At 50.4% G+C, this 68271-nt stretch overlaps 4 protein-coding genes and 1 long non-coding RNA gene across 11 annotated transcripts; 1 reads left to right on the plus strand and 4 right to left on the minus strand.

The window, feature by feature from the left end:
* Window positions 1-5786: 5786 nt before the first annotated feature.
* On the minus strand, window positions 5787-15861 carry LOC140000136 (ATPase family AAA domain-containing protein 2-like). The gene is made up of 8 exons (XM_072029898.1): window positions 15727-15861; window positions 12871-13067; window positions 11568-11727; window positions 11100-11213; window positions 10854-11003; window positions 9536-9784; window positions 8717-8850; window positions 5787-7422 (listed from the first exon to the last, which is right to left on the minus strand). Exons 2-8 carry the CDS (start codon window positions 12991-12993, stop codon window positions 7375-7377), a joined length of 978 nt encoding a protein of 325 aa, XP_071885999.1. The 5' UTR covers window positions 12994-13067; window positions 15727-15861; the 3' UTR covers window positions 5787-7374.
* Window positions 14193-17641, minus strand: LOC140000138 (ATPase family AAA domain-containing protein 2-like). Its single transcript, XM_072029907.1, has 3 exons — window positions 17325-17641; window positions 16888-17014; window positions 14193-15910 (listed from the first exon to the last, which is right to left on the minus strand). Exons 1-3 carry the CDS (start codon window positions 17494-17496, stop codon window positions 15652-15654), a joined length of 558 nt encoding a protein of 185 aa, XP_071886008.1. The 5' UTR covers window positions 17497-17641; the 3' UTR covers window positions 14193-15651.
* A 468-nt stretch (window positions 17642-18109) lies between these two features.
* On the minus strand, window positions 18110-28700 carry LOC140000137 (ATPase family AAA domain-containing protein 2-like). 4 transcript variants are annotated; one of them, XM_072029900.1, is made up of 8 exons: window positions 28465-28605; window positions 27625-27813; window positions 24528-24642; window positions 23986-24091; window positions 23058-23180; window positions 22727-22829; window positions 22391-22506; window positions 18110-20130 (listed from the first exon to the last, which is right to left on the minus strand). In XM_072029900.1, the coding sequence occupies exons 2-8, from the start codon at window positions 27691-27693 to the stop codon at window positions 19887-19889; spliced, it is 876 nt and encodes a 291-aa protein (XP_071886001.1). In that variant the 5' UTR covers window positions 27694-27813; window positions 28465-28605; the 3' UTR covers window positions 18110-19886. The 4 variants fall into 4 exon arrangements, with proteins under 4 accessions (XP_071886001.1, XP_071886003.1, XP_071886002.1 ...); XM_072029902.1 differs by lacking the exon at window positions 27625-27813 and having other exon boundaries at window positions 24528-25576; window positions 28465-28601; XM_072029901.1 differs by lacking the exon at window positions 28465-28605 and having other exon boundaries at window positions 24528-27528; window positions 27625-28458.
* LOC139998611 (protein N-terminal glutamine amidohydrolase-like) lies at window positions 20820-37259 on the plus strand. Of its 4 annotated transcripts, none has more exons than XM_072029906.1 (6): window positions 20820-21500; window positions 29264-29363; window positions 30123-30173; window positions 31381-31529; window positions 31876-32000; window positions 36958-37259. In XM_072029906.1, the coding sequence occupies exons 2-6, from the start codon at window positions 29361-29363 to the stop codon at window positions 37089-37091; spliced, it is 462 nt and encodes a 153-aa protein (XP_071886007.1). In that variant the 5' UTR covers window positions 20820-21500; window positions 29264-29360; the 3' UTR covers window positions 37092-37259. The 4 variants fall into 4 exon arrangements, with proteins under 4 accessions (XP_071886007.1, XP_071886004.1, XP_071886006.1 ...); XM_072029903.1 differs by lacking the exon at window positions 20820-21500 and adding an exon at window positions 28840-29076; XM_072029904.1 differs by lacking the exons at window positions 20820-21500; window positions 30123-30173 and adding an exon at window positions 28854-29076.
* On the minus strand, window positions 37220-38210 carry LOC140000139 (uncharacterized). The gene is made up of 2 exons (XR_011805419.1): window positions 37664-38210; window positions 37220-37576 (listed from the first exon to the last, which is right to left on the minus strand). It is a non-coding gene; the product is annotated as an uncharacterized lncRNA (long non-coding RNA).
* Between the last annotated feature and the right edge of the window lie 30061 nt (window positions 38211-68271).

Raw genomic sequence — 68271 nt, forward strand, 5'->3', positions numbered from 1 at the left:
ACCAGCTTGTGAAGGTGCCCCACTTGACCTGTGGTGCGCAGGTGGGGAAGGACTGGTGGCTGCATTTGGGACATTGCTGAGCAGCAGCTTTCAACGGATTCCTTTGTCCCTCTTGCTCCTCCTGGCCTGGGGAAGAGTCGAGTGGGGCCGGCATGGTCTGCAGGGGATGCCTGGGGATCTCTGCAACGAGTGGGTTTTCATCTCTGCTCTTCTTTCTTTTGCAGTCCTCCGGCCTTCAGAGAAAGACCCGGAACCCATGGTCCGTTCCGGGGCAGTTGAAACCACCGTGATGCTGACGTCAAGGCATACCGCAACGTCAGGACGGAGATTTCCACTGCCGTGTTGCCGCTAGCCCCGCAGCAGTCCTCAAAAGAGCAATATATATATTTAATAGAACTAGGTTGTTGTCTCGTTATTCCAGCAGCTCCTTCACAGTGACTCGGTGCCATGACGCTGAGCTAACTTGGAGGCCACCAAGGACGTCTTTTCCCTGGGCCCGGTGACTGCATGGTGCCTACTCAATCAGTGAAAGAGTCACAGAACCCTTGCGCTTGGAAAAGGGCCTTCAGCTCAAGTCCAAGCGTCAGCTAACACCACCAGGCCCACCACAAAACCACGGCCCTTAGCGCCAAGTCCACGCATTTCTTTAATAGCTCCAGGCCTGGGACTCCAGCAGTGCCCTGGGCAGCCGGTTCCACCCTTTGCATGAAGAAATTCTTCCTGACATCCCATCCTGTGAGTCCACCTGTGGTAGGTGCGCCCAGGTAGAAGAACTGCTCAGCCTCCTGGCAGAGCTTCGGGAGGAGGTGGGCAGGCTGAGGAGCACCAGGGAGTCGGAGAAGGTTGAACTGTACTGTGCCAGCCCTGGGACAGATGCGTCAGGCAGACACAGCAGAGGAAATGGAGGATCCCCTACCCTCTGGCCATCAGGCAGAAGGAGTGCATCTCAGTGACGAAGGGATGGAAGTTTAGATCTGCTCGGGGCAGCAGGCGGACCCCTCCTTGCCTACCTCACCTTCCTTTCAGGTGCCCTGAAACAACAGACTCTGGAAGTAATGGACACACAAACGATGATGTGCATGAAGGTCCATCCAGGTTGGAGGGGTTTTCTAGGGCAAGTCAGCCTTCCCCAGTATCACGACCACCTCCATCAAGAAGAAGAGAAGGGTTACTGTCATAAGTGACTCCCTTCTGAGCAGAACAGAGGGCCGCATATGCCGGCCTGACCCAACCCATGGAGAAGTCTGCTGTCTCCCAGGAGATCAGGGTAAAAGGTGTTTCTGGAGAGCTCACTCGCCCCGTAAGGCCCTCTGAGCATCATCCATTATTGTTCTGTCCCCGGGGTTTTTCGGGGCCCGGTGGCAGTGCCGTCCCCTCTGTGTCCCCCTTCGCGCAGGTGACACCTCGGTGCTGGCCGGGCTGTACGGCCCCGCGGAGGTGCGGGGCTCAAAGGAGAGCCCCGAGAGGGCGACGCTGGAGGTGCTGCTGCGCCCCAAGTTGTGGCTGCCAGGTGGGGGCCGCCTGGGGGGGGGGGGGGGCTCGGGAGGGAGATGGGGTCGGGGCCAGGCTCCGAGGGGCGTGGGGGGGGCCGAGGGGGTGGGGTCCGGGAGTGCTCTGAGGGGTCTGGGGGTGCTCAGGGGGATCCTGAGGAACAGGGGGGAAACGGGGGGAGCCCTGAGGGGGGGCTATAGGGGTTTATGGGGCTCCTGAGGTGCTCAGAGGGCTCCGGGGGTGCTCAGAGGGGTTTGGGGATGCTCAGGGGGATCCTGAGGGGACAGGAAGGTAACAGGGGGAGCCCTGAGGAGGGCTACGGGGGGGCTTAGGGGGCTCTGGGGATGCTCGGAGGGGTTTGGGGGTGCTCAGGGGGATCCTGAGGGGTGGGGGGGTAATGGGGGGAACCCTGAGAGGGTCTTCGGGGGTGTTCAGGGGGCTCTGGGGGTGCTCAGAGAGCTCCGGGGGTGGTCAAAGGGCTCCCGAGGGATGTGGGGGTGCAGGGGGGAGTCCTGAGGAGGGCTCTGGGGGTGCTCAGGGGGCTCCTGAGGGGCAGGGGGTGTAATGGGGGGAGCCCTGAGGAGGGCTTTGGGGACTCTGGGAATGCTCAGAGGGGTCTGGGGGTGCTCAGAGGGCTTCAGGGGTGGTCAAAGAGCTCCCAAGGGATGCGGGAGTGCAGGGGAGAGCCCTAAGGAGGGCTCTGGGGGTGCTCAGAAGGGTCTGGGGGTGCTCAGGGGGCTCCCGAGGGACGTGGGGGCACCGGGGGGAGGGCCTGAGGAGAGCTCCAGAGGGGAGCCCCCTCCTTGGGGGCTATTTTGTGACACTTTGGGGACACTCTGGGGATAATTTGGGGACAATCTGGAGGCACATTGGGGACACCTTGGGGGCTATTTGGGGACACACCTTGGGAGCTATTTGGGGACACCCTGGGGACAATATGGGGACACTCTGGGGACGCACCTTGCAGGCCCTTGGTGACGTAGTGGACGTCGATGTTGTCACCTGTTGTCACCCTGTGCCCCCCCCTCACCGGCGTGCAGCCCCCACTTGCAAAAGAGGCTGCGCTGGGGGAAGCCGCTGGCCCCCACCAGCTGCCTGATGACGTGCAGCTCCGCCATGCCCTGCGGGGACACGGGGGGGGGGGGACATGGGGACACACACACACGGTGTCACCCCACCCCAGAGGGGGGGTCCATGTCCCCCCCCAGGGGTTTCTGCACCCCCTCCAAGGAGCTCCCCACCCCCTTGCACTGCACATCCCAAGCCCATCGCAGCCCCCCCCACCCTCTTGTTCCCCCAATTGCCCCGTCTGACCCCCCCAATTGCCCTGTCTGACCCCCCCTATTGCCCCACGCCCCCCCCACTGCACCCCCGCCCCCCCTTTTACATCCCCTTACTCCCTTCTCCCCCCATTGCCCCCCCAATTGCCCCATCACCAATTATTACCCCCCCAGTCCCCCAATTGCCCCCTACAGACCCCCCAAATTGCCCCCCATCCCAAATAATTACCCCACCAGCACCCCCAATTGCCCCCACCCCAATAATTACCCCAACCAGTCCTCCAATTTCCCCCATCCCCACTAATTACCCCCTCCAGCCCCCCTCATTAACCCCCACCCCCAATTGCCCCCCCAGAACCCCCTTCCCAACCAGGACCCCCCCCCCAGCAGTACCCCCCCCGTCCCAAAAAGACCCTTTTCCCCGGGCCCCTTCCCCGCGTCTCCATCCTGCACCAGTCCCGAGACCCCCAAGTACCAGGGCTGGTGGAGTTGGGGGGAGGGGCGTCGGTCTTGGGGGTGCTCGGTGCTCCCCTGTGTCCCCCCCGCGGGGGGGGGGCTCAGCACTGCACCCCGTAGCGCTCGAAGTGGCCCAGGATGACGCCGAGCTCCAGGCGCACGGTGCCGGCGGCCCCGGTGCGCAGCCGAATGCGGTCGCCGTAACCGGGGTCGGGGGTAAGCGGTTGGGGGCCCCCCCCCCCCCAGCCAAAATTGGCTCAGGCGCTCCCGCCAGGTCCCCTGGGGCCGCCAGGTGACGCAGGTCAGCGCGTGGCACCCCGGGGTGCTGGGGATCTGGCAGGAGCTGAAGCCCATCAGCTCGCTATGCCCCAGGGAGCCCTGGTGCCACACCTCGAGGTGCAGCTTGGGTCAGCCTGGGGGGGGTGACAAAAGGGAGGGGACAGGTTGGGGACACTTTGGGGACACCTTGGCGGCTATTTGGGGACACTTTGCAGACACCTTGGGGGCACCTTGGGGACACTCTGGGGACGCACCTTGCAGGCCCTTGGTGGCGTAGTGGATGTCGATGTTGTCACCCGTTATGACCCTGTGCCCCCCTCACTGGCGTGCAGCCCCCACTTGCAGAAGAGGCGGCACTGCAAGTATATATAATCCTCTATACCTAGAGGATTGGTTATCTACTTTGATCAATCAAATTTGATGTATGTGATGCTGCTGGGGATGATTAGTATACATTGTGTGGAACAATGAGTTGGGTGAAATATTCTAGATATGGGAGTCCAATAATTGCTAAAAACTTGTTTATAAATCTTGCAGAGAATATTGTGAAAGCATTCTCTTCTGGTTCAATTGGCCTTGGCCAAATCTGAAAACAAGACACGGATTAATGATACTCAAAAGAAGATGAGGGATTGTGATATATGGAGTGGTAATTCGTGTGGAGAAAATGGTTGATATTAATAAAGAAGGGGGAGATTTGGGAGTGTGGCCATGGGGCTTGGAAAGCCCTGTGGTTGAGATAAAATTAGACCCTTAACGAGGAGGCCATCAGGAATGTAAAAGAGTTTAGAGGGAACCAAGAAGGGTGATTCAGGAGACTCCATGCAGGCTTGGGTTTCTTGTTCTCCAGCCAGTAAGGCATGGAAGCTCCTGGGTGTTTGCTGTTGTTGTTACATTCAAAGTTGTTTGAGCAATGAAAAGTTGTTTTGAAAAGAACTGCTGTGGAGAGAAGGGGATAAGAGGGGAGCCTGCCCTCAAGAAAGAAGAAGAAAAAAAGGCAACACGATGAAGTTACATCAATAAAGAAGCAGGAAAAAGAAGTGAAGAGGAACAGGCTGGCAGAATGGAGACCAGGACGGGAACAGGCATTTTGATTGCCTCATGAAGATAGGTTCGGCCAAACTCAGCAAACTGCTCAGAGAAGCTCGTACTGGAAACAGGCGCGCCAGAGCTGGAGAGAAGCTCGAGCTGAGAGAAGCGGAGCCAGCACACAACTGCCCCTCGCTGCTAAGCAGCTGCGCATTATGGGGAATCATACGTCCTTAGGAACAAAGACTGTCCTGGTCACCTCACAGCTTATTCTCCTTATTAACAATCGGACAGTTTATGATCCTGAAACATGGGACCAAACTGAGGTCAAGGTGTGGGACTCTGCAACTAGAAACGACAAGGTTGCAGTGGGATTGCTCGGCACCTGGCGAGCAGTCTCTGAGGCCTTAAAGAGCCCTGTGGGACCACAGTCAGAAACGTGTGGTTTGCCAGACTGTGAGGGAGCTGCGGGCTCCTTTACTGCTCCTTCTGCCACGCCATCGGCCCCTCTGCTGCTACAGCCATCGAAGGCTTTTGCTGTTACGCCCATGGTGACCTGGATGTGCCTTTTGGCCCAGGCCCTATGGCCTTGAGAAGGAGCTGGATATGCTTGTCTTCGATTTGGGAAGAACGGGATCCATAGGGCCTGAGGACCGAGTTGCTTGACAACATAAAGCAAGACATATTGTTCAAAAGGAATGGAAAACGGAGACTTGTTAGTAATCAGGAAAAGGAGTGGAAAATGGAGACAGTTGAGTCGTGGAACTTGGAGGATTGTTTGTTACCTTTCCTGATTGTACGTATGTATAGGCATACTTGGGTTTAGTATGTAAAGCAATGTTCTGTATATTTAGAATGTTTGATGTTCGTGTGTGCGTGCTGGTGGAGCGTAGACTCCCCGCACACCCAGCGCTGTTTACTTGCCTTTTATACCTTTTATAGCTTTTATACCTTTTAGAAATATTTGTTTTATAAATATTACAAAGTTCAGATTGAGTTGAGACCTCATGTATAACAAGGGGAAGAGCAGAGCTAAGAGCAGAGCTGAGCGCCTCCAGCCCCCATTTCTCGCCCCCACCCCACACAAAACAGCACCGGGGGGGGGGTGGTCCCAGAAAAGCTAGGGGCTGCTGGGGGGAGTCGAGGTGCTCTAGGGCAGGCGCAGAGGGAGCAGAGCAGCCCCTGAACCCCTCAGGGGGCCGATCCGGACCCTGTCCCGGTTACCCCAGAGCCAAACCAGCAGCCAAGCCCTCAGGCCCACCCCAGTGCTGGTGGAGACCCCAAAAACGAGGGGTCCAGACCCCTCCTGTCTCACAGGAGACCCCACACAAGACCTCAAAGACATCCCCTTTTGGGGACAATTCCACCTCTCTTGGCAAAACTTCCCACTTTTTGTAAACAACTCCCACTTTTTGGGAATGACTCCCCTTATTTAGGTAACAATGCCACCTTTTTGGGGAAAATTCCCCCGTTTTTGGGGAACAACTCCCCCCTTTTGGTAATAATTCCCCGTTTTTTGGCAACAATTGCTCCCTTTGTGGGAAAAACTCCCCCCTTTGGAGAAAAAATCTCAATTTTGGAGAAAAACTCCCCCTTTTTGGGGAAAAAATTTCCCCAAAAAGGGGGAATTGTTCCTAAAAGTATGTTGTTGTTACCCAGAAAGAGGGAGTTTTTCCCCCAAACAGGGGAATTTTCCCAAAAAAGGGGGAAATTTCCCCAAACAAGGGAATATTTTCCCCAAATGGGGAGTTGTTTCCCAAAAAGGGGAATTGGTCCCAAATAATAAATTAAATGTTAAGTTACAAAAGTTCACAGGCCATGAGATTAGAAATAAATCCCTTCTCGAGCTAAAAGATCTCTTTTTTTTTTTTTTTTTCAGGAGCGGCCTCCCTGAATCTAAATAATCCTCTCACAGGCAGAACAGAGTGTGTCCGTTCTAACTCTTTATCAGATGTGGAAAAAGAGATCGAGATGACCAGTGCCTAAAAAAAAGAGGCACTCTCTTTTTAAGGCAGACTGATCAGCACAACACATTTTATCTGTTCTTAAGCACAAGCAACTCTAAGATAAATGGGTTCAAGGATCTTCAATGTGAAGAGTGAATATCCAGCGTATACCGGGAACACCTGACTTGGACCATGGACGCCTCACGCAGATTTCGGAGGAATTCGGACAACTCAGAAATCATCTTTTACAGGAAGAGACCAGAGAATTTGACTCAGTGTAAAACTGGCACAGGCAGAAATCTCCCCAGTTACAGATGCTCAAGCGCATTAGTTAAAAAGAGATTAGAGTGTGACTAGAGAGAAGTCTCAAACTCTTGTTATATACTTAAATTTCTCTCCAAGGATGGAACAACCACTATCACCGTGCATGACTGGCTGTAGAGGGAGAGAGCAAGTGAAAGACTTAGAAAAGCACCTTCCCTTCATAGTCCTCCCACTCCCAAAATGGTTCTCAAGGAAAACTACTGACAGACTAAAGTTAACTGCTTTGAAAGGGCTGTGTGGGTGGACCCGTTGTCTTCAAGTTCAAGCTTTTTCCTGCAGAAACTGCCAACAATTATGCCAAATACAACAATGGTTTTGCAAGATGGATAAACGTCTTCCAGACTGAAAGGGAGAAGTCGTACTGTTGTTGTTGTCTGTGCACAGACACCTAAGCAGTAAAGAGCAATGCTAAACAACCACGATATCCCAGAACACACAAATACTGCGTAACAGTGACAGAAAGCGCTAGAATTCAAAACAAAAATTACCTCCACCAAATCGGTTTTGTCGTAGTCTTCTCTATGGTTGTAAATACACTGATTAATGACGCCATATACTTTTTCCAGGTGTTAAATGTCAAATCCCTTCGTTATCTTAGTGACAAAGCATAACAGTTTCTGAAGACAACAATGGAGCAAAACAACAACTTTAGAATAGTATAAGATCCTTTGAATACGCTCTATATGTTTTCAGAGGTTGAACAGTAACAATACAAGTGACAGCCTACTTTTTCTTACGCTATTAAATAAAATGTGACACTTCAGAGAACAGATTAAATATCCCATAAGATTTCAGCAGGGAAAATATGAGTTAATTTTTCATATTTCAGAGAAAGGAAAGGCTGAAATTTCGGACAATCTTTTACTACTAATCAATCACATCAACGGTTGTAATTGCAAGTCGACTGCTCCCAAAGCAGCAGGGAATGACACGATCCTCTTTGTAGGACAGCTGCTGCCACAGCAAAGCCACTGTTGCATTTCATTAGAGAAGCGTTGCAGCAGCGCGGGGCACTGTAAAAAGGCTGCAGATCTTGTAGATACAGCTGTGCCAGCTGGAAAAGGAAGCACCCTTAGGTGATTACCTTTACCCACGTGTGCCATGCCTACAACTCTGCTGGCAGAACAGATTGCTCAAACGCCCAGAGCAAAGGTGGATTAGTTTGCTCAGTCCTACCTTTAAATTCAGGGGTGGGTAAATAGCAAAGTGACTGCTTGTAGCAATCACCTCTCTCTCACACAGCCATTTCTATTACCAAAGATGCAGAGATGATAATCTCTGGCACAGCAACAGTGACAAGCTAGTGGCAGCACCTTCTTCCACTGCCACAGCTGTCCATTAGCAGTGTGAGCCTGCGAGTATGTAGCTTTAGGGAGCAGCCATACCAAATGGAAATACTACTGCCCCCTGGAAATAATGCTGCTATCATCTAATCAGCAAACTCTGCCTCCCTCGTGTATATATATACACACACACACACTATAAGAACTTCTAATGCTGCACTTTCAAGGAATTTCAGAAAAGTAGTCACTTCTCCATGGCTAGCTAGTTTACGTCAACCTGCTAACTTCAGGTTTAAAATCATCACTGCAAGAAATAAAGATCCTTTTCAGGTTCTTAATACATCAAAGCATGAAAAAAAAATCCCCAAATAAAAGCCCTCAAACCCATCATTAAAATTACAAATCATTAAATGATATCCATAATAGTGCTAGCAGGTTGTCAATGTGGTATTTTAAAATTCAGCAAGGCCTTTTATCTTAAAAATTAGGCAAAGAATCTGTCTCCTAAACTACAGATGACCAGAAGCAAATGGTAGCCTACAGAAATCTACACGAGGTATGGAAACTAAACAGTCACAGTGCATATGTCCTATTTGAGCATCAAAAAAAAAGCTGAAATTAGACATACTTTGAGCTCATAGCGATCCACGATAACTATGTAGTCTGTCTCTGTAGGAACTTGTACAGGGTTCTCATCACTTATCTGTTGCTGGTCTTCTTCCCAAGAATGTTCAGGAGTCACTGCTTGAAATGCCCAGGAATCTGGAAGGACACAAATTTCTTCAGTCAGGTTTCCTGTTTATCTAGAATACAGTCTCAGTGAAGTATCCTGTACCTGCAAAACAGTCTCTCTCTACAAATACAGAGACAGAATTGTTATCGTCTGCACTGAGAAATACTTGGCTTCTCCCTTCTTTCCAGCTAAAGCCACTGCTCCATAAAAAAACAGAAACTAAGACAAAAAAAAGCAAACAAAAATACCCACAAACAAACAAAAAGCACTAATGAAAAGGTTAATAGTGAAAAAAAATAGTCATGTTGCCAATTCAGGTTAGGGAACACATCTTAGAGTACAACATTAGGGCTTAAGTCTCCTATTCCACATGTTACTCTGGATCCACGCATCTTGAAGTGCTGCTTTTTCACCTAAGCTGCTCGTTATTGGAAAGCACCTCGTACAATAAAAGAGTGTCAGTGACTGCCTGCTTTCAGTTAGGTACCATTAGAAAAAAACACACTTTAGAATCAAAAAAACAGCACCTACAGAAACATGTGGGCTAGGCTTGCACAATTAGAGGAGCAACATCGTTATGGAATAAACTGTGTGATGATTTTTGAGAGCTGTAACAGAAAAAATAGAGTGAAATTGAAGGCTAAAGCTAATAAATAGTGCAATCCTCCTCAGCAAGAATAGGGTGCTAAAGGATCTGATGGACTTCTCCCTTACCATTTGAACTTGGATTTCCATTAGTTATAGTTCCCCATCTTGGTGTTGAATATCCACAAAGCTTAGCACTTTCCTTTTCAGTGTTAAGTTTAACTTGACATACGTCAGAAACATGTTTGTCCACAAACTCTTCTCCATCACTATTGTTTTGGTCATCTGTTGGTACTCTGTTCTCTGTATCGAATTGAGAACTCCTCTTTGCTGCAGCACGCGCACAGTTGTTCCTTCTGCGCTTTCTTTCTGACGCACCTACAAAGAGACAGCATAAAAAAATAATCCAAAACATAACCAAAAGAATTCTTTCTTCAAAATCCATTATCTTCATCTTACTCAACTGACAAGGAAAACAAAGGAACTGAGCTACCACTGCCTATATCCCTACATATGCTGAGAAAAGAGTTGAAAGTTAATGGGGTCAGTTTGCTATTAAGATTAAAAACAAGCAAACAAACCACACACACAGCTACGGAATTTCATTCACTAAACAGTCACTTTCAGGATTTTACATGCTGAGGATTCTTACTTTGGATGGGCAGCATTAATACAACGTGAGGTTATTTGACAAAGTCACTGTCTTACTACATGAACTAATACAGATGAACATCATAAAAGCCTCTGGAAATAAGCTCTCCTTCGAGTCTGGTATCAAGCTGAAGACTTCAAAAGCTGAATACGTGTTTGGAAGAGATTAATTAATGAGACAATTTTAAGGGAATATTCAAAGGAGAAAAAACATGAAGACTTATACCTCGTACGCTTCCTGATTTGGTAAACCTTTTGTGAAAAAACAAACTTTGTGGTTTTGCCCAACATTCGTAGTATTCATATAGTATTGCAAAAGGATATGGGTGGAGTCCATGGCAAAATTCCCACTCTCACTAGTTAGACTTCCCTCCTTCAACTGGGAATCACAGTATGAGGTAGCTAAGATTTTAGCATTTGGGGAAGGGAGGGGTGGAGTGGGGGTAAAAATGCCATTTTGCATAATTAAAAACTAGTTAAGTATTCAGAAACTGCCATCCACAACATTTTTTACCTCAAGAATTAGCAATTTAGGGGCGGCTAAATGTCAATTGGGCCATCAAAGTTGTTTTTGTTTGTTTGTTTGTTTGTTTTTTATGTTGTAAACCAACTTTCTTTGAACTTTAATTCATCACTATATTGAATGAATGACCTCTGGATTTCTCTCTCACATTTTGAAGTAAATTTGAAAACAAAATACCTCTGGCATAAAGAGCCAGGCATCAGAGACACCTGTTGCGCCTCAAGAACAGAGAAGGTATGAATGACAAGAGCAGCTGAATAAAATGCAACTTACCATTAGAAATGGGTGTACTGGCATCTACAGGTGCCGCTGTCATCTCCTCATTTTCATTACTCTCTTCCTCTGGTTTGTCGTCTTCAGTAGCAGGGTTCTGCTGTGGTGACTTGGAGTCGTCCCATGGAGACCACGCTGGAGAGGTGCGACCTTGCAATAAAGAATAGATACCAAAGATCTTCGTCGTGCATTTTCAGTTACAAATGCAGAGACAAGTCTTAAAATCCTTAGCGTTAAAGCACGTACCTCTTTTCTCACGAGATTCTTTAATTTGTTCACAAAGTCGTCCAAACTCTGTATCCATTTCGTTCCTCACCATTGAATATGCAGTGTCTTGCAAAACATAGGCTCTGTGACGATCTGAAATTTTACAGACTTTAACTGAATGTTGTCTACCAACCAATGAAACTGTTTTGATCACAGAAAAAAATTGCTTTCTTCATAGGTTGGTTCCAAAAGGTTATCTCAGTGAATATTTTCAGCATAACAACGTAGAAGTTAATTAAACAAAAGCACTAGTTCCTTGGGAACACTTATATCACAATTCCATGCCCAAGTAGCAAAATGGTAAAATAGTTACAATGTGGTAAGAGATGTTCTCTGTGGATGTCCAAAATCATCTAATCCATCTGAAGTCTACTGTTTGAACACAGCATTTATCCATCTATACGTTTGACCGATTTTTTAAACTAGGGCTAAAAAGCACATCCTCACCTGTAGATCTTTGATCCGGGTAGTACTCTAAGGCATTGTTACAGATTAGATCGATGTCCTTCAGATAGTCTCCTGCAGTGAGGTACTGGTGCGAGTCAATTTGAGTCAGAACTGTTAAAAGATCCATCGGCTCTTTAATCCTTGTGGCATAGTCAGGTACCTGCAGATCAAATACAAGCATTCAGAGGTTTTCTTAACCTTGCGCACTGTCTACCAAATTATTCTGAAAACTTTAAATAAACGACTTCCTAAAAACTCTGAACATTTGCGATGCATCAGAAGATGCTGAAATTAACCAGTTTGCTTCTCAAAAATGGAAGGGCTCTTTCAACTGGCATTAGAGCTGCTAGGAGAGGACAACAAGAGGTAGGGCGGTCAGAAGCACGTGCATGGTAGAGAAGAAACACTGAGGGTGGGAGATTCATTTCACTTTGCTTCAGAAAATCACAACAGTGAAAGCTGAGTAAGCCATCCGACATTCTCTTTGTTGTCGACATTGAGGAAAAGGTGCATGCATTGCACCTGTGAAGTACCTATTGCAGGCATCTACTTTAGAATGAGGTAACTGGGCCCAGAGGTGCCGAGTTCTTCCCTCAGACCGTAAGAGGAGCCTAATAACTAGTTCAGATGAGGACATACGTATCTGTCTGGATTTTTCACAGCTCAAGAACCTAGGAGAAAAGGGGAAGAAAAGCCAGTGGATGCCCACATGAAGAGGACTTTGCTGATCCGCAGGTATATTCAAGTTACATCTGTCTTTGAAATATACGCCCCTAGTTTAGACTTATCTAATCAATTAAGGAGAAAAAGGGATCTAAGCAGCCAATTGGAGGAAAAAGAAAACACACTGCACTTATGGTTGATTCCTATTGAGGAGTTCCAGATGAAACAGAGAACAGGATCTCAAAACTTACTTTTACAAACGGCTGCTCCTATTCCTGTTCCCACAGGTACTGACAGTCCAATAAAGGGCTTTAGACTTCATTAAAGTAGTCCTGTAAATACTGTTTGTAATTATAAGGGAGGATCTCTGGGCTTTTCAGTGCTGTGACATGCCTACATACCAAAGCCTTTTCACGAGCAAACTGTGTTGGCATTTGGACTGGCTTTTTAGAATGAAACCAGGGCTTTCAGCGAATAATCCAATAAGAGACGTTTGAGAGTCAGCAGAAGTAAAAGCACTGCCTCTGCTTCTTGCAAAATCCTAATAGCGCAGCCCTAAAAACAAAGTTGAACCTTCCCCAAAACGCTGAGAAATACGAACGCTGAGAAGTTACAGACACACAGATCAGCACTAGTTTACCTTCTGTGGGTCAACGGGCTTTGCAAATTCCCTGAAACGTCTGTCAGTGGCAAGTCTGTGAGTAATGTCCCTCAAGAAAATTCTAAGTTCACGCAAGGTATCCTCCTCTTCCTCCTCCAGCATCCCTACTTCTTCCTCTTGTGGCTTCTGAGGCTCAGCTGGTGGTGCTACAGGCAGGACTTCCAATGTCCGATCAACTTCAATTAATCAGGAAAAATTAGCCAATTTACAGTACTCAAATTCAAGCATATGACAAATTACTGACAGAAAATGACCACCAAAGCAAATCCCAAAGAGCTAGTAACTTCGATAGGAAAGTTTTAGATGTACTTCTTATATCCTCCTCACCCGTTTTCTTTACAGGAGGCTTAGCCACTTGATTTAGAATTAGGTCCTCAAAAAAAGCTGCTCTCTCTGCCCTACCAGGCACCTCAATATTGCACACTTCTCCAAATTCCTTATTAAATAATTTTTGGATCTAAAGCAGAAGGAGGAAAGACATTTCAGATTTAAGGCCACAAAAACTCATCTTCTATTCCAAAAAGACGAGTACCTTTTAAAATTAATAATAACCTGAAGAACACAAACTGAAAAAAGTTATCTTCCTGGCCTTAAACGGCTACATTTTCACAGGCTGGCACGGCAAATTCAAATATCACCTTTAAGAATCACCTGTAGAATTAAAGCTCGGTGAAGGGATTGTACGCTACACTGATAAAGTAATGCCTTTCACCACATCCAACATCGCTTCCTTTGTATTTACTTGCCTTGCTGCATCCTTTACTTAGAACCTTTATGGCTATAGAGGGAAGAGAAAGGCTTCAGCAGACAAGTGAGGGCTTTTTGCTGAGTTTTTATTTCTCTACCAAAAGGTGTCTGAAGTAGCTAGTACCTCTACGTCTTCCTCCATTTTCAATTTCTAGTATTAAAAGGTAGGTAAGGAATTTCACTACTTATTTTAGAAGGAATTTAGAACCTGCACAAAAACTTCTGTGGGAACTCAAGCACTTTCAAAGCAGTTGATAATAAACACGTCTAGGTAAGACCCGTTCTCTTCCCCCAATAACTGAGACAAAATAATCAGAACGAGAACAGCGTGTTCCTGTTTTGGGCACCTTCCCTTAATGTAAACTCTCAGAAGTCAATGAAGTTCTGCATGTACTTTTTTTACTACAGTTTATTTAGGAATACAACTAGAATTCCATTCCAAAGTTACTTGAGCAGAAATTGGAACTCAGCTTTCCAGCTTGGAAAGCTTTGGCCTATATGAAGAAAGAAACTGATTTTTTTTTTTTTTTAATCAAAGTGTTTCAATTCTCTACTAAATTGCATTATTAGCAGTTTACCCAACATAGCATGGAATGACAGACTGTCAGAAGAAGTCTCTTCAGTAAAGACATCCTCTTGTCATTTCAAGCACTGCATATTCTTGACTGAACCACTTTGTAGCCACCGGAATTATTGTATTAATTTATTATTTGCATGCGTGAGAAGGGGGTGAAAGTCACTTGCTTGACTCAGAAAAAACTTTAAGCAGATGCTTTCACAGTATTCCTTTTCTCTAAGCAAATTTTAAGTGATTTGTTAGGGTGCCTGAGTAATAACAGTATGCATTTAACAGCACAGCATTTTGATGCTGGAAGCATTCAAAAATTACAAGAAACTGAAGAAATAGTAAGAAAAGTATTGAAAAACACCTCTTCTGGGAGATCTGAGTGACGTACATCAGACGTAGCAAGCAGCAAAACTGGCGAAAATGCTGGAATGTTACGTAGTAGAGTTAGAAAAGTAAGTTTCAAGGCAGGTCCAGCGTTGTCCCACCATAAATGGATATCTGGGACATAACTTATGCTTGGTGCTGTCTTCTGAGCATTTCGGATCAGCTAGTGAAAAGGAAAGCTTGGGTAAGAAAACTAAAACACGGAGAATAACCTGTTAATACATAGCTACATAGCCATCTGACTGCCCCATGAAATGAAACTATGTGAACAGAGTGGCAAGCATCCTTTCACATAAGGAATTTCTCTGGGCACCCTTTCAGATTATCAGTATTCGGAGAACTCTAGTCAGAAGATGGGAAGGATATATTCAGGCAGTGGCTAGACACCGTAGCTATATGGCCACAGCCACAATCATCGCATAACAAAGAAAGGAAATGTCCCTCTTTTGGGACACATCAGTATTCAGTAGTGTAACATGCCTGTTCTTACTTGTATAGCTCTCAAATGTTTCCACTAAAGGTAAAAATATTTTAAGGTAGTGATGCCAAACAGTAAAATGGATTTCCTGCCTAAAAGTAAAAACACCAAATCTGTTCATTTTTTCTAGCTAAAACCACATCAGCGTGTTAATGCTTTTATTGCACACACTGCAACAGCACAAGTTGTGTATGTCCGTGTGAAAACAAAATAAACAGAAGCCCCAAACCTTGGTTGCCTTACTAATATAATTTAAAAGAAGGCTACAAAAAGTAGCCGACATGCAGTCTGGTACAGAGCCATCTACTGGGAGCACACAGTCTTAGGAGGCAATGAGAACTACTTTCTGGATCCCAGGGAGATGAGCAGCATTTCTTTCCACAAAGAGATGTTCATTAGCAATACCGCCCAGCTTCCTGAGCTGCTAGCAACATCCTCACTGTAAAATTGGGTATGGAAAACGTGGACATGTACAACATCCAGATTGTTTGTGGTGCTGTCTAAAAGAAAAGGGGATTTTCAGACAGAAGCAAACATCCCAGCACATTAAAACAAGGCCACCTCCATTACCAATGAATTTTGCTCACCTTACTTGCAACTCGATTGATCCTCTACATACAGTCAGTGAATCCGATGAGAATAAAAAGAAAAAAGGTACCTGTCCGCAGATTTCTTCTGGCGGTGCAATGTTTGTAAGCAGAACAGAAAGGTCCAGGGTGTGAACGGGAAACTTCTCCAAAGCGTGCAACACCACGGGTGCCACGTAAGAAACCTGGCCGTACCCTTCTTTTCCTACTATTAGCAGACGGGGCCGGCGTGATGTTGGTTCGCAGAAAGCACTCCTAGAACAAGAGTTAAGAAAACAAGCTTATAAATGAGGTGCTGAATAGACACACAGATGTTCCAAGTACTTTTCCTATAGATTTTCTTTTCCCTCCCCAAATAATCCCAATGGCAGTGGTACATTAAATACATGTAAGATTTCCAGTTAAGTTATTCAGTCATTCCAATTGTTTCATCTTCTTCCCTTGTGTTTCCTATTCTTTACTAAACCAAGACTGCAAATTAATATCCCTGCAATCTTGCCTTACTACTAGGAAATAAATTTGCAATGAGCATTTGTTTCCCCACTACAGTCAGGCTGTACCTTTGCTGGCTTAAATCAAAGATGCTAGAGACTTAGCCTTGCTCTAGAGGACAGAAAATCTTCTGGACAGCACAGCAATAGAAACTGAGAAAAATAACTGATCCAGCTGCGACAACATGATCTAACTTTCCAACCGTGGGCTTGCATGACTTCCATACTAAAATACCACAAGATTAACACAACTTGGTGGCTTAACAAATAAAGACACCATTCAAATTTTTCTCAAGGTGTTTTAACAAGCCATTTCTCAGTGTTCTTTCTACTACAAAATTCACTACTGGTTTAACAATCCTGGAAAACAGAAGGGCAAAAGGTGGCAACACAAACCCCTAAAGTTGGGGTACTTTTAGCTAAAAGGACAGATAGGACATGTATGCGGTCTTGAGTCTTTCAAAGAATGCCATGGATTAAGTCAACGTGTTCTGGTAGTCTACGGATCACTTTGGCTTAGGAAGAGAAGCCTGGGCATTTCAATTGGGTCATTCAGAGCAACTTCATTACAACTTTAGTCCCTTCACCCTTTCTTCTTGTGAATACCAAGCACCCCTTCTACACACTAACTTGATGTTACCCCTTCGTCTACCACCCCTCACACTTTTAACAGCTGGAACTGTTTACAAAGACTCATCAGACCTGAGAATTTAAACATAACAGGGATCTATCTTTCTTTACCTGCTGAAACAGAGGAGTTTTTTCTCCGGTCCGTCAGGCATTCCATCTTTGAATTCATCTCCGGAAACCAAGGATGCATCGTCATCACTGTTGAACATACCATCTTGTAAAATAGGATTTAAATGGTCTGAAAGGCAAAAGAGGTTTGTTAACTTCCCTGAATAGCCTTTGTCTCTTTCTCTTACATTAATACAGCTTCTAAATCAGTGCCAAAACCCTTTCTTCATTTGAGAGCACACACTGAAAGCTATTTCCTAGAGTTCATCCCACCACAGATCTAAGCAGATGGCACAAGGCCCTACAAAGCTGTACCAAGTCCCACTGATGTGTACGTATAAGGTACGCTACTCTTGGTGATTTTTTTCTCTCCCTTAGAATAAAGGAGCTTACGAACAATCTTTAGCAGAATTATAAAGAAGTGGATGCTGTGGTTATACCTTGCTGTCGGTCCTCCTTTAGCACTAGCTGTGCCTGCGGGAAGATCTTCTGCACAACTTGTAAAATATTCGCTACTGATCTTTTAAAAAGTGGCTTGAAAATGGGTGATAGTGCTTGTACGGGTGAAGCCTCGATCCTGTTTGATGCCGGAACAACCTTCTTCGGAGCCATGAAAAAGTCCTTTGCTTTTATTTTAATAGAATTAACGTCTAGTTGCAATTTCTCCCTACTTGCATAAATCTGAGGATAGCATCGGCGCAGAGAGCACAGAGCAGCTTCAGTACATAGGGATTTGATATCTGCACCACAGTATCCTAACAAACAAAAATCAAACGTTACATCAGTCAAGGCCCAGGTTTACAACATGCAACATTTAAAGAATTTGTCATGTCAAAACCAAACAGGTTAACAGGGAATTCAAAGTGCTACCGCTCTGCAGGGAAGTTTCATGTTGCTCACTGCCTGATATCCTGCGCTTATGCAGCTGAAGCAGACTCCTCATCAAAAACTATACTCTTGAGGCAGATGCCCCAGAACCATTTAATGTTCTCAGACAACAAGAGGAACGACAACAAAGAGTAAATAGATGAAAGCATCTAACTCTGATTGCTATGAAGGCGTGCCAGCTGCCTCGTTGACTAGTTGTGCAGCAAGGCACAAGAGCTTGGGTACTGCCTGGTACAAGCTAAGGTTCTTTACAACTTGGTCACAAGCAAGAATCCATTTTGGTTTCAGTCTTACCAATGCATTTCTCAGCTAGTTCATCAAGCAACATGTCCGGTGGCTTAGGGGTCCAGTCACGAGTATGAATCTTGAAAATTTCTTTTCTAGCCTGGAAGCAAAATCATTGCATTTTAGCTTGTCTCAAGTTTTCCTTAAAAATACCAACAAGAAACAAACAAACAAAAAAACCAAAACAGTCCTCCCTCAAAACCCCTCATCTACTAATACGCTTTTCTTACTTGCTCAACTTTCAAGTATTTTACAGTTATTTAATATACACTCTGCATTGTCAACCAGGAAATTGAATATTTCTTATTTGTTACACTGGACTTTTTTCTAGGAACCTACAGTGAAAGAAAAGGCATTTATAGCTTCAATAACAAGTTTCCAAACTACGAGACCTAAAGACCCAGAGGAAAATACTGCAATGAAAAATTTATCCAGAAACATTTCTTTGTTGTCCAAAAAACTTCTCTAAAATTTAACAAGCTTTCATTGTGACAGTCTCATTACTTCATCACATTTGCTTTTCAGGCAGTAAATTCACAGAAAGCACTTCTGGCACAATGTTTCAAATTGCTACAATTACTATAAAGAAGAAAATAATTATGACTCAAACTACTACCACTGATCTGGGGCACAATCAAATGCACACATGCCCCCTATTCATTCATAAGTGAAGGACTGAGACCAAAAACACAACTTCATGATGAAAGCGCCCAAGTGGACTAAATAATTAAGCAAACAGGTACAACTTTGGGAATGAAAGGTTTGATTACAGAACTAACTACTTGGTGGTATCATCTTGACCATATATATTCAGTACCAGATTTGCCCTCCATGGAACAACGCAGTGTCTCCACATATCACTCTCTTGTTCAAGTTGTCAATTTTTTTTTCCTATAAAGTTGGACTTTGCCATGGTAGCGCTAACGTTGAATTTCAGTTCTCACCTCTTTATTTGGCAAGTTGAAGAGGAACTCTCTGTCAAAGCGTCCTGGTCTTCGTAAAGCAGGATCTATAGAATCCAGTCTGTTGGTAGCTCCGATTACCACGATCTCCCCGCTGTTAACTATGCCGTCCAGAAGCGTCAGAAGAGTTGAAACAATGGAACTAATAGAAAAATATAATTTTTACTTACTGGTTCAGTAAATTTTGTCACATTCCACATGACTTTCTTCCATGAGTAGTCAAAAAGGACAAGCTTTAAGGACAAGACTCATTTTAAGACATAAACAATAGGTAAGTTAACACAGACCACATGCTGATATCAGGCTTAGTAAATTGGTTTCAACTATTGTTTAGAAGCACCTGTTTTGGCATTGAGTTACAAGTTTTCAGGATAAATTAACGTGTTCACAGTAAATTAAACAGGTCATCATCCTTTTTTTTTTTTTTCATTCCCCAAAGATCAAGCAGATTTTATGTAGGTGCAAAACTGTAATACCTATGAATGTGGTCTTGTTTACTAGAGCGCACAGGAGCGAGACCATCTATCTCGTCAAAGAAAATAATTGAAGGTCGCATCTGATAGGCCTAGCACAAAAACACAGAGTAAAACACCATTATCTAAAGGAAAAATACACAAAAACATCATGGTTGGAATGTCATCTAAACTAGATTTTTCACTTCAGCCTCTGGGACCTCTACTGATAGAGCTACTGGAGTATCTGGCATGACTAACAGAAGACAGCAGTCTGTGTCAACCCACTGTATCCGGGTGACAGGAAGCAAATCGTTCCAGTAGCTCCTACAGCTGACATTCACAGCAGAAACACTGGCATTTCCGTTTCAGTGGGAAAAAAAAAATAACAAAATACAAAAAAAGCAAGTTCTACTTAAAAACGTTGACCACAGAAAATAATGGTTTCAACTCTGACAGAACACACTGTGCATTTCAACCTTACCTGTTCAAATAACACACGAAGTTGGCGTTCTGATTCCCCCACGTATTTTCTCATGCAGTCCGAAGCACTTCTCATAAAAAATGTTATTTTTCTGTCACTTCGGCTATATTCACCGGCAAGTGCACGAGCAACTAGTGTTTTCCCTGTTCCTGGGGGGCCATAAAATAGACAGCCTCTGCAATAAAAAACGATCCAGATAGGAAAAAAAACATCATGATGAGTACCTCCTACAACCATCATCTCTAGAACAAGCGTCTTTCCTAACCAAAACACATCATGTACAAGACAGCAGTAATAGCTGAAGTGTGGGTAGAGTCAGAACAGATAGAAGTTCTGCATTTTTACAACGTTTCACAAGAAAATTCATTTTTTTCACCCAAAGAAATGAATAAGGGGGTAACTCAAGTGTATAAAACCTTCAAAAGAGAGCATACTGTCCCAGAAGGACACTTCCAAAACTGCTGACAAACAGTTTGATCACAGCAAACCGGAGCCAAACAGGCAAACTTCAGCACAGAATCTGAGAATGGGCTGAATGGTGAATCACCACTTCATTCTTCAGTGATAAACTGCATATTCTTGCTTTCATAATATGCAGAATCTGATAGTAAAGCATTTAATGCTCCTCTCAAAAGCATTAAGTTACTGGGTTTGGTCTCTCAGACCATCTATTGCTGATGGCACGTGAGGAAGCCTAAAGCCGGAAGGAAAAGAGATGCCTTAGCACTCAGAGGGAAAAAAAAAAAAGAAAACAAAAGTAGGCAGGAAAAACAATTGGGCTTCCAGGCAACATATTACAATTGACTTCCACTAGATAATCCCTTCTTGCCTACAAACTAATCAAGCTGACTGTGGTGTAAATGCCTGAAGTAACTAGGAAAATAAAACTAACATTCACGTTTTTAAGGAAAAGGTACAGCTTTGAAGAGGCTTTCAGGGTAGGGCATAACTGCATTATCTGAGTGTTCCCTAGGCTCCCAACCTTAGATGCTATCGCGCTGGGGAAACTTGGTGTGCTAGCTCTAAGGAACACCACGGAGCGTGGAGTGGAGTGGAGACACCACGGCTAGGCTCTGTGATCAGGTGGGACCTCGATTGTTCTTGTGCACAAAGCAGCACTTTTTGCCACCCTAAGCCAAAGACCTGTCATGTTTTGACAAATGCTGTACCCTAGTGTACTTTTTGCTCATTATAATATCATTATAATACCAAAACACACCTCCATCCCAAAAGCTACCCGCCTCCAAGGTGCGACCACCCCTCACTGAGCATGCGCTCTGAATTTCTCGGAGCCTATTACTTTAAACGGAGACGGGAAAACTTTACACCAATCATAACTAAGATATGCTTGACTAGAGCCACTCAAGCTCCACCTAAAAGATAGAAAATAATATAAATTGGCCCAAGAGAGAGGGGATGTGAGGGAAGATACCATCGTCAGGGGAGATACCATCCCGAGGACATACAGCATCCTTAGGACCTCCTGACTCCTGGGATCAGTCGACGGGCTGAACCTCTCTTCCCCCCCCATTGGGACGCCTTTGGGTGAGATCTGAATATTTGCTTATAAATCTCTATATAGAGTCTTTGATCCTTTCAACGCGTTTATTTCTAGGCTGTGCACCCATAACACCTATAACACCTGTAACACCTGTAACATCTATACCATCTATAACATCTATAACATCTGTAACACCTATAACACCTATAACATCTGCAACACCTATAACACCTGTCACATCTATAACACCTATAACGCCTGTGTATTTCATGCATATTAGCTTGCTTTTGCAGACAGTCACTATCGCCGGCAATCCAAAAGAACCTGATATTCTGTTGCTGTAATAAACCATACTTGATTGCATTGTGATAGCTTTCATTAATGCGACTTGGGTGAGGGTGATTATCCGTGATAATTCAGTGTTCTGAATCTAACCAGACCCCCAGACGGTTAATGCATTGTTGGTGAATGTCTGAACGGACCCCCAGGTGGTTAATACGTTTTTGGTGAATGTCTGAGTGGACCCCCAGGCGGTTATTACGTTTTTGGTGATTGTCCGAACGGACCCCCAGTTTTGGTGAATGTCCGACTGGTTCAGTACTCTGAATTCAAACGGGCCCGTGACGGTTAATCAGCTACACCCCTTTAACGCGACACTGACTTGTACATAAAACTGAGAACAAAACCACTCCAACCCAACTAACCCAACTTTTTAAAGACACCAGACGGTAAAACTTAAAATTTTAAGACGTTGCTTATATTTTTAACCTACAAATATTCTGGATTCTATCCATTTTTAAGAAACCACTTTTTGCCACTACTAAAACAAACGTTCACCGCTGCCAAAATGTTGAAGCATGGAAGCATATTGATGCCTGAATTGAACTTTCTCCTGAAAACAGCTGACTTACGATTTATCACTTTAATGAGTTACCTGGGGGACTGAATATTGAACCGCTGAAAAACTTCTGGATACAGGAGGGGAAAAATCACCATCTCTTTCAAAGCTGCGATGTGTTCGGAAAGACCACCCACGTTCTCAAATCCAATCTAAAGAGAAATTCAACACAACAGAGTTTGTATGTTAAAGAAAGCAGCAACCTAGATCAAGGTTTCATCAGAAATTATCTCAGCACAACGGAAACATTCTGGGCAACTTTTGAAGTTGCTTTAGAGAAAACCATCAACAAAGGTAGTTGTAGATGGCACACTGAGATCTTTCATAATCCCTGGAAACACTCGCTGACACGATGATTAGTTTAAGACTTACCGCACTATCTATTTGCATTGCATCTCCCTGACTTCCTCCAACTTTCTTTTGATCCCTCTGAACTCTCTTTAGGTCCTGTTTCTGAAGTTTCACTCGAAAAGTCCTGATTTGAATTAAGGAGAAGTTATAGGGCTTCTTTTTCTTTAAGATGCAACTCGAAGATTTTTGTTTTTCATAATAATGCCAAGCAAATGTAGAAAACATTAATTAATATATAGAAGACCTAACTAATTGACATAAACTCACACAGTTAAATTTAGATAAACTTAAACATGGCTAAATATTCATTTGAAGGAGATTCATCCCTCCCCTATTCTCTAATGACAGCAACCTTCTTGGAGATGTGCTCTCGCTGTCCTCACTGCTCTCACCACTCTCCTCCGTATCACATGTGCTAAGCAAGGGAGATGAGCAAGAGGGTGTAGAATCACTGATGTCATCTGCATGTCTCTGTCTGCAAGCAAGCATATAAACCAGAAAGTTAAAAAGAAAATAGAGCAGATACTAAGTAACACCAAAAATTAAGGGAATTCTATCTCAAAATTTACTCTGAGATCTATTTTCCAGTCCATTGTACTCCTTAGCAATCTGATTTCAAAGGCCATGACATGATTTTCCTCGTGACAACTGTCTGCTTTCAAGAATGCTCAACAAAATATCTGGCAATCAACAGCATTCTCTACGCACTAACTGCTTACAGAATCCAAAAAGCCTTTATCATTACTAAGGCAATTTATGATTTCATTTAGATCTTTTATTGTTTAAGGTTAACTTCATATAGAAACATTAGTTGATTCCAAACAGAAACTAGAGTCAGTATTTGAGTGATAACTTTTTTTTTTTTTTAATCCAACAAAACTTCCATAAAGCCTCTCCCTCTAAATCGAATAAAATTATTTTTGGTTTTAAGAAAATAATTTGTATCCTTCAAGATTAAATAGTGTGACTAAGATTTTTAAGGGGGGATTCTGGCTTCAGTTCCAGAACCAAAGAATTTCAGTTACAGAAACTCAGACACTACCTCCATAATCATCTTATCAGCGACCCACAAATATTGGATTTAAAAAAGAAACCAACTTAAAAGTATCCACCTCCTGCCCTCCAAATATTTCTTTCCTCTCTATCCTCAGACTACCAAAGTACCGATCATAAACTTACTCTGTAATTACCACTAAACTGAAAACCCTTTGAAGCATTATGCAGTAAGGAGACTGACAGCTCTACGGATAAGTAAGAGCTATCACTAGCCATACACCAACCTGGCACGTCTTCTACATTTTTGTGACCCAGCATTTTCAAGTGACTCTTTCTGTCTGACAGAACAGGGCTGGCCCGAGTTAGTCCTCTCTCGATCTCTTTGTCTTACTGAAAGGAAAGAATTTAGAATAATGATACAGATACATTTAAGAGAGGAGGATATCAAAAGATAAAGAAAATGCCACGTGTTTCACTCATCCCTAATTCCAGAAGAATTTTTAACCGTTTTTGCTTTTCATCAGTGCATGGTACAAGTGGAAAACTACGCCCTTTTTAAAGGTGAACTGAAAATCACAAGAGCAAGACTATTAAGTGTGATTAATTACTGTTATATCAAGGATACATAGCACTAAGTAGGCCAAACAGCAAAGAAATATAATGGGCACAGGACACACGTGTCTGATAAAAACAGCGAAGTTCATGTGCAGAATGAAGGTACAGAACTGAAACAGAACTGTGTGCGCAAACACATGTATTTGCATTGAAAAAAATTATCTCACTTATGTGCAAGAAATAAGGTTTTAAGAGAAACTGTGCGTTCAACCTGCTTTCCATAGGAGCTTGGTAGCGGTCAACAGGTTTCCTCCGTCGAAGGTTGTAACGCCTTGGAACATCTTCACCGTCATTTTCTTTGTTCTCACTTCCTCTTGCTGTTTGTACTGTACCACAAAATGACACCGAATCGTTAAGTACTTTTGCAAATTATATGAAATCCAAAATGCATTACACAGATGCCTGTAAGTTTTATTATTATCATTATTTTAATGACACAGTGGATCCTGCAAAACCTTAAGATGAATTTATGCAAGTCACGTTTCAGAAATCACAAATCCTAGCAGATGAGCATGCATCTAGACATTGTCTGTCCTCTCTGAAACTGCTGATGGACTTGTCGTCAGCCTCAGTGTTTAACAACAGGCAAAATTCTGTCATATTGCTTAGCTAAGATGCAGATCTTCTGAAAACAGCTATTTCAGAAAGTCACTTCTTAGTTTGAGAAAGTGTTTAATGGAAAGGGTTTTAATAATCTGTAGTGCTAAGACTAAGCACAGTAATCTAAGTCCAAGTCTAGCTCTGCCACAAATTCTGTGAGCAATAATGGGCCAGACACAGGCTTGAAGCTCACCAATGAGAAAACAATGCCAAATGCACATAAGCTTAGGCCATTAGCTTCTGTCAAGTAACCTGAAGTTGTTTCATGAAAGATGGTAAAAAACACAAAAACCAGAGTGCAATTATCTACTGGGTTCTGGTGAATATCCTCTCACGTTAACAGCAGGACACCGAGGAAGGAACGTACATACTCCGTTCACCTACCTGTTTGCCAAAAGGACTTATCTTTTTTTCTTGGAAAGCACCGCCCTCTTTGGTTTTTATTTTTTAACCCCAAAGGTTGCATTGCTTTCTGAACGCAAGGTAGGTGCCATGGGGTATACAGACAGCACACGGAAAACTGAGCGATCAGTAAATGAGTTTGTGATCACTACCATCTCCAGTCCTTGGTGTTCCAACACTTCTATCACAAAAGCATGAATTTCTTTGCTTTATTGCTCCACTAACCCTTTCTCAAGAAACCCTGTGCTCAAGAAAAACCTGGAGGAAAAAAACAAACAAACAAAAAAAAACTTTCAAAACTAAAGCTTCCCTCTCCCCACCATTTTCTTGTGGATAACTTAAGCTTAATATCCTTGGCAAAAAGATATTGCAGCAAAACCTTTCACATAAACTTAGTGTTTCGTGAAAAACAACAACAAAAAAAACCTTTAAATTGAATTGGAATTTAAATTCAAAACTTTGAATTCAATTGAATTTAAATTAAAAAAACTAAACTAATTAAATTAAAAAATTTAAATTCAATTGACTGTTCAGAGGAACAGTCAAGCTTGACATTATACATCCTAGAATTAAAATCTAGTTCGAGTTTTTCTCCCATCTCCAGACCTTGCTAAAGATGCTTATTAGGAGCTCTGTCAAAAAAAAGTGTAAGGCTTGTTATATCAAAGCTTTGAACCCTTCTTACTGCCCTTGACCTTCTTCACATTGCTGCTCCTACAAGGGTGAGTACTATCATTTTTAGTACGGGAGGGAAGCTGTGATATCCTTGATTGGGGGGTCGTTCTGTTTACAAAATGAAGTTCCAGCAAGAGTACATCAAATGAAATTTCACTCCAAAGTCAGAAAATAGACAAGATTTTTCTGCTTCCCGGCACTAACTTTACTAAGAGCTTAGTTAGTGTTTGCTCAAGGTAACAGCAAAGGCATGAAGAAGTTAGAGGAGGGCACTGGTAAGGGCACGTGGGAGAATGCTTTTCTCCCTCCTGTTCTCCGTGCTGATAGAAAGGGGCCTCACGAGATGCTTGCCCTAGCACAAGTTTGAATCCAGGCATCTGAAACAACTCTTGAAGACATTTTTTATTCCCCAGACCCAGCAGAGATGAAACAAGACCTAAAGCTTGATGAGACCAGCCTGGTCTGCCACAGTGATGTTTAATGTTTTTCCTCCGGGAGGCTTAAGAAAGGAAAGAGTGGAATAACTCAGGAGACCTCTGTACACATAGTTATGCATTTCTTTGATGACTTCTCTGCAACAAGCACAGTGCCGTGTACTCGTGTTATTCTTTATCAGCTCTTCTTTTATCTTCACCTTGTCTCAAACAAGGGCACAGCCAGGAACAATGGACCAGGAACCCTGACCATCCTCTGGCTCCTACAAAAGCATCCCAAGTCAGTGAGACAGCAGACACTGAGAAGCACTACGTTACCTGCAGCAGGCTGCCAGCAGGGCAGAACTGGCTCGTATCAGTCACACAAGGCTGAAAAAACACACTCAAGAAGTGAAATTCAGCAGAAGCAAGTGGCTAAACCAGAGCAAGGAAACTGCAGGAAGGAATTTTGTAGTAGTTTGAAAGTTATTTTCCTCCTACTATGGGAAGTGATCAACAATTGCTTCTAAGAAGTTAGCTGTTGGGTGTCTCTAAGGAAGCAAGCAGATGCTCAAGTGCCAGCCAAACAGGTAAGTGTGTTTAGGCTAGGAGCTCTGGTGTCAAGTCCCTACGCAGATGACTCAGGAAGGCTCAGCAGAGAAAAGGGCCACTTCCCACTTTCCCCAAACAAAAAGGGAACTCTGGAGCACACGGGTGTCAAGTACAGGTCACAACAAAACGACCTTGTTCGGCCTGAGGAATCACAGCGGGGTTGTAAAGCTGCAGACAAACAGCCTCCAGAGGGACAGCCGCCGCTTACGGTCTGCCACAGGACTCCTTGGGACTGGAAACTTGGGAGAAGACGAAGCCATCAGACTCCGGTTTACCTGAGACTTTCTGCTGCATGCTCCTTAATCTAGATGGATGAAATACGCAGGTAAATGGCTTGCTGGTATCGGGAAAACTGCAAAAGCTGCTATTGCCGAGTCTTTGCGCACCAGAAAGTCAGGGAAGAGACATTAGGATGTGAACAAGCAGCTAGGAGCAGGATCGCCATCTCTGTCATCTAGGGCACTTCTACATGTCTCTGCTATATGAGTGCTCCAGCAAAGGCTGGCGGTCCTACAAACGAAACAGGAGTGACTCTGTGCCTTGAAGCATGGGAAAGTTCTGCAAAGAGGTGAAAAAACACAAAGAAAGAAACCAAACCAAACACACCTTACAACCTGTTTCATGAGAAGGATTCTGCTTTCGCTTCAGTGAAAACTTTACATTTAACTTCCTCATTCCTGCTCCCACAAGGAAAGCGGGCCAGCTGTTTGCCCTGCCTGACTTTGCACAGCCTTCCCTCACGTGCCACGGGCAGCTCAAGTCCTTGCAGGCTTTGACAACCGCTTCTCATGCACACTGCAACGGCAAAGTGGAGATACTGAAGCAGCCTCCAGCGCCTGCTTGCAAAGAGACGACACCCCAAGGGCTGCTTCCTGCTTAGTTCAGTAGACTTGAAATGAGAAGGGGGAAGAGAAAGAGCAAAACAAAACCCCAGCCTGAACCCAAAGAGCCGAGAACGCTGAGCTCGGCGGCACGGAGAGCTGAAAGCATCGCTCGGAGGCGGGGCTCGCCCTGAGAGCTGGGAGGTGCTTTGAGGTGGTTCTGCTCTGCCTTTGGGAAGAGCAGAGCTTGAGCTCTAGCTAGCTGTGTGTACAGCAGCCAATTCCTTCAGGTGATGCTGAGCGGGGATGGGAGCAGCAAGACGGAGCTGGAAAGGTGTGGATGAAATACCAGACACACGAATCGTCCCTAAGAGCAAATTCGGGCTTTCCCTAACACCATCAACCCCTTAAGGGAAGTCGTAACCACATTACACCCCCTAACTAACGGTTTTTTTACTTCAGCACTAATTAACCCTGATTTTTAGCCTTGCTCTCCGAGCCCCCTCAGCACCCCCCGCGTGCACCTGCCCGCGGGGCCGCCTGAGGGGGTGGGGGGCTGGTGAACGAACCCCCCCCCAAAGCTCCCCGCCCGGGCTCGCTCGGAGGGAACCCCGCGGGAACTCACGGCCGGGGCTGCTCTCTGCCTGCTCGTCCTCCTGCCGCCGGGCTGCAGCGAGAGGAACTCGGAGCTCGAGTCCATGGCAGCCAGGGACCGCCGGCGGCTGCCGGCGCTGCGCCTCAGCACCACCATGGCGGCGCCGCAGGGCCTCCCGGAGGCGCGGCGCCCACTGAGGCGGCGCCCACTGAGGCGGCCCCGCGGCCCGCTGCGGATCCCTCCGCCTCACACGGAGCCCTCCATCCCCCTCCTCCCCCCTTTCTTCCCTCCTCGGCGCGGCTCCCTCTTCCGGCCCTCACTGAGGGCCGGCCCTCGCCCGCTCTTTTAATTTTTTTTTTTTTTTTGGAAGTATTTTTTAAATCTTTGCCGGCGGAGGGTTACAGGCGGGAGGCGCAGCACCGTTTGAGCCTTTTGGCGGGCGGGAAGCGGCGCGTGCCGCCCCCTCAGGCGGGCACCGCCTCCTCACGGGCTCCGCGCCCGCCCTCAGGCGGCTCCCTCAGGAGCCCGGCCCCGTTCCCCAGCACGGGAAATCTGCCCCCGGAGCATGGCGGAGCTGGATGAGGACCGGTACCGGCCGGCGGTGCCTCCCCGAGCCGCCTGCGCCTACACCGGCTGCTACTGGTAAGGGAGGCGCCTGAAAATGGCGGCCGGCGCCTGACTGGAGGCTGGCGGCACGCTGAGGGGGGGAGTTGAAAACGGAGCTAAAAACCCCGCAGGGAAACCTTCCCGGCCCGGTTTGGGTTGCTGGAAGTGAAGGTGAAAAGGGGATTGAAAAGAAAACGGTGCCGTCGACGGTTGTGTTTTGCAGTGAGGAAAACGTGTGGAAGCTGTGCGACTACATCAGGAGTCGGGGGGAGCGCCCTGTGGAGGAGTTCTACGCGGTTTTCATCTCCAACGAGAGGAGGATGGTGAGTGGGTGAGTTGTGCGCTCCGTGGGGGTGGTAAACCAGAGGCGGGGGGAGGTGGGAGGCGCTTTAACTACCCCAGGCCTTTTAAGTACAGCCTGGGGTAGGTGAGTCTTGGCCCCAGGCCCCCCTGCAGCAGCTGAGAGGCACGCAGGCAGCAGCACCTGGGAGCATGAAGAATTTCATTTGTTTCTGGCCTCCAGACCCCACGCAGTATTTGTTCAAGACATCAAGGCAACACCAGAACCTGAGAAACAGTAAAAGGAAACAGCTCGACCTGCTGCACCAGAAGAGAGCCCTGCTCTCTCCTCTGGAAGCCCCAAGGATAAGGATACCCTCAGGGGAACAAAAGGTTCATGGCATTCTTTCCAAGCTTAAAAGAAGTTGCCCTAAAACAACAGATCAATCTTAATTAAAGGTTAAAGGTTGGGCTAGATGATCTTAAAGGTCTCTTCCAACCTGAATGTTTCTATGAATGTCCTTACCTGACACGCTTGGATTGTGGGAAGAAGGAATCACGGTGTCCCTAAGGGCTGTGGGATGATTTTTCCCTGTCATCCATCAGGTTAGGGGGAATATTACATTATATGGTCCAGAATAGCGCCCAGTTTAATGTTTCTGAAAGATAAAAACTGGAGCAAGCTTTCTGACAGCAGCACTGATACAAGCTGATGAAATGCAGAGTTTAGCAAAGAACTTACCCAACGTGAAACTAATCTCTGTAAGTCAGGAGTGGTTTATGCCAAATTGCTTAACTTTCAGGTCCCGCTCTGGAAACAGAAGTCAGGGCATGGAGATGAGCCTGTTGTCTGGGTAAGGCCCTCTGTTCTTTCTTTGTCAGTATTTAAGTGCGTGCCTCTGCAGCTGAGGTCTGCAGGATCAGATGTGGGTAGTGTTAGATACCTCTGCTGGAATGAATTTAGGTTTATGTCCCCCCTGAGCATCAGGAAGCACTCTGTATGTGCCAGAGGTCCCTTCCGACCTCAGCCGTCCTGTAGTTCTGTATTAGTATTTATTATTCTTCTACAGCAGCCTAAATGCAACCCTTTTATTGTTCACAGGGAAATAGCAGTGAGATGGCCCATAAAACCACCAGGTGACAAAGCTTAGTTAGCATCGGTAAGAGTGCACAACAGTTCTGTGAAAATTACTGTCTGGTTTTGTTGGCGCCTGCCAGCTTTGTAGGATGTTAAATAGATGTCTTGTAACAAGCTGACGGGTGAAAATATCCATATAGGTCTGACATGGGATGGAAAAACGTGAGCAATACATGTCTTCAGGTGCCAGCTTGTATGTAAGCTCTTCCAGAGTTTTTGGCGTGTCATTTAATTTAATGTAGTTCAGTAGTTGCCACTACAGAATTCCTTTTAAAGATGTGTAGTTATGGTTATACTGTATGGGAGGGAAAAAATAAATTTTGCATGGCAATTTGTTTCAGAAATTCTGTTTTAAAAAAAAAAAATCTATGAATTTCTGAAATTCTGTCCTTACAGAATCATTTTCTGGAAAATTATCAGTGTGTTTATATTGTACAAAAGGCTTGGTTTAAAAAGAGGTCCAAGTGTTATCGGGATGATCTGAGAAGGAATAGGAGTTAACAACAACTATCTTCAATTTACTTTTTGGAAAACTGCAATGAATGTAAGTAACTAACACTGAAAATAATAACTGGAGTTTCTCCAACCCCCTGCCATACCCGTGTTTCCTACATGTTAAGGAATCAAAGATGTGGTATGAGGACTAGCGTACTCTTCAGGTTAGCTGCCCAGGCTGATATCAAAGAAGGCTACAAGTAATGGGGAGAATAGCAAGGCTTACCAAAAGGCACGAGGGCTGAGGCAGGCATTAGGAAACGTCTCTCCTGGTGCTGGAACATCACAGGCGTGATACCCGAGCATCAGAAAGCAGTCTCTAAAGAAGAGAAGCTGTAGCCTCAGCTTCCAGGAGGCTTTTTTTCTACTCCCTGTGCCGGTTTCTGGTTAACAACTGTTTAACTCCTGACAATTACCGTTCTTCCCAGGACTACCACGTTATCCTACTTCGTGTCTCCAGTGGGGAGCAGAACTTCATTTATGATCTTGACACAGAGCTGCCATTCCCCTGTCCTTTTGACGGGTACAGCACGGAGGCCTTCAGGCTGGATGACAGCCTTCATCCTGAATTTCACAGGTGAGGACAAAAAAAATAAAGATGAAGAGCATGAATTTTATTTCATGAAGTCCAAGTTGAAGTTGTCTCTGTGGATATATACTGATAGAAGTCTTCTGTTATACTCCAAGAAACTCAATGCACTGCATTATTTTTCTAAAGCTCTTTAATTGCTGTTGTTTAATCATCAAAAGCCTTTCCTTGCTGATGTTTATTCTTAACAGCCCAGCAGCTTAGCCCAGTGTTTCTGAGTGGAGTATTTAACTAAGCTAAGGCTCCCTGGGAGGAAGAAAGGGCTCTTCTCCAGAGTGGCTAATGCAGCGTTATGTACATATATCTCTTGATACAATTGTGCATTGTTGTTCAGGAAAATCCGGATGATACGAGCAGATCTGTACCTGGAGACGTTTGCTTCGGACAGATCTCACATGAAAGATGCAGATGGGAAATGGCAGAAACCTCCTCCCTCGTACCCCTGCATTGAAACAGCAGGTGAGCTGGCAGGACTCCTTTTTCCTTTTAACAGAGTTGAATGATTCAGTCAGAGGTGGGTGCAATAAATAAATGTGCTTTTGGACATGTGCTTTGGAAGCGTATCCAGCCAGCACAGTGTGTGGGGACAAAATGGGGCTCTGCAGTGCTTGCCTTTTCCGAACATGTAAAGTGTAGCGTGCTTCCTGGCAGCTGCCACTGCTGTTATCAAACACGAACTGCTGGTCTTCAGAAACTGAGCAGAGAGTAAGAGGTATGAAATGTTGCAGTGGGGAGCTGAAACAGAGGCCAAGCAACCTGCCTAGGGTTGGAAAGGGAATTTTTAACACGGTGATTACCCCACTTTTTTTTATCACACGGCGTTTCAGCTTACTCGAACCAGGTGTTTGCCAAGCTGGCTAATGTTTGCCATGTGCTTATTCTCTCCTTTTCTTCCCAGATGGAGAGAAGTGTGGTGAAGTTTTGTTTTGGTGGAGTTTGTTGATGCTGTGCACGTTTGGTTTTGCTGCTTTTTTAATAATACAATGCTACCATATATTTCTGTTAGAGAAGGTGGGGTCAAAGGAACATGTCTTGTGTCTAGAGCCAAGTTTATTGTGGTTTTAAGCTACAGGCAAGTTAATTCACAGTTTTTGTGTTGCTTTCTAAGAAAGTTTGGCGTTTCACTTGGGTATAAATGAGTTATGAGTGGGGGCGGGAGCACAGGTACAGCCTTGTGAAGCATTTTTAGAAATTCCAGGCTATGAAACACCTGTCTCAGCCAGCCCCCAGGTCATCCTTGGGATGTTGGTAGGTAGCTAAAGATGCAGAGACTTTGATTGCTCCCATACTTCATTCCTTAGCCTGTACCTTGCCAGGCTGGGAGGAGCATCCCCAAGTCATCCAGTCCAGACCCTGCTCAAAGCCGGTGCAATTAGACTGAGGGGCTTTAAGACTCTGTCTGGTCTAGCCTGGAACAACTCCAGGGACGGCCATTGCACCACCTCTCTGGGCACAGTGTTCCAATATTTGATCCCAGGCATGAATTCAATACAATTCCAGTATGCAACCAGAGTTTCCTGTGTTCCCACTCGAGTGCTTTGCTTCTTGTCCTGTTGCCAGCCACCTGGAAGGCTCTGAGTGCACCTGTGGTGATGTGCTCTTGTCTGGGCAGTCACCTGGGTGTTGCAGGGGACGGTGACTGCTTACCCTGCGCCCACCCAAGGTGGAGGATCGCTGACTGGGTAGCTCTGGGATTGGGGTCAGAACAGGAGGAGACTCTGTCAGGTCTAGGACATCTCGTTCACACTGCCTTTCGCTCAGTGCAAGTTTCTCAGGCTTTGATTTTGTTTTTCCTTTCCTCACCTGAGGCACCTCGTAATGGTGTGTGCTTCAATGTATGCACAGTCTTATCAGGCATAAAGCACCTGATTTCAAACTTGATAGGAAGCCAGGTGGCTGACCTTTGGTTAGTGTAAAACAGCCTGGGACATTGATGTTCATCCACGCCAAATGCCTTTATGGATAATTGCTTCCTCCCCACTTAGAGTACTCTCTTTTCCATGCTAATTTGTGTTTGTGGAAGATTAAATTGCTCGCTGCTGGTGTTAGAGGTGACTGTAATTTAACAGCTGGCGGAATTGATCACGTATATGGCTTTAGTGCCAATTTATTTGTGAGATCAGAGCATTACATTACTCCTTGAGGTTATATTGCTGTCATTTAGAGAAGCCAGAGTTATAAGCTCTTGAGAAGATGACTACAAAAGCTTATCAGTTACAAGGACTCATATTACATCTATTTGGTCTGTCTTTGATGCTAAACAAATGCTTGAAGACTGAAAAATAGCATAAATACATATATTTTTTTTTAATGTATATGAGCATTGTACTGTTAAAAAGAAATGAGCTTGTGAACTTAGGGTATTTAAAGAAAATCAGCGCTCTGGTGCTGCTGCGTCTTAAAGGATGTTAGTTACACTCAACACACCCTGCTTCACTTATCCAGTGGGGGTTTAAAGCTTTTAGTAAACTTAAAAAGATTGGAGGTTTTGTTCTTGATACTGAAATATTGCCTCTTCAGGGCAGAGCAGCTGCTGAGCCCAAATAGAGCACTTTGGGCAAGGAAATTCTGTAGCATTTAAGTCAAATGTAGGCCAAATAGGGTAATGTAAATACCCACTGTGGTGCTGGGACAAGGCACTGGGACCAGTGATGCCTTTTTATGAAGTTTACCAGGAAGTGTTAAAGGACTGTGAAATTCCTGTTGGAATTCAACCAATAAACTATCAGGAACCAGTGAAGCATTTTTTTTTCCTAATACTAACTCAAAAGGAATAATTCTTGTGTTGGAGTAAGTCTTGTGTTGGCAGTGCTCTGGCCTCTGTTCCTCTGCTGCAGGTGCTCATCCTGCTTTTTTAAATAAAACTAAACAAGATCTGTTTTGAGGTGTGGATTCACCATTCTGGAGCTGGCTAGCCCAGCCTGGGGTTTTCTTTTAAGTCTTCCTCCTACAAATGAATGAGGTTTGATTCTGCATGGTTTAAGTCCCGATGAGATCAGCCCTCCTTGCTGCAAGCCTGTGTAAAATCCAGCTTGCACCCTGCAGTTACTCAGGTCTTACTGCTTCGATACAACTGGTAGCACCAGCTCCTAACGCTGAAAAGCCTCACTTTGATTTTCAGTTCTCCCCAGGTGTTTGGCAGCACACAGGCAGAATGGATGTGTAAAGGCTTTTTGTTCTTTTTATTACTACTGAAATCCCTAGAAGCCATGAATTCTGGGGGTTTATTTCTGAAGAATGCAGGTAGGGCAGCTGAGGAACTGTGTGGGTGCCGTGTGTGATGCGTTTCTGTAACGGGCAGCTGCTAGACAGGGCAGGCAGGTGGCTGCAGTTCCCTTCTGTACCTTCTCCACAAGGTAATGGCAGGATCCTAGCAGAAGGAAAGAAGGACTGATACAGATCTAAGCAGCTCATGCGTGCTATAACCTGATTCCCATTTGAAAATAAAACTGTTGTGAGAAACACCTCAAATAATTTTCTTCAGACAGGATCTTCTGTGAAGTTATTTTATTTGCGAGTGCAATGGCATGCGGCCTGTCAATCAGGAGCGCATTTCAGTAAACAAACCATAACCTTTTATTCGCTATTACCCGATGCCTGATCACCTCCCCTGTTTCCTCACTGAATCCTCTCTGGATTTATTCTTCGTTCCCCCTCAGCCACTAGATGCCCTAACTATTTGACTTCTCTTTTTCTATGAATTTTAATTTATTTTCCAATCCTTTCAAGCCCTGTTTTCCCAGAAATTCAAATAGCTTGTTAGTGCCTTCCTTCACAGCTGTTTTCTCCTGTCCTAACAATAGAAGATCATCCATATATTGTTACAGCAACACCCCCTTTGGAGGTTGGAATTACTCCAAAAACTCCTGTTGGCAGATGCCACAGGTATCGTGGCTGTTAGGCTGTGCACTATCGGATGGTGTTTTTGTTTTGTCCCTGCTCAGGGCAAAAGTGTCAGACTTGATCAAAAAAGAAATGAAAACGTGCACGGATCTCGGAATGCACCAGGTAGGTCTCACGGACTGTAAACAAAGTGAGTTTGGGCAAAGAGGAAGCCTTAGCTCTGTGCGTGCCCAAATGCAGACTAGTGTAACACCTACAGCATCAGAGGAGGACTGTGAGCGTGTTGTAAATCTTAAAAATAAACAGGAGATTTTTCATTATTATTTTTTGCCACTTTTTATCTGCTTCAGAAAAAGGCTTTTGTGGTGGTCTGTTTTTGCGGAGCTGTTGGCTAAAGCTGTAAGGTCTCACATAAGTGCACAGCCTTTAGATGTGACACGTGAATAACAAGGATGACAAAGGGGGACTTCTGTCTCCTGAACCAAAGGAGATGGGAGAGCACTACAGGCAGTTACATGGCTCTCATACTGCTTTAGTGCCACCTACTGACTGGTCTTTAGACCATCTGCTCTTCGCGGGACGGTGAAGCTTGTTTCTTCTTCTTGCTTGCCTGTTACAACAGGTTTTGCTCTCATTAAACTCCTGATGCACTGTGTTATGCCCTGCCACCACCCTCCTGACTGTCAGAGACTGTTTCCCTTCCTACAGACAGTGTGACAGCAGTTCCCAAGTTGCTAACAGCAGCTGCTTTGGTTGTGACTCTGCTGGAACAATCCCCCTTGGGCTTCTTCACCATTCGCAGAACATTTTAATTAAATTATTCTTCTGCTATGCTCAGTGCACATAAAGCAGGGACTTGTTTATCTTTCAGATCTTAAACTACATGAGTAATCACATTAATTGTAAAATAAAAGCATCTGAGAGGAAAAGACAAGCTGGGGATTGGAAAACAAGCTTACCAGGCTACCTGCATGCTGGAACTGTTATCCTCTGCTGGTTGTTCTGGAGTTCCAACAGAAAATTGCTGGGCTTGTGCTATTTTAAATCCCCACATAGTCAAGTAGAAAGTGGCCTAGTGCTGGCACTTGTGGCAGCAGTGGGACTGTGGTTGAGAGAGTTTTTGATGTTCAGTACCCAAAGGGGCTGACAAGGAAAAGGTCAAGTTAGGGGCCAGACCTTGCAGGTGCTGAGAGCTGGGGCTCAGAAAATCCCAAAGCTGTGCTGCGGTGTAGATATGGTGCAAACAAGAGGGCTGCAGGGGCTGCGTGTTGGCTGGGACTGCTGGGTATGGGATTCCCAAACGTTGTCTTCCCTTCCTCGCTTACACTATCTGTAATGGTGAGCCTAATTACACAGGCTTTTTGCAGCTGGAGCAAATTCCATTTCTATGGAATTTGGTTCTGGTGGCTCTGTATGGTCTGCAGAGCTGTTGGACTGCTGCTCAGCAAGTGTGCTGTGAGCTGCTCTGAGTTATACTTTCAAACGGTTTTTCTTGGGATTTTCATGGTAGCTGTATGTGCTACAGAAGCTGAATCGGGAACTCTGACATTTCACTTCTCTGCTCTTGTTTTAGATTCCAAGATGAACTTGGATGATTTCATCGGTATGAATCCCAGAGTGGGCTGGGGCTCAGTGCTGCCCTTATCGGACTTTGTGCGCCAGTTTGGCAGACAGACTCATCTCAGCTGCTCCGTGAAAGCACAGTGAAGTAAAGAAGCTCTTTCTGCTGCAGGTTGCAGGTGGTTTGATTTGTTTTGCTGCTCTTACATTGTATTTATGAATGGTTTACATTTCTTTATATGGAATAAGCGTTTGGGCAAATACAGTACCCAGGGTACACTGAACTGAATAAAGTCTTTTATTTTTATTACAAAAGAGTCAACTTCTTTTTTTTTTAATAAATCAGATCAGAGGTTGACATCCCACCATAAACGTGTTGCTCTGTTGTAAACAGAGGCCACCCTTGCAGCTCCCCCCACTACCAAAACCTCGCCACATAAACCCAGCACCTGGGCGTCACTCAACAGAGCCATTGAGCTGTAGAACATCAGGTTGTCATCCCTCCAGACATGAGTTTGCTCCTTGATTAAACTACTGAGCTGGTTCCTGGTGGCTGAAATCCATGGCACGCTCCCTTTAGTGAGGCTCAGATAGGAGAATTTGCCACGTTTGGTCTAATTTCAGGATCAAGGCTGTTAAGGAGAACAGAGACAACCATTATTCAGAATGTAGAAGTTAAAAATCAGCATGAAGAAACGTTCCTTTTTCTCTTTACTCACTCTTTAGCTTGTCCTTTCCCACAGAGAAGTCCTGACTTTCTGTAGTCCATTCCTATTACAGTATTTATGTGCTGAGAGTCCCCGTGTGGTGGCTTTTTGGACTCGGTCACCCTTGAATTAGGCATTGAACAAACAGAAAAAAGTTCCTCACAGTCCCACTCTCTCCTGGCTTCTCTGTGCTGGTGGTCACTGGAAATTCTCCAGTAACCCAACACTACAACGTTTGCTACTGAAAATGTTAGGGCAAGGCCTTGACGGCCTGACATCCACGCTGGGGTCACCCTGTCCCATGGGTCGGTCTTCTCGCTTCCACCAAACTATGGATGCAGTGAGCTGGGATGGGACAGAAGACCCATGTCTGTCCTGCCTCTTTCTCCTCTGCTGCTTCCTTTTTGTTAAGAATATCATTTATTCAATTCAACCTCTTTTATGTGCCTGTTTGGGACTTTAGGGGAAAAAAAAAAGCTCTATTTTTCTGACATGCATTTTCTCGGTTGATGCATTTCTGCAGGCCTGTCTCGTGGAAATAAAATTTTTCAGTTGGCCAGCAGAGAGAGCAGTCAGCACGCAGCAAGCGTGCGGCCAGTTCCCTGCTGGCACGGTGTGCCAGGAGCTGTTACAGCTCAAAACAAATCATCCCACAGCGGCGCAGAGGTGATCTGTGTCTCACAGGGTTGGGGCACCGGGTTTCGTGTTGCCCTTGTCAGCCTGAGCCCCTGAGGGCATCGAGGAGCGTGCCAAGGCCTTCAAACCAAGCTTTTGGATCGAACCAGCGTTTGTAATTCCTACTGAAATGGGTGCGTGGCACTTGAGGATGTCAAACTAATCGATGTATGGATTTGGGGGGCTAAATTTAGGCACCCGGGAGGCTGTAATCCGATCTGCACCATTAAGTAGAGCAGCTGGGAGGCACCGGGCTGCACTCGTATGAATCAGATTCCAGGATCAGAGCCCGGGTCGGAACATTTTGGCCTGTGGGGCCCTTCCCTGCTCGCCCGCTCGGCGTCATCCAGCCAGGACCTCATGTGTGCTGTGAAACCATCTGCTGTGAAAACGGTCAGCTCTAGGGTCTGCTTTTCCCTTGTTAGGATGAATTGGGCCGAATTTTCCCGTTTTACGGTGCCGTGAGGTTGTTTTCTCCTTTTCCCCTTGCCTTTCCAGCAAACGCGGGTGGTGGGTTGAAGGACACTGCAAGGAGCAGGCAGGAGGTGTGAAAACCCCGCCGGGTCATTCCTGTAGCCCCCAGCAGCTGAGCACCTGCCTCCACCTTTTGTGGGGTTGCCCTCTTAGGGCACTTAGGATTCGCAGGCTCGGGGAATCTCAACGTGAAACCCATCTCCACGTCCGCCTGCGGTAATTTCCTGCTCAGAAATTGGAGGGAGCAAGCGCCGGTGATTTTCTTCTCCCTCCTGGCTTCCCCCGTGCTGACCCAGCCGAGGTCAAGGTGAATGAGGCATACCCGGGGAGTGTCCGGAGGCATCCGCGCAGCTTTGCTCAGCAGCTGCCTGCGCCCTTGCCCCTGGAGCTCGGCGAAGATCTGAGCGAGGCTTTTTTGTCATCATGGTGTCAGCAGAGAAGCACTCGCTGGAAGGGCAGCCTCTCAAAGCACAGCTGCAGCAGCGGTTCTGGAAAATCTCCCCGGTTTGACCTAAGATAAACAAATATGGCAGCTGAAGCGTCCTCAATGTTTCCTTGTTCTTATAGTAGGAAATACCTTGCATGCTGAGGGCGGCTAAAACAAATCTTGCCTACTTATCTAAGGCCTCTGGCAAGTCCCTGAGTTTCTGGGGGAGCTAAGCCGCTTCCCATGCGGGAGGCACACAGAGCTCGGGTTCGTGCTGCCGAAAATCAGCACACAAAGGACCTGAGCTGTGGATCGGTGCTCGCCAGGCCCGAGGGAGGTGGCATTGCTGGGTGTGATGAGCAGGGTGTTTCCAGCAGGCCAGATTCCTGACATTACATGACTTAAAAGCAGGAAATGCTCATTTGGCTCTCTCCAACGTCATACCTGCCTTCCCATGCAGGGCTATATCTGAAAGCCAAACACTGCAATAAGGCAGGAATCGTTACATGTTACTTTTTTTTTTTTTTTTTAACCAGCCTACACGGTAAGAATATGGTAGTTAGCTCAGCCTTCCCCTCTTCCGAGTGTGTAATGGTGGTGGCATGCTTCCCACCGCCTTGGCATGGCTGGTCGGGTGGCAGAGCACCAGCTTCACACTCGGAGCCCTCCAGAAAAAGCACTCTGCCACGGCTTTTAATGATTTAGCTGTAAAACCTCCCTCCGCTGCCATGGCTTCCGACTTGCAGAGGGGAACAAGGGTTTCCAGCCCGTGTTTATAGCTCCTGTAATCAGTAAGGCCACTTATACTGTACTCATGCACTCATCACAGAGTGTTTTGCTGTATGAAATGGTCGTGGTTATATTTATCCCTGTGCAAAAACAAAGTCATCACAAACTCGGGCGGCAACGTTCGGCGTGTTTTGCCCTTGCTGTGTGCTGCTGTTTCTTCAGCAAACGGAGCGTCTACCAGCCCAAGCCACGCTCCTAGCACAAAAACCCCAGCCTGCTGTACGTCAGGAACCCCTCTGGTGTTTTTCTCTACTTGTTTTTTTTTTTGTCTTGTGTGAAGTAAACACAACTATTTAGTAAACTTTGCTCAGCTGCTACCTCAGTACGAATATGAGGCGATGCCAGCACAGTCCACAGGGTTCCATTAGCAGAGCTGAAAGCCGAGTTTGATCCGTTCTGCCAGAGGTACTAAAAATACCTTCTAATATGCTAAGGTATGTGTCTAGCCAGAAGATGTTTTCAAACGCCTTGTTCCAGGGAGCTGCTACACAGTAAACGGAGCCCGAGCAGCTCAGTCCTGAGGTGCAGAGGAAGAAGAGAAGAGGAAGGCCAAGTGCCTCCAGCCTGGCTCTAGACCAGGGGTAGCAGCACCATGTTCCCCCCACGTTGGTCCCAGCAGCAGGGTGGGAAGAGGGGACCTGGAGGGGGTTACAGTGCCCTACCTGCCATATGAACCAGTGGTGTTTTACTGGGAGGAATTAGATGCTTAATCCCTCATTCATGGCTTTCTCCGTTGCCTCTGCACTGCTTGGCATGGCAGCTGGGAGAAATGGGCTGGGACTGCCTTCTTCCACCAGTGTCCTGCTCCAAGAGACTTTGAGGGTTTACACGTGCTCATGGAGAGGGACTAAAATGAAGGCCCTCAGAAAACCTGTGTCCTTTTCTATTCAGATTTCCACCTTCTCTGGAAATCAAGTGCTGTTTCTGGTTGCTTTAGACAGTTTGGCAGGGTGTACTTACCTCCAGCAGAATACATTCGTGAAAAAGACAAGTTCGTGATTAATGCAGAAAGATTTCTTCCCCACCACAGTATGAGCCACGTCTTAAAACCTTTCGTTCAAGAAAAGCTGCTGCTGACAAGAAATTACTGACCTCCATTACTCATGCTGCAGCGCCCGGCATCTAAAAGTCATCTATTAATTATTTGCACGTAATGTGTGTGCATGTGCCCTTATCGCTCCCATGGGCAGTTGGCACCTCCTGAGAAATGCTCACACCTTGGCTGCTGCCGCCTGGCAACATTTGCGGGATTTTGGGCCAAAATTTGCAGCGCTGTTAGTCATTTTAACTCTCATTGTCACCCCATCACATAGCCCTTTGAAAACGTTTCAAGATATTTTTTTTTTCCATGCCAAAGTTTGGTTCCTTTAGGAAGACAACCTGGCAGTGGAAACACTGACAAAAGCACAGGCTAATGCTGTGTTGCTTAACATCCTTTCTTTAGACTGCTCCATCAGGGGGAGTTGCTTGTTTGGTGTTGGGTTTTGTTGTTTTTGTTTTGGATGGCACTAAAGAAGCCATAAAATTAGCTACAGTACTGCTTCAGGGATTTGCACACTTCAGCCACATCTGCCTTCAAAATAAGAAGAGGATCACAGTAAAATGAAGTACAGGAATGGCGCTAACCCTGCTGCCACCAGTCGGGCAGGGCAGGCCGGTGGCAGGGCAAGGCCTCGCCACTGTGCCTTGGGGACAGGGCTTTCTGGCAGGCTGACAGCATGCACAGGGACATTTGGCTCAGGCAGAACATTTCAAATGAGGGGGATGAGGAGCATGAGATAAACTGTGTCCCATCCTGTATTGTAGCAGAGGCACTGCCCTGCTGCCTGCTGGGGCCAGCAAGGCCTTGGGCTTTCCTGAAGGCTCAAGCAAGGGAAATTTGCATTTTCAGGGTTTCTTTCTCAAATAAAGATGAACTGAATTCACAAATACTAAAAAACCTTGAGGCTCTAGCCTGAGGAGAAGGGGTTTAAGGTGCCCAGGTGTGTTACAAACTGCGAGGCCTAGCACTGAGCGCGCAGAGGCCGTGCTACCTGCAGCTCTGCTCTCTGTGTGTGTGTGTGTGAGAAATGAGTTACCCAGCCTCTTTTCCTTCAAATGTTCACAAGAAGCAGGGAATAGTAAAACACAACTGTAGTTCTGGGCACCACAGTACAAAAAGAACATTAAACTGTTGGAGAGTGTCCAGAGAAGAGCTACGAAGATGGTGAAGGGCCTTGAGGGGAAGACATATGAGGAGCGACTGAGGGCACTGGGCCCATTCGGCCTGGAAAGGAGCAGGCTGAGGGGAAACCTCATCGCGATCTACAGCTTCCTCATGAAAGAATCATAGAATCACGAGGTTGGAAAGGACCCACAGGATCATTTAGTCCAACCATCCTTCTATTACCATTACTACCCAATAAGCTACTAAATCATATCTCGTGCACCTTGTCCAGGCACTTCCTGAACACTGTGAGGGACGGTGACTCCACCACCTCCCTGGGCAGGCCGTTCCAGTGCCTGACTGCTCTCTGAGAGAAAAAGTTGTTCCTGATATCTTATCTCCCCAGGCACAACTTGTGGCCATTTCCTCAAGTCCTATCATTAGTTATCTGAGAAAAGAGGCTGACCCCCTCCTCATCACAACCTCCCTTCAGGAAGTTGTAGAGTACAATGAGGTCTCCCCTGAGCCTCCACTTCCGCAGACCAACCACCCCCAGCTCCCTCAGCCGCTCTTCACAGGACTTGTGCCCCAGGCCCTTCCCCAGCTTTGTAGCCCTGTTCTGGGCACACTCCAGGGCCTCGATGTCCTTCTGGTACTGAGGGGCCCAAAGCTGAGCACAGCACCTGAGGGGCGGCCTCACCATGTAATACACAATAAATGTTTGTTCATTGTCTTTTGTATTATAAAAACAAGGAGTTCCGTTTGAGGAGCAGGAGTTGCAAAAGCTCCCTGCTGAAGTAAGGAGCTGTATAATACTTGGCTAGACACTATGAAAATTCTTTTGCTTAATGTAACAAAAAAGAGAACCCCCTCCCCTTCTCTCCCTCTGCATCTCAGTTGCCTCTTTCGTTCAAAGACCCTGCTGCAAAGCTCATGTAACCATCTCCTGATAAGTTGTTAAACTAGTGTATCAACATCCTGCCTTCCTGTCTCACACTGGGCCAACATGACCAACTAAAAAAAGAAGTTGAACCACAACGCCGAGGAAGACTACGGCCTTCATCTTCACGACCACCAGAGGGACAGAGACGACCCCCTAGCAACAGTGCGCGCAGTCGCAGAATATACCAGGATGTGCTGTGTAATCCCGGAATTACCAAGATATAAAAAGGGATGCTGGCGGGGGTGAGGTGCGCGCCGTTGGTGGAGCCGAGACTCCGTGGCCGCCCAGCGCTGTTTTGCTTGCTGTTGCTTACTCAATAACTTCCTTTCTATTATTAATGCAATGTTCTCTGAAAATTAATTAAGGGGGCAACTTATAACACTGGGGAGCTCTGCTTGGGCATGGCTGGTGCGGCTGGTGGCGAAAGTGGGGTGGCTGGCGGGCAGCCTGCGATGGCAACCGATTGCGTTGCCCTTCACGGGCACCAGGCCTTGCAGCTGCCCCTGAGCAGCTCCTCTGGGAAGGATCCAGCGCTGAAGCATCTCACAGTGCTGGGAGCTCCCTTCACATCAGCCACGCTAATGCTGAAATTCCTCCTGTCCTGCTCCCTGCCAGGCATCCAGCCAGGTGCGGGAGCACTCCATTTGCCTCTTCCAAGCCATGGTGGAGGCTGTGCTGCGGCAAAGGAAGAAGGAAATGAAGAGGACAGTGCACAGGAGCCTTCTCCCACTCTACTTTCACATGAGAGACCAGAGTGAGAGCGTAGCAAAGGTACAGATCTCAGAGCTGAGCAGTTATGTGGGCAAGGGTGTACTGATGCCACAGGGTTGCTCTGGGGGATCACAGAATTTCTAGGTTGGAAGAGACCTCAAGATCATCGAGTCCAGCCTCTGATCTCTGGCTGTGATCTCTGGGATCTCTCTCATTGTGAGCTGCCTCCGATAGTGGCAGTCCCGTGGCCTTGCCTTGGCCACTGAACCCAGTGCACGCTGTCCGAGCCACGGCTGCACTCGCGTCAGGCAGCACCCTGGGGTGTCACCAAGTGACGTCACAATGGGTGCCCACCCAGCCCAGGCGCGTGTCACAGTGGCACCCATTGTGACGTCACTTGGTGACACCCCAGGGCTCCGCCTTATAAGAGCGCAGCCGTGGCTCGGACCCTCAGTGTCGGTGCACGGCAGTGACGGACAGGGCAGGAGCACAGGGCCTTCGAGGAGTCCCCGAGCATAGCCCACGTCCCACAATGCCGCAACCGCCCGCCCGGAGGAGCCGCCGGTTTCTATCTGAGAACTCTCCCACTCCAGAGGCTGCTTCTGAAGGGGATGAGGAGGGAGGCATGCCCCCCAGGCAGCCCAGGCTGGCCTGGCAGGAGACCTGGTCTTCTAGGGGCAGCAACCGGCCAGCAGAGGACAGCTTGCTGGCAGTGGAAAGAACCCCAGTCGAGGCCTTTTTCCCGGAAGAGGACAGTAGCCTGTCAGAAGACAGCTTGCTGGCAGAGGACAGCACCTCGGTAGAGGACATATTGCCGGCAGAGGACAACAGCCTGGCAGAGGACATTTTGCCGGCAGAGGACAGCAGCCCGGCAGACGCCATTGCTCAGGCAGCGGGCAGCAGCCGGGTAGAGGAGAGCCAGGACGACGTACAGTGGCTGGATCCCAGTGAGTCAGGGTCTTTGGGATGGGGTGGGGAGGGTTGGGGACACAGAGACCCCTGCCTGACTCCAGGACTCCTTCCCTGGGTAAAGCGGCGCTTGGGCTGACGGGGCCGAGCTTCCTCCGCAGCACCACAGAATGCCAGGACGCTTTGGGCTGGGGGGGACCTCGGCGATCACGATGCTTCCCCCCAGCCCAGGCTGCCCAAAGCCCACCCAGCCTAGCCGTGGGCAGTGCCAGGGAGGGGGCACCGCAGCCTGCGCCAAGGCCTCACTGCCCTGGGCGTGAAGGAGAGAAATCCCTGCCTGTCCGAAAGAAACCTGCCCTCTTTGAGGTTAAGGCCGTCACCCCTTGTCCTGTCGCTGCAGTCCATGATGAAGATCCCCCCCCAGCTTTCCTGGAGGCCCCTTTGGGCACTGGGAGGCCGCAGCGAGGTCCCCCCGCAGCCTTCTCCAGGCTCCACAAGCCCAGCTCCCTCAGCCTCTCTTCCCAGTGGAGCTGCTGCAGCCTCTGGGCATCCCCACGGCCTCCCCACGGCCTTCTGGGGCTGGGGCCCTTCCTCTCCTCACCCCTGCATTCAGCCCCTCTCTGCAGCACTCTTTGCTTTCCTCCTTTCCAGGTAAGGCATGGAAACTGTGCAGAGACAAGGCCGTGGAATTCATCAGGGCGTATGTCAGAGGCACAGAAAAGGTAATGGCAGCCGCTTGCATCACAGCTGTGCTCCTGGCGCTGCCCTCCAGGGGTCCCACACAGCCCCAGACCCCTCAAGGCTTTGGTCCTGCTGGCCGTGGGTGTCCCCCTAATGCTCTGTTGGTGTCTTTGTGGCTGCCAGGACGACGAGGAGCAGAAGATGCTGTTCCTCAGCAAAATCTGCGATCTGTGCACATGTGTCACAGAGAGGGGTGTGCCGATGAACTTGCATGGCTTCTGCAGCAAACATAAGCTGGTGGAGAACATCATGGTGAGAGGATGCGCAGCGGGTTGGGGAAGGGGCAAGGCCCCCCGGCACCAGCCCCCTGGGAGGCGAGGGCTGGGGCAGCGCTGGCTCTGCTGCTGCTGGGTGCCGGCGGCTCCAAGGTCTCATCCTGCTTGTGCTCTGCAGGCTCTGCTGGAAAAGGAGCCCATGGACAGCTTGCGCACAGCATTCCGGCAGAAGGCCATGGAGACTGTCGCCCTCCTCAGGTGCGTGCCCAGCCCCTGGTGGCAATGTCCTGGTGGCCCTGAAGCTGGCAGGGAGGCTGCCCGTCCCTCCCAGGGATGCCTGGCCAAGGGAGGTCCGTGTCCTCCTTCATAAGCCTCGAGGCACTGCGTCCAACAGGCTCCTCTCTCTCTTTTCTTCAGCAACACCATACCAACAGCACTGTGTGGCAAAAAGGAGAGTCTCCTAAACATGTGCTGCAAGAGCATCTTCTTTCTGCCTCCGGAGTCGGATGTGCCAGAGACAGGAGTGCTCTACGCCAAGGTATGTGCTGGGTGAGGTACCAGCACCCCCAGTCCTGCTGAGCTGCTGCCTTGCTTCCCCGTGCTGACACAACCAGAGACCAGTGCAGGGCCGGGGCCCAGATTTGCTTTCCCAGCCTCGCCCCTTCCCCGACCTGATCTTGTGCTGCAGGAGGTCTGCACACAGCAGCTTTTTAGCCCCAAAGCCACCCCTGAACTCCCGAGGGGCTCAGAGCCAGCTCCTGGGGGTGAGGAGGGCCACAGAAATAATTCGATGCTCTTCTGTCCTCCCTGCAGACTATGAAAGCCATGGACACCATGCTGGAGGGCTTCGTACGCAACTGTGCCAACACCAGTGTCAGCATAGAGTTGGAGAATATGTTGAAGGTTTGGCATTTGCAAAGAATTTCCAAAGAATCCTCTCAGGTCTCATTTGCAGACCACTGTCAACCCAGCAACTTCTCTCCTCACAGGTGATGCTGGACTTTGCTGTCTCCAAAGACTCAGCTGTGCGTGAGAGCGCTGTGAGGAGGATTGAGAGGCTGGGTGATTTCATCATCAGTTATTTTGTGAGCGAGGTAAGGCACAAGGAACCCTCCACCCTTTCCTGCATCCCAGAGCATCCTGCCACTCAGGGGTGCCTGTGAGGCAAGCCTCGATGCACGTGAGTGCCTCAGAACCGTGAATCGAGGGTCTTCGTCCCTCCTTCGCCCCTGCTCTTCCCTCCCCAGGCCCTGCTATCTCAGGGGCTGGCTCTGCCTCCACTAAGCCCTTTGTCTCTCCTCCCTTCCTCACCCAGATCACAGATGACTATGAAAACTATAGCGATGATGAGCCCACAGAGCTCTACATCCCCATCCTGGGACAGCTGCTGGGCATCCTCTTCATTTTCACCAGTGACAAAGATTCCATCAGATTCACAGCTTTAGAAACTCTTTCTCACATATACAAAATCATCAGAAAAGGAAGAGGTAAGAAGGTGTGGTGGGCAGCGTCCGTCTGCACACAAACATCTACTGATTTGTCTACTTGTTTTCCCCGAGTTTAGTGGGGACTGTTAGTGTTAGGTTAGAGGTTGGACTCGATGATCTTGAGGTCTCTTCCAACCTAGACATTCTGTGATTCTGTGAGTATTGTGAAGGATTGTTTTTGTGCTTGGTGGAGGCTGCCCACGGAATTCTGCCAGGTTCCCTGGCCTCCTCTGCTCCTCACAGCAGCTTCCCGCAGCATTCTGGCTATCGTTTTCCGCAGAAGCTAGACGCTCACCTGCCGTCCAGGAGCAGTTCTCTGCTGCTGTCCTTCCCAACCCTCCCCAGATCACCTACCACGCTGTTTTGTGGTGTCCCCCAGTCTAAGCCATCGATCGATGAGCACTTCCCAAACGGCATCTTCCCCGAGGAGTGAACAGCAGAGCCAGCCGTGCATCACCAGGGATGGTGACGCCCTCCAGAATGCTCCCTGACTGTTTGCTCCCTGCCGTCTTAAAGGCAGGTGTCAGGGGGCTTCCTGCACATCCTGACCCCGAGCAGAAGGGGGTCTGTGACACGCTGCTACCCCCACGGCACCCAACGCCATTGCTTCTCCTCCTTCTGCATCATCCCTGAGGTCCCTCTTGCTCCCAGCACTCCTCACCTTGTGCTTTACATCCCTGCCCACCACTCTCCTCGCCGTGGGTCTGAGCCTCCCTCCTCAGCCATTCCTAGTGAAAGTGCTTTTCACCATTTGGCAAGCTTGTTGGCAAAGATGCTCTTCCCTACTGACTCTTCGCTGTTGCCCCCTGTTTAGAATGCATATTGAGAGAGGACATGCTATATTATGCAGTGAGACACAAGAAATTGGAGTATGCAAAACTTCCATTTTCTACAACATCAACTCCGTGTGAAATTGCCAAGGTAATGAGCTCTGGCCTTGCTGGGGATCTTGTCCGCAGCATCAGCAGGCATCTCGTGTGAGCAAAGGGGTCCAGAACCGGTGGGGCTGGCACGGCCTCACTCGCCCTGCTGAGAGGGTTCCTCTTGTCCCCAGGCTGGGGCTATGCGAAGGCTGCTCCCCTGTGTCCCGGCAGCAGCTCCACCCTCCTGGCCACCAGCAAGCCCTGGTTACCTGCAGGGCCAGCACTCTGGCCCCATATGCCCCATCCTCACCCCTTCCCCCGAGGGCCCTCTCTCCAGAGCTGCCCTTGCTGCTCAGCTAAGCAGCACCCTTGGGACACTCAGTGAGGCATGTCTTCGCTCCTCCTTCTTCCCACAGGGGTTTGGAGGACATCTCTTCCCTGATGAGAGGCTGGACATCATCCTCACAGCCCTTGAAGCTTTACAAGACTCCAGCATCCATGACAAGCAGGGGGCCTGCAGCGTGCTGGACGCAGCCTTGGAGGACCCTTTCTACTGGCTGAAAGATGTAAGTGGCCTGTGGCCATGGCCCTGCCCTTGAGCTCTTCCAGGCGTGGTTCCTCTCTCCTTCCCTGCCTCCCTCCCTGCCTCCCTCGCACATCGGGGTCTCTTGGGCTCCAGAAGCCACCTGAAGCCAGCAGAGAGCAATGGAAGGGGCCAAAGTTTGATTGGCAGCTGTGACAATGGCTGCTGTCTGCTGGCAACACCATTCCCACTTTGTCCCCCAAGGTGCCAAAGACCATGGAGTGCATCAGGAGAAACCTGGGCAGCATCCACACGGCATTGGCGCGGCAGTGCCTGGACTCCCTGCTTCTCCAGATGACCAAAAAGATGTCCAGGGAAGAAGTCAAGAACCTGCTGCAGTTCTCTCCGCCACGTGACAGGTCCTGGCCTTAACATCCTTGAGGGCTTGTTCCGTGTTGGGAGATGCACCTGGAGACTCTCTGCTTGCCACACCAATGGCAAAGAGCAGGACATCCCCAAGGAGCACAGCCCTCCTTCCCACCAATGTGTTCCAGCCCTACTGGGCCAGCCAGGGCTGCAGCAGCCCAGCTGTCCAAGGCAGCCCAGAGTCCCCCTGCCCCCAGGGAACACCAGCTCAGCCCCCTCCTGCCTGCCCAGGCTGGGCCCTCAGTGCTCCCCAAGTCACAGGGGCTGCAGTACAGCCTGGGTCCTCCGGGGCTGGCCCAGTTTGTGGCCCTGCGGCTGAGGCAGCCTCACTGACAGAGTATTCTGGGCTTGCAGCACTGACCTGGCCATGTGGGAGGTGATCCTGGCCATGCCGCAGACCTTGGAGAGGGTTTTAAACATCATGATGCAAGACTTGCCGCTGCGCAACTGGTGCACCGAAGTCACCAAAGACACCTGCATCCGTCGCTTGGCTGTGAGTTCCCAGATGAAACCTTGCTCACAGCAGGGCTACGTGTGCCCCTTCAGGCACACAGGCACAGCCCTGTGCCCATCTACCCCCAAACTGCCAGCTCCCGCAGGACGTACGGACACATGGTCCCTGGGGCCGGCAAGCCCCCGTAGCTCCCCGCGCCTGGTGCCTCTTTGGTGCCAGCTGGCGCTGCCCCATCCCTGCCCAAAGGTGGGAGAAGAAGAGGCTGCAGGGAGCCCTGCAGGCCCTGCCAGGCTCTCACTGCTCTTTCTTGCAGATGCTGGCCCAGAATCACATTTCTGAGGAGGACTTTGTTAACCCAGTGCACCTCCAGAGCTACCTGAGGCACCCAAGACCAATGATGCGCTTTTTGGTTCTGAAAGGGCTCTGCACCGTGTCAGAGAGCCCTGAGAAGGTGAGCGGGCCATCGTCAAGCAAAGCCATGTTGGCAGCCTGGGGCTTTGCTCTTCTGCCCTCCCGTCCCTCCCCGCTGCCAGGAAGCAAGGCAGGAGGCTGGTGCTCAGGAACCAGAGCCCTTTGCCCAGGGTGGTCTCTCACTGCCTCACGGAAGGGAAATGGTGTCTTTCCTACAGGCAAGGGAAATTCAGGTCTTGCTGCCAGACATCCTGGAGGCCCTGCAGGACACCAACACAGACGTGGTGCTGAAGGCCCTGCTTGTGCTGAAAAACGTGATGGCTCATGTGGAGAGGAGGAAGGCCAGTGGCCCGGCTCTGCAGCTGGCTGAGAAGCTCCTGCCATTCTTTGACCACGTAAGTGTGCTGCGGGAGCCCGAGCCCTCAGCTGGGCCCCCTGTAACGAGGGCTGCCCTTCAGCCCGGCCCTGTGGGCAGCACTCAGGCAGGGCCTTCCCAGTCTCCTCGTCAGCCCAGGCGCTGGGGAGCTCTGCTTGGGCATGGCTGGTGCGGCTGGTGGCGAAAGTGGGGTGGCTGGCGGGCAGCCTGCGATGGCAACCGATTGCGTTGCCCTTCACGGGCACCAGGCCTTGCAGCTGCCCCTGAGCAGCTCCTCTGGGAAGGATCCAGCGCTGAAGCATCTCACAGTGCTGGGAGCTCCCTTCACATCGGCCATGCTAATGCTGAAATTCCTCCTGTCCTCCTCCCTGCCAGGAGTCCAGCCACATGCGGGAGCACTCCATCTGCCTCTTCCAAACCGTGGTGGAGGCTGTGCTGCGGCAAAGGAAGAAGGAAATGAAGAGGACAGTTCACAGGAGCCTTCTCCCACTCTACTTTCACATGAGAGACCAGAGTGAGAGCGTAGCAAAGGTACAGATCTCAGAGCTGAGCAGTTATGTGGGCAAGGGTGTGCTGATGCCACAGGGTTGCTCTGGGGGATCTCTGGCCGGCAGCATGAGCTGCCTCCGATGGTGGCTGTCCCGTGGCCTTGCCTTGGCCACTGAACCCAGTGCACACTGCCCCCCACCACAGCCTCCCATAACGCGCTGGGAAAGGCTCGCAGCCCTGCCAAGAGGAGGGGACAGAGGGTCTCCTTCCCAAGGCTGTGCTGCTACCTCCCAACCTCTGCTGCTCCGCAGGCCTCTGGGGAAGCTCTCGCCGTGACTGCAGAGTTTCTGCGATGCAAGGAGCTGAAGCGCTTGGCCCAGACAGAACAGACGTGGAGGATCGGGGAGTGCTTGGTAAGGACCCAACTTGGTTTGCCCCAGCTGGGCAAACGTGCCCGGCCAGAGCCCGCTGCCTGCAGCCGCATCCTCGCTCCCTTCCTGCCAGCACAGAGCCCCAGGGGGCTCTTCTGCAGGCCCCTCTGCCCTCCCTGCCCCCAGGATGCTGGAGGAGACCCTGGAGAGGGTGTGCAAGCCCCGTGACCCTGCGTTCTCTCTCTCTCCAGCTGCAGCAGGACAGAGGCAGAGTAGAAGAATACCTGCAGCAGAGCCAGCCCTACCTGCAGGCCACTCAGACCGACTTGCGACTTGAGGCCGTCAGATTCATTGGTGAGCCCAGCCCCTGGGTCCCTCTTGGGGCAGTCTTTGGCAGCCCCAGGCACTGCCCTGTTGCCCCCAGAGCCCCCCGACTGGGCCCTTGCTCCAGGGTGCAGGAGGGGGCACAGCCTGGCTGGCCAGGCCAGGGGCTGCGCTGCTGGGAGCGTGCTGGGGAGCGGGGCTCTGATGGGGTCTCTGTGTCTAGGTCTTGCTGCGCGCTACTGCGAGGACCAGAGCGAGGAGAAGCTGAATGAAATCCTCAGAGGTGAGTGAGGGCAGTGGGGGGTGTGCTAGGGCTGGGGGGACAGCGGCAGAGGCCCCCGTGCCTTGCCCTGCTCCAGGGAAATGCTTCGGGGCGGAGGAGCAATGCAGCCATAGGAACGAGGGAGAGGAGACGGGGTAGCCTGTGGTGTCAGGGAATGGCCTCCCAGCCTGGAGCTGGGCAGTGCCGCTGAAAGGGTTGAGTGTCCCTGAGGAAGAGTCAGGGGAAAGGGTGACAGTAAGGCTGACAGAAGGTGGGAGCCTGTTGTAGAGCACGCAACCAGGACGAAGAGGGAGATGAGACAGCCTACAAGCAGCTAGGAGCAGGGTCACGATTGCTAGCCCTTGCTCTCATGGGGAAGCACAATAGCGAGAGGAAAGAGTCCAGGAGATTCCTGGAGTGTGTGAATCCTCCCAAGGGATGGAGGCAGGTGGTGAGGGAACCAGCTTGTGAAGGTGCCCCACTTGACCTGTGGTGCGCAGGTGGGGAAGGACTGGTGGCTGCATTTGGGACATTGCTGAGCAGCAGCTTTCAACGGATTCCTTTGTCCCTCTTGCTCCTCCTGGCCTGGGGAAGAGTCGAGTGGGGCTGGCATGGTCTGCAGGGGATGCCTGGGGATCTCTGCAACGAGTGGGTTTTCATCTCTGCTCTTCTTTCTTTTGCAGTCCTCCGGCCTTCAGAGAAAGACCCGGAACCCATGGTCCGTTCCGGGGCAGTTGAAACCACCGTGATGCTGACGTCAAGGCATACCGCAACGTCAGGACGGAGATTTCCACTGCCGTGTTGCCGCTAGCCCCGCAGCAGTCCTCAAAAGAGCAATATATATATTTAATAGAACTAGGTTGTTGTCTCGTTATTCCAGCAGCTCCTTCACAGTGACTCGGTGCCATGACGCTGAGCTAACTTGGAGGCCACCATGGACGTCTTTTCCCTGGGCCCGGTGACTGCATGGTGCCTACTCAATCAGTGAAAGAGTCACAGAACCCTTGCGCTTGGAAAAGGGCCTTCAGCTCAAGTCCAAGCGTCAGCTAACACCACCAGGCCCACCACAAAACCACGGCCCTTAGCGCCAAGTCCACGCATTTCTTTAATAGCTCCAGGCCTGGGACTCCAGCAGTGCCCTGGGCAGCCGGTTCCACCCTTTGCATGAAGAAATTCTTCCTGACATCCCATCCTGTGAGTCCACCTGTGGTAGGTGCGCCCAGGTAGAAGAACTGCTCAGCCTCCTGGCAGAGCTTCGGGAGGAGGTGGGCAGGCTGAGGAGCACCAGGGAGTCGGAGAAGGTTGAACTGTACTGTGCCAGCCCTGGGACAGATGCGTCAGGCAGACACAGCAGAGGAAATGGAGGATCCCCTACCCTCTGGCCATCAGGCAGAAGGAGTGCATCTCAGTGACGAAGGGATGGAAGTTTAGATCTGCTCGGGGCAGCAGGCGGACCCCTCCTTGCCTACCTCACCTTCCTTTCAGGTGCCCTGAAACAACAGACTCTGGAAGTAATGGACACACAAACGATGATGTGCATGAAGGTCCATCCAGGTTGGAGGGGTTTTCTAGGGCAAGTCAGCCTTCCCCAGTATCACGACCACCTCCATCAAGAAGAAGAGAAGGGTTACTGTCATAAGTGACTCCCTTCTGAGCAGAACAGAGGGCCGCATATGCCGGCCTGACCCAACCCATGGAGAAGTCTGCTGTCTCCCAGGAGATCAGGGTAAAAGGTGTTTCTGGAGAGCTCACTCGCCCCGTAAGGCCCTCTGAGCATCATCCATTATTGTTCTGTCCCCGGGGTTTTTCGGGGCCCGGTGGCAGTGCCGTCCCCTCTGTGTCCCCCTTCGCGCAGGTGACACCTCGGTGCTGGCCGGGCTGTACGGCCCCGCGGAGGTGCGGGGCTCAAAGGAGAGCCCCGAGAGGGCGACGCTGGAGGTGCTGCTGCGCCCCAAGTTGTGGCTGCCAGGTGGGGGCCGCCTGGGGGGGGGGGGGGGCTCGGGAGGGAGATGGGGTCGGGGCCAGGCTCCGAGGGGCGTGGGGGGGGCCGAGGGGGTGGGGTCCGGGAGTGCTCTGAGGGGTCTGGGGGTGCTCAGGGGGATCCTGAGGAACAGGGGGGAAACGGGGGGAGCCCTGAGGGGGGGCTATAGGGGTTTATGGGGCTCCTGAGGTGCTCAGAGGGCTCCGGGGGTGCTCAGAGGGGTTTGGGGATGCTCAGGGGGATCCTGAGGGGACAGGAAGGTAACAGGGGGAGCCCTGAGGAGGGCTACGGGGGGGCTTAGGGGGCTCTGGGGATGCTCGGAGGGGTTTGGGGGTGCTCAGGGGGATCCTGAGGGGTGGGGGGGTAATGGGGGGAACCCTGAGAGGGTCTTCGGGGGTGTTCAGGGGGCTCTGGGGGTGCTCAGAGAGCTCCGGGGGTGGTCAAAGGGCTCCCGAGGGATGTGGGGGTGCAGGGGGGAGTCCTGAGGAGGGCTCTGGGGGTGCTCAGGGGGCTCCTGAGGGGCAGGGGGTGTAATGGGGGGAGCCCTGAGGAGGGCTTTGGGGACTCTGGGAATGCTCAGAGGGGTCTGGGGGTGCTCAGAGGGCTTCAGGGGTGGTCAAAGAGCTCCCAAGGGATGCGGGAGTGCAGGGGAGAGCCCTAAGGAGGGCTCTGGGGGTGCTCAGAAGGGTCTGGGGGTGCTCAGGGGGCTCCCGAGGGACGTGCGGGTACCGGGGGGAGGGCCTGAGGAGAGCTCCAGAGGGGAGCCCCCTCCTTGGGGGCTATTTTGTGACACTTTGGGGACACTCTGGGGATAATTTGGGGACAATCTGGAGGCACATTGGGGACACCTTGGGGGCTATTTGGGGACACACCTTGGGAGCTATTTGGGGACACCCTGGGGACAATATGGGGACACTCTGGGGACGCACCTTGCAGGCCCTTGGTGACGTAGTGGACGTCGATGTTGTCACCTGTTGTCACCCTGTGCCCCCCCCTCACCGGCGTGCAGCCCCCACTTGCAAAAGAGGCTGCGCTGGGGGAAGCCGCTGGCCCCCACCAGCTGCCTGATGACGTGCAGCTCCGCCATGCCCTGCGGGGACACGGGGGGGGGGGGACATGGGGACACACACACACGGTGTCACCCCACCCCAGAGGGGGGGTCCATGTCCCCCCCCAGGGGTTTCTGCACCCCCTCCAAGGAGCTCCCCACCCCCTTGCACTGCACATCCCAAGCCCATCGCAGCCCCCCCCACCCTCTTGTTCCCCCAATTGCCCCGTCTGACCCCCCCAATTGCCCTGTCTGACCCCCCCTATTGCCCCACGCCCCCCCCACTGCACCCCCGCCCCCCCTTTTACATCCCCTTACTCCCTTCTCCCCCCATTGCCCCCCCAATTGCCCCATCACCAATTATTACCCCCCCAGTCCCCCAATTGCCCCCTACAGACCCCCCAAATTGCCCCCCATCCCAAATAATTACCCCACCAGCACCCCCAATTGCCCCCACCCCAATAATTACCCCAACCAGTCCTCCAATTTCCCCCATCCCCACTAATTACCCCCTCCAGCCCCCCTCATTAACCCCCACCCCCAATTGCCCCCCCAGAACCCCCTTCCCAACCAGGACCCCCCCCCAGCAGTACCCCCCCCTGTCCCAAAAAGACCCTTTTCCCCGGGCCCCTTCCCCGCGTCTCCATCCTGCACCAGTCCCGAGACCCCCAAGTACCGGGGCTGGTGGAGTTGGGGGGAGGGGCGTCGGTCTTGGGGGTGCTCGGTGCTCCCCTGTGTCCCCCCCGCGGGGGGGGGGCTCAGCACTGCACCCCGTAGCGCTCGAAGTGGCCCAGGATGACGCCGAGCTCCAGGCGCACGGTGCCGGCGGCCCCGGTGCGCAGCCGAATGCGGTCGCCGTAACCGGGGTCGGGGGTAAGCGGTTGGGGGCCCCCCCCCCCCCAGCCAAAATTGGCTCAGGCGCTCCCGCCAGGTCCCCTGGGGCCGCCAGGTGACGCAGGTCAGCGCGTGGCACCCCGGGGTGCTGGGGATCTGGCAGGAGCTGAAGCCCATCAGCTCGCTATGCCCCAGGGAGCCCTGGTGCCACACCTCGAGGTGCAGCTTGGGTCAGCCTGGGGGGGGTGACAAAAGGGAGGGGACAGGTTGGGGACACTTTGGGGACACCTTGGCGGCTATTTGGGGACACTTTGCAGACACCTTGGGGGCACCTTGGGGACACTCTGGGGACGCACCTTGCAGGCCCTTGGTGGCGTAGTGGATGTCGATGTTGTCACCCGTTATGACCCTGTGCCCCCCTCACTGGCGTGCAGCCCCCACTTGCAGAAGAGGCGGCACTGCAAGTATATATAATCCTCTATACCTAGAGGATTGGTTATCTACTTTGATCAATCAAATTTGATGTATGTGATGCTGCTGGGGATGATTAGTATACATTGTGTGGAACAATGAGTTGGGTGAAATATTCTAGATATGGGAGTCCAATAATTGCTAAAAACTTGTTTATAAATCTTGCAGAGAATATTGTGAAAGCATTCTCTTCTGGTTCAATTGGCCTTGGCCAAATCTGAAAACAAGACACGGATTAATGATACTCAAAAGAAGATGAGGGATTGTGATATATGGAGTGGTAATTCGTGTGGAGAAAATGGTTGATATTAATAAAGAAGGGGGAGATTTGGGAGTGTGGCCATGGGGCTTGGAAAGCCCTGTGGTTGAGATAAAATTAGACCCTTAACGAGGAGGCCATCAGGAATGTAAAAGAGTTTAGAGGGAACCAAGAAGGGTGATTCAGGAGACTCCATGCAGGCTTGGGTTTCTTGTTCTCCAGCCAGTAAGGCATGGAAGCTCCTGGGTGTTTGCTGTTGTTGTTACATTCAAAGTTGTTTGAGCAATGAAAAGTTGTTTTGAAAAGAACTGCTGTGGAGAGAAGGGGATAAGAGGGGAGCCTGCCCTCAAGAAAGAAGAAGAAAAAAAGGCAACACGATGAAGTTACATCAATAAAGAAGCAGGAAAAAGAAGTGAAGAGGAACAGGCTGGCAGAATGGAGACCAGGACGGGAACAGGCATTTTGATTGCCTCATGAAGATAGGTTCGGCCAAACTCAGCAAACTGCTCAGAGAAGCTCGTACTGGAAACAGGCGCGCCAGAGCTGGAGAGAAGCTCGAGCTGAGAGAAGCGGAGCCAGCACACAACTGCCCCTCGCTGCTAAGCAGCTGCGCATTATGGGGAATCATACGTCCTTAGGAACAAAGACTGTCCTGGTCACCTCACAGCTTATTCTCCTTATTAACAATCGGACAGTTTATGATCCTGAAACATGGGACCAAACTGAGGTCAAGGTGTGGGACTCTGCAACTAGAAACGACAAGGTTGCAGTGGGATTGCTCGGCACCTGGCGAGCAGTCTCTGAGGCCTTAAAGAGCCCTGTGGGACCACAGTCAGAAACGTGTGGTTTGCCAGACTGTGAGGGAGCTGCGGGCTCCTTTACTGCTCCTTCTGCCACGCCATCGGCCCCTCTGCTGCTACAGCCATCGAAGGCTTTTGCTGTTACGCCCATGGTGACCTGGATGTGCCTTTTGGCCCAGGCCCTATGGCCTTGAGAAGGAGCTGGATATGCTTGTCTTCGATTTGGGAAGAACGGGATCCATAGGGCCTGAGGACCGAGTTGCTTGACAACATAAAGCAAGACATATTGTTCAAAAGGAATGGAAAACGGAGACTTGTTAGTAATCAGGAAAAGGAGTGGAAAATGGAGACAGTTGAGTCGTGGAACTTGGAGGATTGTTTGTTACCTTTCCTGATTGTACGTATGTATAGGCATACTTGGGTTTAGTATGTAAAGCAATGTTCTGTATATTTAGAATGTTTGATGTTCGTGTGTGCGTGCTGGTGGAGCGTAGACTCCCCGCACACCCAGCGCTGTTTACTTGCCTTTTATACCTTTTATAGCTTTTATACCTTTTAGAAATATTTGTTTTATAAATATTACAAAGTTCAGATTGAGTTGAGACCTCATGTATAACAAGGGGAAGAGCAGAGCTAAGAGCAGAGCTGAGCGCCTCCAGCCCCCATTTCTCGCCCCCACCCCACACAAAACAGCACCGGGGGGGGGGTGGTCCCAGAAAAGCTAGGGGCTGCTGGGGGGAGTCGAGGTGCTCTAGGGCAGGCGCAGAGGGAGCAGAGCAGCCCCTGAACCCCTCAGGGGGCCGATCCGGACCCTGTCCCGGTTACCCCAGAGCCAAACCAGCAGCCAAGCCCTCAGGCCCACCCCAGTGCTGGTGGAGACCCCAAAAACGAGGGGTCCAGACCCCTCCTGTCTCACAGGAGACCCCACACAAGACCTCAAAGACATCCCCTTTTGGGGACAATTCCACCTCTCTTGGCAAAACTTCCCACTTTTTGTAAACAACTCCCACTTTTTGGGAATGACTCCCCTTATTTAGGTAACAATGCCACCTTTTTGGGGAAAATTCCCCCGTTTTTGGGGAACAACTCCCCCCTTTTGGTAATAATTCCCCGTTTTTTGGCAACAATTGCTCCCTTTGTGGGAAAAACTCCCCCCTTTGGAGAAAAAATCTCAATTTTGGAGAAAAACTCCCCCTTTTTGGGGAAAAAATTTCCCCAAAAAGGGGGAATTGTTCCTAAAAGTATGTTGTTGTTACCCAGAAAGAGGGAGTTTTTCCCCCAAACAGGGGAATTTTCCCAAAAAAGGGGGAAATTTCCCCAAACAAGGGAATATTTTCCCCAAATGGGGAGTTGTTTCCCAAAAAGGGGAATTGGTCCCAAATAATAAATTAAATGTTAAGTTACAAAAGTTCACAGGCCATGAGATTAGAAATAAATCCCTTCTCGAGCTAAAAGATCTCTTTTTTTTTTTTTTTTCAGGAGCGGCCTCCCTGAATCTAAATAATCCTCTCACAGGCAGAACAGAGTGTGTCCGTTCTAACTCTTTATCAGATGTGGAAAAAGAGATCGAGATGACCAGTGCCTAAAAAAAAGAGGCACTCTCTTTTTAAGGCAGACTGATCAGCACAACACATTTTATCTGTTCTTAAGCACAAGCAACTCTAAGATAAATGGGTTCAAGGATCTTCAATGTGAAGAGTGAATATCCAGCGTATACCGGGAACACCTGACTTGGACCATGGACGCCTCACGCAGATTTCGGAGGAATTCGGACAACTCAGAAATCATCTTTTACAGGAAGAGACCAGAGAATTTGACTCAGTGTAAAACTGGCACAGGCAGAAATCTCCCCAGTTACAGATGCTCAAGCGCATTAGTTAAAAAGAGATTAGAGTGTGACTAGAGAGAAGTCTCAAACTCTTGTTATATACTTAAATTTCTCTCCAAGGATGGAACAACCACTATCACCGTGCATGACTGGCTGTAGAGGGAGAGAGCAAGTGAAAGACTTAGAAAAGCACCTTCCCTTCATAGTCCTCCCACTCCCAAAATGGTTCTCAAGGAAAACTACTGACAGACTAAAGTTAACTGCTTTGAAAGGGCTGTGTGGGTGGACCCGTTGTCTTCAAGTTCAAGCTTTTTCCTGCAGAAACTGCCAACAATTATGCCAAATACAACAATGGTTTTGCAAGATGGATAAACGTCTTCCAGACTGAAAGGGAGAAGTCGTACTGTTGTTGTTGTCTGTGCACAGACACCTAAGCAGTAAAGAGCAATGCTAAACAACCACGATATCCCAGAACACACAAATACTGCGTAACAGTGACAGAAAGCGCTAGAATTCAAAACAAAAAGCGGCTGGTGGCGAAAGTGGGGTGGCTGGCGGGCAGCCTGCGATGGCAACCGATTGCGTTGCCCTTCACGGGCACCAGGCCTTGCAGCTGCCCCTGAGCAGCTCCTCTGGGAAGGATCCAGCGCTGAAGCATCTCACAGTGCTGGGAGCTCCCTTCACATCAGCCACGCTAATGCTGAAATTCCTCCTGTCCTGCTCCCTGCCAGGCATCCAGCCAGGTGCGGGAGCACTCCATTTGCCTCTTCCAAGCCATGGTGGAGGATGTGCTGCGGCAAAGGAAGAAGGAAATGAAGAGGACAGTGCACAGGAGCCTTCTCCCACTCTACTTTCACATGAGAGACCAGAGTGAGAGCGTAGCAAAGGTACAGATCTCAGAGCTGAGCAGTTATGTGGGCAAGGGTGTGCTGATGCCACAGGGTTGCTCTGGGGGATCACAGAATTTCTAGGTTGGAAGAGACCTCAAGATCATCGAGTCCAGCCTCTGATCTCTGGCTGTGATCTCTGGGATCTCTCTCATTGTGAGCTGCCTCCGATAGTGGCAGTCCCGTGGCCTTGCCTTGGCCACTGAACCCAGTGCACGCTGTCCGAGCCACGGCTGCACTCGCGTCAGGCAGCACCCTGGGGTGTCACCAAGTGACGTCACAATGGGTGCCCACCCAGCCCAGGCGCGTGTCACAGTGGCACCCATTGTGACGTCACTTGGTGACACCCCAGGGCTCCGCCTTATAAGAGCGCAGCGGTGGCTCGGACCCTCAGTGTCGGTGCACGGCAGTGACGGACAGGGCAGGAGCACAGGGCCTTCGAGGAGTCCCCGAGCATAGCCCACGTCCCACAATGCCGCAACCGCCCGCCCGGAGGAGCCGCCGGTTTCTATCTGAGAACTCTCCCACTCCAGAGGCTGCTTCTGAAGGGGATGAGGAGGGAGGCATGCCCCCCAGGCAGCCCAGGCTGGCCTGGCAGGAGACCTGGTCTTCTAGGGGCAGCAACCGGCCAGCAGAGGACAGCTTGCTGGCAGTGGAAAGAACCCCAGTTGAGGCCTTTTTGCCGGAAGAGGACAGCAGCCCGGCAGACGCCATTGCTCAGGCAGCGGGCAGCAGCCAGGTAGAGGAGAGCCAGGACGATGTACAGTGGCTGGATCCCAGTGAGTCAGGGTCTTCGGGATGGGGTGGGGAGGGTTGGGGACACAGAGACCCCTGCCTGACTCCAGGACTCCTTCCCTGGGTAAAGCGGCGCTTGGGCTGACGGGGCCGAGCTTCCTCCGCAGCACCACAGAATGCCAGGACGCTTTGGGCTGGGGGGGACCTCGGCGATCACGATGCTTCCCCCCAGCCCAGGCTGCCCAAAGCCCACCCAGCCTAGCCGTGGGCAGTGCCAGGGAGGGGGCACCGCAGCCTGCGCCAAGGCCTCACTGCCCTGGGCGTGAAGGAGAGAAATCCCTGCCTGTCCGAAAGAAACCTGCCCTCTTTGAGGTTAAGGCCGTCACCCCTTGTCCTGTCGCTGCAGTCCATGATGAAGATCCCCCCCCAGCTTTCCTGGAGGCCCCTTTGGGCACTGGGAGGCCGCAGCGAGGTCCCCCCGCAGCCTTCTCCAGGCTCCACAAGCCCAGCTCCCTCAGCCTCTCTTCCCAGTGGAGCTGCTGCAGCCTCTGGGCATCCCCACGGCCTCCCCACGGCCTTCTGGGGCTGGGGCCCTTCCTCTCCTCACCCCTGCATTCAGCCCCTCTCTGCAGCACTCTTTGCTTTCCTCCTTTCCAGGTAAGGCATGGAAACTGTGCAGAGACAAGGCCGTGGAATTCATCAGGGCGTATGTCAGAGGCACAGAAAAGGTAATGGCAGCCGCTTGCATCACAGCTGTGCTCCTGGCGCTGCCCTCCAGGGGTCCCACACAGCCCCAGACCCCTCAAGGCTTTGGTCCTGCTGGCCGTGGGTGTCCCCCTAATGCTCTGTTGGTGTCTTTGTGGCTGCCAGGACGACGAGGAGCAGAAGATGCTGTTCCTCAGCAAAATCTGCGATCTGTGCACATGTGTCACAGAGAGGGGTGTGCCGATGAACTTGCATGGCTTCTGCAGCAAACATAAGCTGGTGGAGAACATCATGGTGAGAGGATGCGCAGCGGGTTGGGGAAGGGGCAAGGCCCCCCGGCACCAGCCCCCTGGGAGGCGAGGGCTGGGGCAGCGCTGGCTCTGCTGCTGCTGGGTGCCGGCGGCTCCAAGGTCTCATCCTGCTTGTGCTCTGCAGGCGCTGCTGGAAAAGGAGCCCATGGACAGCTTGCGCACAGCATTCCGGCAGAAGGCCATGGAGACTGTCGCCCTCCTCAGGTGCGTGCCCAGCCCCTGGTGGCAATGTCCTGGTGGCCCTGAAGCTGGCAGGGAGGCTGCCCGTCCCTCCCAGGGATGCCTGGCCAAGGGAGGTCCGTGTCCTCCTTCATAAGCCTCGAGGCACTGCGTCCAACAGGCTCCTCTCTCTCTTTTCTTCAGCAACACCATACCAACAGCACTGTGTGGCAAAAAGGAGAGTCTCCTAAACATGTGCTGCAAGAGCATCTTCTTTCTGCCTCCGGAGTCGGATGTGCCAGAGACAGGAGTGCTCTACGCCAAGGTATGTGCTGGGTGAGGTACCAGCACCCCCAGTCCTGCTGAGCTGCTGCCTTGCTTCCCCGTGCTGACACAACCAGAGACCAGTGCAGGGCCGGGGCCCAGATTTGCTTTCCCAGCCTCGCCCCTTCCCCGACCTGATCTTGTGCTGCAGGAGGTCTGCACACAGCAGCTTTTTAGCCCCAAAGCCACCCCTGAACTCCCGAGGGGCTCAGAGCCAGCTCCTGGGGGTGAGGAGGGCCACAGAAATAATTCGATGCTCTTCTGTCCTCCCTGCAGACTATGAAAGCCATGGACACCATGCTGGAGGGCTTCGTACGCAACTGTGCCAACACCAGTGTCAGCATAGAGTTGGAGAATATGTTGAAGGTTTGGCATTTGCAAAGAATTTCCAAAGAATCCTCTCAGGTCTCATTTGCAGACCACTGTCAACCCAGCAACTTCTCTCCTCACAGGTGATGCTGGACTTTGCTGTCTCCAAAGACTCAGCTGTGCGTGAGAGCGCTGTGAGGAGGATTGAGAGGCTGGGTGATTTCATCATCAGTTATTTTGTGAGCGAGGTAAGGCACAAGGAACCCTCCACCCTTTCCTGCATCCCAGAGCATCCTGCCACTCAGGGGTGCCTGTGAGGCAAGCCTCGATGCACGTGAGTGCCTCAGAACCGTGAATCGAGGGTCTTCGTCCCTCCTTCGCCCCTGCTCTTCCCTCCCCAGGCCCTGCTATCTCAGGGGCTGGCTCTGCCTCCACTAAGCCCTTTGTCTCTCCTCCCTTCCTCACCCAGATCACAGATGACTATGAAAACTATAGCGATGATGAGCCCACAGAGCTCTACATCCCCATCCTGGGACAGCTGCTGGGCATCCTCTTCATTTTCACCAGTGACAAAGATTCCATCAGATTCACAGCTTTAGAAACTCTTTCTCACATATACAAAATCATCAGAAAAGGAAGAGGTAAGAAGGTGTGGTGGGCAGCGTCCGTCTGCACACAAACATCTACTGATTTGTCTACTTGTTTTCCCCGAGTTTAGTGGGGACTGTTAGTGTTAGGTTAGAGGTTGGACTCGATGATCTTGAGGTCTCTTCCAACCTAGACATTCTGTGATTCTGTGAGTATTGTGAAGGATTGTTTTTGTGCTTGGTGGAGGCTGCCCACGGAATTCTGCCAGGTTCCCTGGCCTCCTCTGCTCCTCACAGCAGCTTCCCGCAGCATTCTGGCTATCGTTTTCCGCAGAAGCTAGACGCTCACCTGCCGTCCAGGAGCAGTTCTCTGCTGCTGTCCTTCCCAACCCTCCCCAGATCACCTACCACGCTGTTTTGTGGTGTCCCCCAGTCTAAGCCATCGATCGATGAGCACTTCCCAAACGGCATCTTCCCCGAGGAGTGAACAGCAGAGCCAGCCGTGCATCACCAGGGATGGTGACGCCCTCCAGAATGCTCCCTGACTGTTTGCTCCCTGCCGTCTTAAAGGCAGGTGTCAGGGGGCTTCCTGCACATCCTGACCCCGAGCAGAAGGGGGTCTGTGACACGCTGCTACCCCCACGGCACCCAACGCCATTGCTTCTCCTCCTTCTGCATCATCCCTGAGGTCCCTCTTGCTCCCAGCACTCCTCACCTTGTGCTTTACATCCCTGCCCACCACTCTCCTCGCCGTGGGTCTGAGCCTCCCTCCTCAGCCATTCCTAGTGAAAGTGCTTTTCACCATTTGGCAAGCTTGTTGGCAAAGATGCTCTTCCCTACTGACTCTTCGCTGTTGCCCCCTGTTTAGAATGCATATTGAGAGAGGACATGCTATATTATGCAGTGAGACACAAGAAATTGGAGTATGCAAAACTTCCATTTTCTACAACATCAACTCCGTGTGAAATTGCCAAGGTAATGAGCTCTGGCCTTGCTGGGGATCTTGTCCGCAGCATCAGCAGGCATCTCGTGTGAGCAAAGGGGTCCAGAACCGGTGGGGCTGGCACGGCCTCACTCGCCCTGCTGAGAGGGTTCCTCTTGTCCCCAGGCTGGGGCTATGCGAAGGCTGCTCCCCTGTGTCCCGGCAGCAGCTCCACCCTCCTGGCCACCAGCAAGCCCTGGTTACCTGCAGGGCCAGCACTCTGGCCCCATATGCCCCATCCTCACCCCTTCCCCCGAGGGCCCTCTCTCCAGAGCTGCCCTTGCTGCTCAGCTAAGCAGCACCCTTGGGACACTCAGTGAGGCATGTCTTCGCTCCTCCTTCTTCCCACAGGGGTTTGGAGGACATCTCTTCCCTGATGAGAGGCTGGACATCATCCTCACAGCCCTTGAAGCTTTACAAGACTCCAGCATCCATGACAAGCAGGGGGCCTGCAGCGTGCTGGACGCAGCCTTGGAGGACCCTTTCTACTGGCTGAAAGATGTAAGTGGCCTGTGGCCATGGCCCTGCCCTTGAGCTCTTCCAGGCGTGGTTCCTCTCTCCTTCCCTGCCTCCCTCCCTGCCTCCCTCGCACATCGGGGTCTCTTGGGCTCCAGAAGCCACCTGAAGCCAGCAGAGAGCAATGGAAGGGGCCAAAGTTTGATTGGCAGCTGTGACAATGGCTGCTGTCTGCTGGCAACACCATTCCCACTTTGTCCCCCAAGGTGCCAAAGACCATGGAGTGCATCAGGAGAAACCTGGGCAGCATCCACACGGCATTGGCGCGGCAGTGCCTGGACTCCCTGCTTCTCCAGATGACCAAAAAGATGTCCAGGGAAGAAGTCAAGAACCTGCTGCAGTTCTCTCCGCCACGTGACAGGTCCTGGCCTTAACATCCTTGAGGGCTTGTTCCGTGTTGGGAGATGCACCTGGAGACTCTCTGCTTGCCACACCAATGGCAAAGAGCAGGACATCCCCAAGGAGCACAGCCCTCCTTCCCACCAATGTGTTCCAGCCCTACTGGGCCAGCCAGGGCTGCAGCAGCCCAGCTGTCCAAGGCAGCCCAGAGTCCCCCTGCCCCCAGGGAACACCAGCTCAGCCCCCTCCTGCCTGCCCAGGCTGGGCCCTCAGTGCTCCCCAAGTCACAGGGGCTGCAGTACAGCCTGGGTCCTCCGGGGCTGGCCCAGTTTGTGGCCCTGCGGCTGAGGCAGCCTCACTGACAGAGTATTCTGGGCTTGCAGCACTGACCTGGCCATGTGGGAGGTGATCCTGGCCATGCCGCAGACCTTGGAGAGGGTTTTAAACATCATGATGCAAGACTTGCCGCTGCGCAACTGGTGCACCGAAGTCACCAAAGACACCTGCATCCGTCGCTTGGCTGTGAGTTCCCAGATGAAACCTTGCTCCCAGCAGGGCTACGTGTGCCCCTTCAGGCACACAGGCACAGCCCTGTGCCCATCTACCCCCAAACTGCCAGCTCCCACAGGACGTACGGACACATGGTCCCTGGGGCCGGCAAGCCCCCGTAGCTCCCCGCGCCTGGTGCCTCTTTGGTGCCAGCTGGCGCTGCCCCATCCCTGCCCAAAGGTGGGAGAAGAAGAGGCTGCAGGGAGCCCTGCAGGCCCTGCCAGGCTCTCACTGCTCTTTCTTGCAGATGCTGGCCCAGAATCACATTTCTGAGGAGGACTTTGTTAACCCAGTGCACCTCCAGAGCTACCTGAGGCACCCAAGACCAATGATGCGCTTTTTGGTTCTGAAAGGGCTCTGCACCGTGTCAGAGAGCCCTGAGAAGGTGAGCGGGCCATCGTCAAGCAAAGCCATGTTGGCAGCCTGGGGCTTTGCTCTTCTGCCCTCCCGTCCCTCCCCGCTGCCAGGAAGCAAGGCAGGAGGCTGGTGCTCAGGAACCAGAGCCCTTTGCCCAGGGTGGTCTCTCACTGCCTCACGGAAGGGAAATGGTGTCTTTCCTACAGGCAAGGGAAATTCAGGTCTTGCTGCCAGACATCCTGGAGGCCCTGCAGGACACCAACACAGACGTGGTGCTGAAGGCCCTGCTTGTGCTGAAAAACGTGATGGCTCATGTGGAGAGGAGGAAGGCCAGTGGCCCGGCTCTGCAGCTGGCTGAGAAGCTCCTGCCATTCTTTGACCACGTAAGTGTGCTGCGGGAGCCCGAGCCCTCAGCTGGGCCCCCTGTAACGAGGGCTGCCCTTCAGCCCGGCCCTGTGGGCAGCACTCAGGCAGGGCCTTCCCAGTCTCCTCGTCAGCCCAGGCGCTGGGGAGCTCTGCTTGGGCATGGCTGGTGCGGCTGGTGGCGAAAGTGGGGTGGCTGGCGGGCAGCCTGCGATGGCAACCGATTGCGTTGCCCTTCACGGGCACCAGGCCTTGCAGCTGCCCCTGAGCAGCTCCTCTGGGAAGGATCCAGCGCTGAAGCATCTCACAGTGCTGGGAGCTCCCTTCACATCGGCCATGCTAATGCTGAAATTCCTCCTGTCCTCCTCCCTGCCAGGAGTCCAGCCACATGCGGGAGCACTCCATCTGCCTCTTCCAAACCGTGGTGGAGGCTGTGCTGCGGCAAAGGAAGAAGGAAATGAAGAGGACAGTTCACAGGAGCCTTCTCCCACTCTACTTTCACATGAGAGACCAGAGTGAGAGCGTAGCAAAGGTACAGATCTCAGAGCTGAGCAGTTATGTGGGCAAGGGTGTGCTGATGCCACAGGGTTGCTCTGGGGGATCTCTGGCCGGCAGCATGAGCTGCCTCCGATGGTGGCTGTCCCGTGGCCTTGCCTTGGCCACTGAACCCAGTGCACACTGCCCCCCACCACAGCCTCCCATAACGCGCTGGGAAAGGCTCGCAGCCCTGCCAAGAGGAGGGGACAGAGGGTCTCCTTCCCAAGGCTGTGCTGCTACCTCCCAACCTCTGCTGCTCCGCAGGCCTCTGGGGAAGCTCTCGCCGTGACTGCAGAGTTTCTGCGATGCAAGGAGCTGAAGCGCTTGGCCCAGACAGAACAGACGTGGAGGATCGGGGAGTGCTTGGTAAGGACCCAACTTGGTTTGCCCCAGCTGGGCAAACGTGCCCGGCCAGAGCCCGCTGCCTGCAGCCGCATCCTCGCTCCCTTCCTGCCAGCACAGAGCCCCAGGGGGCTCTTCTGCAGGCCCCTCTGCCCTCCCTGCCCCCAGGATGCTGGAGGAGACCCTGGAGAGGGTGTGCAAGCCCCGTGACCCTGCGTTCTCTCTCTCTCCAGCTGCAGCAGGACAGAGGCAGAGTAGAAGAATACCTGCAGCAGAGCCAGCCCTACCTGCAGGCCACTCAGACCGACTTGCGACTTGAGGCCGTCAGATTCATTGGTGAGCCCAGCCCCTGGGTCCCTCTTGGGGCAGTCTTTGGCAGCCCCAGGCACTGCCCTGTTGCCCCCAGAGCCCCCCGACTGGGCCCTTGCTCCAGGGTGCAGGAGGGGGCACAGCCTGGCTGGCCAGGCCAGGGGCTGCGCTGCTGGGAGCGTGCTGGGGAGCGGGGCTCTGATGGGGTCTCTGTGTCTAGGTCTTGCTGCGCGCTACTGCGAGGACCAGAGCGAGGAGAAGCTGAATGAAATCCTCAGAGGTGAGTGAGGGCAGTGGGGGGTGTGCTAGGGCTGGGGGGACAGCGGCAGAGGCCCCCGTGCCTTGCCCTGCTCCAGGGAAATGCTTCGGGGCGGAGGAGCAATGCAGCCATAGGAACGAGGGAGAGGAGACGGGGTAGCCTGTGGTGTCAGGGAATGGCCTCCCAGCCTGGAGCTGGGCAGTGCCGCTGAAAGGGTTGAGTGTCCCTGAGGAAGAGTCAGGGGAAAGGGTGACAGTAAGGCTGACAGAAGGTGGGAGCCTGTTGTAGAGCACGCAACCAGGACGAAGAGGGAGATGAGACAGCCTACAAGCAGCTAGGAGCAGGGTCACGATTGCTAGCCCTTGCTCTCATGGGGAAGCACAATAGCGAGAGGAAAGAGTCCAGGAGATTCCTGGAGTGTGTGAATCCTCCCAAGGGATGGAGGCAGGTGGTGAGGGAACCAGCTTGTGAAGGTGCCCCACTTGACCTGTGGTGCGCAGGTGGGGAAGGACTGGTGGCTGCATTTGGGACATTGCTGAGCAGCAGCTTTCAACGGATTCCTTTGTCCCTCTTGCTCCTCCTGGCCTGGGGAAGAGTCGAGTGGGGCTGGCATGGTCTGCAGGGGATGCCTGGGGATCTCTGCAACGAGTGGGTTTTCATCTCTGCTCTTCTTTCTTTTGCAGTCCTCCGGCCTTCAGAGAAAGACCCGGAACCCATGGTCCGTTCCGGGGCAGTTGAAACCACCGTGATGCTGACGTCAAGGCATACCGCAACGTCAGGACGGAGATTTCCACTGCCGTGTTGCCGCTAGCC

Source organism: Anas platyrhynchos, chromosome 33 (assembly GCF_047663525.1).
Source record: "Anas platyrhynchos isolate ZD024472 breed Pekin duck chromosome 33, IASCAAS_PekinDuck_T2T, whole genome shotgun sequence".
Taxonomy (NCBI): Eukaryota; Metazoa; Chordata; class Aves; order Anseriformes; family Anatidae; genus Anas; species Anas platyrhynchos.

Excerpts from the sequence above, each read along its gene's own strand:
- LOC139998611 (XM_072029903.1), top strand. The coding sequence starts at position 29,000 with ATGGCGGAGCTGGATGAGGACCGGTACCGGCCGGCGGTGCCTCCCCGA. Across the intron at positions 31,530-31,875 it reads CTTCATCCTGAATTTCACAG|GAAAATCCGGATGATACGAG; the intron begins GTGAGGACAAAA and ends ATTGTTGTTCAG. Across the intron at positions 32,001-36,957 it reads CCCCTGCATTGAAACAGCAG|ATTCCAAGATGAACTTGGAT; the intron begins GTGAGCTGGCAG and ends CTCTTGTTTTAG.
- LOC140000138 (XM_072029907.1), bottom strand. The coding sequence starts at position 17,496 with ATGGCTCCGAAGAAGGTTGTTCCGGCATCAAACAGGATCGAGGCTTCA. Across the intron at positions 17,015-17,324 it reads AAAGGAGGACCGACAGCAAG|ACCATTTAAATCCTATTTTA; the intron begins GTATAACCACAG and ends TTTGCCTTTCAG. Across the intron at positions 15,911-16,887 it reads AAACTCCTCTGTTTCAGCAG|GAGTGCTTTCTGCGAACCAA; the intron begins GTAAAGAAAGAT and ends CTCTTGTTCTAG.
- LOC140000137 (XM_072029899.1), bottom strand. The coding sequence starts at position 28,590 with ATGGTGGTGCTGAGGCGCAGCGCCGGCAGCCGCCGGCGGTCCCTGGCT. Across the intron at positions 24,643-28,464 it reads GGCAGAGAGCAGCCCCGGCC|TACAAACAGCAAGAGGAAGT; the intron begins GTGAGTTCCCGC and ends TTTGTGGTACAG. Across the intron at positions 22,507-22,726 it reads CAATGCAAATAGATAGTGCG|ATTGGATTTGAGAACGTGGG; the intron begins GTAAGTCTTAAA and ends ATTTCTCTTTAG.
- LOC140000136 (XM_072029898.1), bottom strand. The coding sequence starts at position 12,993 with ATGCTGGAGGAGGAAGAGGAGGATACCTTGCGTGAACTTAGAATTTTC. Across the intron at positions 9,785-10,853 it reads CAGTACACCCATTTCTAATG|GTGCGTCAGAAAGAAAGCGC; the intron begins GTAAGTTGCATT and ends GTCTCTTTGTAG. Across the intron at positions 7,423-8,716 it reads TGGATCGCTATGAGCTCAAA|AAACTGTTATGCTTTGTCAC; the intron begins GTATGTCTAATT and ends TGTTGTCTTCAG.